Source organism: Parus major, chromosome 2 (assembly GCF_001522545.3).
Source record: "Parus major isolate Abel chromosome 2, Parus_major1.1, whole genome shotgun sequence".
Lineage (NCBI taxonomy): Eukaryota > Metazoa > Chordata > Aves > Passeriformes > Paridae > Parus > Parus major.
The window spans coordinates 133383411-133455499 of record NC_031769.1 but is presented as its reverse complement, the minus strand read 5'-3'; the positions used below and the strand labels follow the sequence as shown (position 1 = coordinate 133455499).

Here is a 72089-nt window from a genome sequence, read left to right as displayed (position 1 = left end):
GCTGGAAACTTCTTCCCACACAGCTCTCAAATCTCTGCTCCTGCCAAGAATTCCTGCAAGGGAGAATCTCTGGATCACTTCTGGAGCCAATAGAAAGACCCTGTGACACCTGCCTCTGTTTGTGCCAGGGATGGAAAGCCTTTTCAAATACCTTTTTGAGGGACTTGTGACCTCACAGGAATCAGCTCACCTCTCCTGAACAGGTTAGACAGAATCTGGTAGCTCCACAGTTTGGTGACTGTAGCCATGCTAAATGGGAAGCAGGCACAGAGGCAGCGTGGGACAGAACTGTTGTTCAACATCAAACTTGTATTAAACATGAAATGTAAAAAATTAAATTACTGAAAGGTTTATTCAAAGTTCTACTAATTCATTTGTCCATTAAAATCATGAGATGCCAAAAAAATTACTCAGGGCTATTAATTAAAACGGTGCTTTGCTACAGCCATAAGAGAAAAGGGAATTTTTGAAAGCTGGGTAATTTGGAAGGCTTTTACAGCACTTTTCAGTTTATTCAAACTCAGTATTTAATGTTCACATATAGATAGTGAGTACAGTCCAACCCAACCCTACAATAAAGGAAAATAATGTCAGCTGATGGCTTTAAAACCTATACTTTAGACAAAAATAAGTAAGTCAGCGTTACTGGCAGCAGATCAATTTGAAGGTATCTTTAATTAGTGTATTTTATTTTAAGGCTTATGGGTATTGTATTTATTCAATTAACTCAGCCTTTTTCCCTGACAGCAATTTTCTACAGAGAAAGTGCTATAAAATTCTTCTGAATTAATTTTTGTCTTCGGAGTAATAAGTAAATTTATGGTACAATTTACATGAGTGAGGCTAGTAATTTAATTCCTTTAAACTTAGAATTTCATTGTCCCCCTGAACTACATATTATTTTTAATCTTTGTTACATGACATAATCTTTATAAAGTGAGTGGAAGGGCCTTACTAATTTACTGGGAATTTCATCCATTTAGAAACCTGGAAGATGTATTACACTAGCACTGGATAAGCAGATTAAAGGAATATTAGGGCATTACATATTATTCTTGCTTTCTTAACTAAGAAAACACCTTTATATTCCTATCTATCTATCTATCTGTCTATCTATCTATCTATCTATCTATTTATCTATCTATCTAATCTTCATACTTAATATATATTCTCCTCTTGAACAAATAAACCAAAAACCATATTGCAATAAAACTCAACTGATTTGGTAGACCTCGAAATATCCTTTTATGCTTCAGCTCAGTTTTGGCTGCATATTATAGTTATATATATCTTTCTTCCCTGATATGGTTATTTGCTACAAAATCAATGTCTGAAACAAGGATTTGAGGATCCAGCTTGAAATATCAGTAAGACAAAAGTCTTACTCTGTGATGTTTTGTGTGGCCTCTTACTGCTTTTCTTTCTCTCACACCTATTTTCTGTTCCTTTCTAACTAATTCTGTGGACAATCCTAAAAAATAAGGAAAAAATCATAAAGTTTCAGATTGCTTTCTGTACCTGGCACCATAGCCATGTGTCTTCTACCAAGTATTTCCATGTTCTTCAACTCCCTTATCCTCTGCAAAAATTAATGGAATAAAATATTGTCCTGGAGAAATCCTGGCATATTTGGGAATTTTTCTGACATCTGGGGTCTCAAGAGAACCTCTTGCCATCTTGTCTTCTCCATGGTATTCCTTTCACTCCTCTGATGTGTGTGCCAATGGATATCTACAAAAAGTAAAAAACAGAAATGCAGAATGAACAGTAAATTCACGTGGAATCCCAGATATCTTCAAATTCTTGAGTTTTATTATTTTTTTCAGGTATTTTAGCTTTCTCAAGTAAAATTCTGTGTTCTGGGGAAACACATTTCTCCCAGCACCACAGCCCCTTTAAATGATTCTCGTAAACCCCAAATTGTCGCTCAACAGACAGTAATGTCAGATTTGGTAATGGTGCAGCTCCTTTGATGGGAAGATCAAGACATTAATTTACAAGAGACAGAAGCAAGTTAACCCTTTCTAACAAGACTGAGGAAAAAGCCCTTTTTTTTTCAACCTCTATTTAGAATTTCAAAAATTAAACTGTCTATTAACACTCACACAAAAGTAAATGCTGTTTTGCTGACACCAGCATATCTGGGAAAACTCAGCTGGTCAAAAATCCACAAAACCTTTTTGGATGGACCACTACCAAATTTGACATTACTGTCTGTTGAGTGACAATTTGGGGTTTAGGAGAATCATTTAAAGGGGCTGTGGTGCTGGGAGAAATGTGTCTCCCCAGAACACAGAATTTTACAAATAAGTTGCTTTCATGCTAGAAATCTGTCATTTAGAAGGTCTCAGTATAGGATTTGGTGATGTTTTATTTGTTATTTTATTTTGCATTATTTTATTAAGCATTATTAAAAGCAGAAGAGCTACTTTAAATTTTCAGAATATTTAAAGATATCATCATCAAGGTCACAGCATTTTCACTGGAACATCTTTTACTTGTTTCTTAAGCCAAAAGACCTTGTGTTTGATAATGAAACAGCTGGACACATGTATATTGCATTTGCATAATGCATATTATAATTACTATATGTGAATAAAGCAAAAGTAAAAATTTTAGAAAAATTAAAATGAATATAATCCAGTACGAGAAATATGTTCATAATTTAGATTAATACAATACCTTCAATATCCCTTTTATCACAATGAAATTTAAAGGAAGTATTTTGGCATAATCCAAAGCAACATTTTAATAAAAAAATATTTTTCTGAAAAATTTCTACTTGCTTGCATGGGCAGTACCATGAAATAAGCTTAGCTATTAGTCCCGAGTTAGGAGACAGAAACATCTACTTCTCCTTTATTATTTGTCTGAAAACATGAATTATTGTAGATTGACGTTATTCACTTTTACTTCCTGCAAAATTGTAAAAAATTATAAAATACATAAAAATAAAAAGTATTGTAGCATAAAACTGAAGGAGATATTTCAACTTCATACAACTTTTTCCTAAATGATAAAATCTAGAATTTCTGGGGCTTGTGAGAAATACGGAAACACAGACGATTTTTTTTTAAATATTTTTTTTCCTCGGGAAAATCTTTTAACCTGTTTAGAGTACAATGACAGCTCAAAATTCCATTCTGAGATTCCAAAATGCTGGAAAATTTTGCGCTGATGGAAAATTAAAGCTCTTTCATTTGATGAAAATTTGGATTCCACTCCAATGAGCTACAAAGACCTCAGTGCCTCTTACTCATCTCCATGTGTCATCTTACAGAGGTGTGATGAAACATTGATTGTTTTTTCTGAATTTTAGCTTAGTATACAAGTGTTCAGGTACTAGTCTGATCCTTTTTTCTTTTCCATAGCTGCAGAGAAACATTTTATCTTTTTAAGGAGTGATGCCTTAAATTTTAACTTTTATATTTTTCAGATTCTGTGCTGTCTAGGTGTGTTGTTTTGAGCTTCTCACAGAGTAGGTAGACAATTCTTTTTCTAGTTTGATACCAAGGACAATCATTACAAGTTTCAGTTCTAAAAGCATAAACAGCAGTGGACTGAAGAGAGAAAACAAGGATGGGACTTCATGGCCTGAACCTGAAATTGGGCAGTTAACCCTGATATGCAGATGGACCAAAACTTATAAAAATATGAGACCTCATGACAATTCTGTGGCCATTTTGGATCCATCTTGGGTGTAGCCCTGGCCTGGTTCTTGTACTGCCCAAGGTGTATCCTTTAAGGGTTTTAATAAATACCTACTTTATTCTTAACTCTGTCCAGCCTCTGTTCTAGGTCAGCCTTCTCAAGGCATCAGGAGTGGACTAAATGCTTCTCTCACCCTGCTTTTTGATCTGACCACTTGTGATTGCAATCTCTCGGTCTCACACTAAGCCTTCCAGCACAGCACATCCCAGGAGCCAGAACGTTCTCCTGGCTGCACTTGCAGCTGCAGGATGTGAAGCACTTCAAAAGCACTTGGTGTTGAGTCAATGCCACCTTGTGACACATCAGCAGTGAGAGGTATGAACTTCTCTGGAGTTACACTGTGGGCAATACTTGAAAGGACATCCAGAGCTCCTTTTTACAGGCATCTCTCACCATTTCAGTGAGTCCATGCTCCACACAAGCTCTGCTCAGGATTTTCCATGTAAAGTACCTTTTCCAAGCAAAATGCATTGTCACAGTCCTCCACCAACAAAATCAGAACAGCTGAATTGCTGTGGGTTTTACTCATACTTATCTCCTCTAGGGTAAATTCGTTCTTCCACACCCTTCTCATGATCCTGACAAGAGGACTGGGCTGCCCAGAAACAGCAGGAATTGTCTGGGCTGCACTCAGTCTCCAACTACAAAACTCCTTCGTGCACCTGGAGTTAAACTGGGAACAAAGCCACATCCAGGAATGTGTATATTTTCCCACCTGTTTTATCTCCAGTGCAGTTGTATCAATGAGCTTCTGTTTCCTATTTGAAATCAGTTTCCTGAACACACAGTTCCTGTCCTATACATCTCCTGGCATATGCATATGCTTAGGTTTCTCCTAAATTCAGTAAACTTTTGATAAATTCAAATTAAGCATGAGTCAGAAGTTCTTCATGCTCACCATAGAGCTGACTTCTACTCTGAATTTTCCCAGGTTGAAAACCCAACTGGTTTATTCTTGCAGACTTGCAGGACATCTCCGAGAACTGAGCATTTGCAGGGTGAGGAGACAGCAGTATCTCAGCTCACCTGTCAATAGCACCGTGGAAAGAGAGACAGGAAAATGGCTCCTGCTGGGAAAACAGAAATGCTGCAATCTCACTTCACCTGTTATGGAAACATGACCACTGTATTTTCCATCTTTGAAAAACAAAAAAAACAAATAAAAAATATTATTATTTGTTCTGACAATTACAGTGACCTTTAAACTTGAAATTTGGCCTCTTAATGATTTCTGGCCTCACAGTTTCCTTTAAAATTCCTATGGAAAAAAAAGCTTTCTGCATGTGCATTTGGAGCAACTGCAAGTATTCCACTGTGCAGCTACAGATAAACCAAATTTCCAACAAGCTGGTTCCAACATCTGCCTCCTGTCTCAACCTGGTTTGAGGCAGTCAGTCCATTGGCTGGTGGCCCCTGTGCAGATCACAGGTTTTGCTTGCTTTGACAGTTCATTGCATGCAATATCCAGATAAATTCCCTGGCAGGTTCAGAACCTTTGGAGAAGTCAGCCAGGAAAGTCGTCTTTGTGCCAGCAAGGCACTGCCTGCCCTGGGCTGCAGTTAATGGCCTTTTGTTAAATTCAGTAGCTGTCTCAAGAGTTCAGAAGAGAAATATGAGGCTGTGATTTAATGAAGTAATTTGATTACATAGAAATCAATCCTCTGCTAGGATTTGATAACTTCAACAAAAATGCCTTCCAAATTTGACACAACTTGTACTTAGATCCTTCTATAAGCTTTTGCTTAAGCACTTTGTTAAATGAAGACCTAAGGAGAGGAAGGCTTTGTGCTCTCATTGGGATAACACTCTGAAATGCTTTAAATTGGGTTTGCAGCCTATTACATATTTTCTACAGTTTCCTAAATCACAACAATAATCTGCAGAAAAAGAGAAACTGAAAATTTCTCAACCTGAAAAGTGTTTCAAAACTGGAATTTTCTTGAACATGATTTTAAAGTTGTATATTACAACTAAATTAGGTATTTTAGGCTGTAAGGAGTCAAACTTATCAGTGTGCTTAGCACACTCCTCCTGGAATGCTTGTAGTCTCCAAATTCTTTATTGCTGCTTAACCATATCTGGTGGGGAAACACACATCTGTGTGGGGAAAACACACTGATTTTAAGTTCTACCACTTCTTTAAGATGTCAAAGTTTTTGGTAGGGAAGAAGGTTATTTTAAGAATGGGAGATAATATAAAAGCACAATTTCCTTTCATCAGTCTTGTTTCTCTCTATCTCATGTTTCTAGCCCTGCATCTAAACCTCCACATCTTGGAATAAATTTTTACAAGACACAATACTTGGCTTTTTCTTGTGGATGTGGAGAGTCAGCCCAAGAGCTGGGATTTAATGATGCACACAGATTTAATGCAGAGATGGATACATTTCACCAGAAATAAAAGGCAGAAGCAAATCTGGTTATCTGTGTATTCCTTTGTACACCATTGGCTTGTCTCAGTTCAGTAGATGGGAACACCCATATTTACATTAACACCTATAGATAGCATTGGGTAAAAAACACTTGTAGAATATGTTGAGTGTGTAACATTCTCTAATTTTTTTTTTCATTCATGCTAAAAAAGCCCTCTTCTATAATGCACTGCTGGTGGAAAGGTGTGTTCTGGGTGAGACATGTTTCTGAGCAAGCTCCCATATTCCAACAGCATTTTTTTGGGGTCTAAGCACAAAAGATTAATTTCCTTGGAGAGTCACAGGTTGTTACATTTGGGCCCAGCCTCCTGAGGTGCAGTTCAGGTGCTCCCCCCAGTTTTGCCAGAAAGAAGGGTCTTTGCATGCAAAGACTGAGCACCATGGGATGCTGAGCACAGCAGCTCAAACTCAATGGAGTGCAGCTTGCAGCAGAGCTGCTGGAGAGCTGATCACACCTTCTTTTAAGCATGGTGCATAATAATGTTGTTTTCATGAAATGATGAACTATTAAATCTGTATGACATATAGATGAGAGAAGAAGTGTTCACAGGCCCACTGTAATTTATGAACATGTGGTGCACAGATGTTACATGAGATTTTCCTTCCCTTTACTTTAGAAAATTTGGGTTACATTTTCTCTCCTCTCTAGTGTTCAAACTCTGTGTTTGATACTTTATTAGATATCTCAGTAGGGAAAATAGATGATTAATAATTGCTGATGACAGATATTTGGTTTCTATAAGCTGTGGAGTGAAAGATAAATATGATGGGAATAGTTGTACCTATGTATGACAGCTAAGCCCCTTTAAGACTCTGTAAGTGTTACCTATGATTTATGGGGATGTCACCACTGACACTAGATAGAGAAAACCTCTTAAATTTCTCTTATTATAATCATCACTTTTTCTTCAGATATTGGGGGGGTGGGGGGCTGGGGGGATGGGAAACCTTAAAAAAAAAAAAAGACAAAGAAAGAAATAAAAACTTATTTTTTTCAGGGTTGGGAGTTATTTCAAAGAACACCCAGTTCCTGATAGTAGTACAATTAAAGCTTTCTTCAGAGCAATACATGTTCTGTGCTGCTATCTCTCAATTAAGCCTTGAGAACAAACCATCAAAACAAAACAAGACCATAATGTGTGTGTGCTGCCATACAGAGCTGCAATAAAGGCTCACCTCTGACTCTAGTCCCCACTTCACTGATAAGAAGAAAAATCAAAAAGACAGTTCTGAATCCCTCCTGAGCTGAGATGAACCATGGTGTCCTGATCTGGATCCTAGAGAGTCATATACAGAGGTAAGGTTTTGCTTCAAGACCATTTCTTTTGTAATGAGAAGCGTCTGGCCACAGCAACTTAAATTCAATTTCCAGTGTTTTAAATTCAAGGAAAAGATTGTAATGGATTAGGTAGGTGGATTGACAGGAATAACTCAAAGCAGTTGGCAAACTGAAAGCCTTACTTCGTTTCAATGTCTATCATATACAAAATCTTCATTTACAGAAATACATCACTTCTGTTTCTTTGGGTCATATTTGTTGGAGAAACAAATAACAACAACAACAAAGCCTTAACAATTTTATTAGGAGCTCTTTCTAATTTCTTTAGAAAAAAACCACATAAATAATGACAGTGCAATAATAATTTGTTTCTGATATAAACTCCCAATAATTGCAGAACTCGGAACAGAATTGGAAATTCTATAGGCAAAAGGCATCTATGTTCCAGACAGGAACACAGATGAAGGAGAAGAAACATTTGAAACACAACCAAGTGAAGGCAGCTTTTTCAGTTGAAAAAAGGAAATTTGCCTTACAAGTATATGCCTATAATAGGTATTTATGTATATATATATATAAAATATGTATACGTGTACTAAAAAATCTAACCTATTACTCATTATTATATAATAAAAGTAATTTTTGATATATAATCAACTACTTATGAAATTTTCCTCATTTAAAACTTTTACTCCACCACCCCCACCCTGGCCCCAAACCCAGCTTCCTGGAAATTTAATTCCTCCTGAAGTTAAATAGTTTAAAGACTGCTACAAATTTCTCTGACTCTTAGTGTTACTGCAGAATGATGGAAACTCTGCTTTTCTGCACCTTTCTTCTCAGCTCCATTAAGTTTTTGTAAGTTAAATTTGCATGTAGAAAGAGAATGTCTCCTTCCCACATCTGGTAATTAGTCTGGGAAATGTATTGCTATAAGACATAATCTGATTAAGGACCACAGTTGAACTCTATTCCTCCTAATTAATCATTATTCATGTTGATAAATGCTCCTCTGAATTTTGGCCTGATAAAGGGCTTTTTAAAAAGGTTAAAAAGTCTGCTTTCTGTTAGTGGAGAAAATAGCAATCATGTTAAGGTTTGGCCCCTCTGCTGTTGATTTGAGTCCCAAGCCCACCTAAACCTGGAAACCCACGGCAAGACTGCCAGGAAGCAAATTTTATTTGAAGGGACAGAGAGGGACTGTGTGCTGTGAGAGGCTCAAATACTCTGCACAGACATACTGGTCTTCTCCTTCACTAAGACTTCAGAAAAAATATCAGATTTATAGTCTCCTATCTGCCACTTTGATCTGAGATGCTGGCAAAGTACTCCTCCAGAACAATATAAATTAACTAAATCAATAGAAAACTATCCTTAATTGTAATTGGGTTTGGAGTAACTTATCTTAAACATTACTAAATTAGCTTTGATTTTGATCACCACTTAATTGTGGACAAAAGGAGTGGAAAACTTAGAAATAGGGAGTATGTGCCAAATGTTCCTCTGACCCACCAGGGCTGGTTTCATTACAAAACCCCACTCCATCACACTGAAGCAAACAGCTCTCAATTGCTGAAGCAAAGGAGCCTGATGTGCAGCTAAACTCACAAGGCAGCTTTGTGGCTGGCAGGAGGCACCGTGGGGACACCCAAAATTGCTGGATCTCAGTAGAAACTCTGAGAAAAACAACCAGAAAAATATTTTAGGCTAAAACTGGGATATAAAGCTCTTTTGACCAGTGCTCACTTGCTGCTGAGAACTGGGAGAAGCCCTAATGACCTGACAGAGTGTTGCCCTTCTGCTGCAGAGGTTGCCCAGAGGGTCCCTCCAATTGGCTGCAGGAGCTCCTCTGCAGCCTTTCTTGATGATGGCAAAGTCCTTCACATCAAGGATATGTGACAATCATTGTTATTATATCAGTTTTGAACCAGTCTCCAGAGCTGAGAACGTTCCTTGTTCCAGCTACGCAGACTCCGCTGCTAGCAGACTATTTCTTCTCTGCCCTCCACTTGGCACAAAGAAGGAGAGACACACAGAATTACCAGGGGGGGTAGAATAAGCTCCACTAGGAAAGAAAAAAGAAAAAATAATTATTTTGGACAGGTGGGAACAAGTATGTTTTAATTCAGAAGTGTTTCCCTCTGGAGCAAAACTGTCACTTGACAGCTTGAAGGAGGATGTACCTCTGCATGTTTTCAGGCCAAAGCAGAGGAGCGACCCAACCCTACAGTCCTCCATCTGTTTCCTAGCGCTGGATAATGCATGTCAGGTTCAACAGCAGGGACAAAGGGATGAGACCTTTTGAGTTTCTCCACCTTTGAAAAAATGCTCTAACTGGCATGTTCTCAAGCATACGGAATAATAACCTCCTACTGTCTGAGGTTACTGAGACATTAACTTATTTTAGGATCATCAGTAGTTTTCAAACCAGTGAAAAACTGGATAGATAGCTGCCCTTGTTATTTTGATGGTTCTTAAATTTTCATGCCATCCACAAGGCATTTATCTTAACTTCTATAAAGCCTTTGATACAGACCCCCTCGACATTCTTCTCTCTAAATTGGAGAGAGATGGATTTGATGAGTGAACTCTTAGATGAATAAGTTGTTGGACAGTCATATGAGGAGGGCAGAGGGCAATGTGTTGGAGTCCCAATGGACTCAATGACAAATGGTGTCCTTCAGGGTTCAGTATTAGAACTAGTGTTATTAAGTATCTTCATTAATGACATAAAGGATTGAGTGCACCCTCACCAAATTTGCAGAAGACACCAAGCTGAGTGGTGTAGGTGACACACTTGAAAGATGGGATCCATCCAGAGGGACCTGGATAAGTTCAAGAAGTGGCCCATGGGAATCTCATGAGGTTTAACAAGACCAGGTGCTGGTGCTTCACCTGGGTTGGGGCAACACCTGGTGTCAACCCAGGGTGAGGGATGAACAAACAGAGAGCAGCTCTGCTGAGAAGGACCTGGGGGTGCTGGTGGGTGAGAGGCTGGTCGTGACCCAGCCATATGCACTTGCAGCCCAAAAAGCCAAACACGGCCTCTGCTGTTGGACTGCATTAGAAGTAGAATGGCCAGCAGGGCAAGGGAGGATTCTGCTCCTCTACTCTGTCCTCCCACTTGGATAACCCACCTGTAGAACTGCAGTTCTGGTCCCTCAACATAAGAAAGACATGGACCAGTCAGAGCAAGTCCAGAAGAGCCCACCAAGTTGATTAGAGGGATGGAGCATCTCTCCTATGAGGAAAGGCTGAGAGCATTGGGCTTGTTCAGTCTGGAAAAGAGAAGACCTTGGGTGACCTACTTGCAGCCTTCCAGTACATGAAGGGAGCCTACAAGAAGGTTGGAGAGAGTTTTTATAAGAGCATGTAGTGACGGACAAGGGGAATGGCTTCAAATTGAGAGTATGTTTAGATTAGATATGAGGAAAAAAGTCTCCACTGTGATGATGAAGCACTGGAAGTTTGCGTAGAGCAGCTGTGAATGACCCATCCCTGGAATCATTCAAGACCAGGCTGGATGGAGCTCTGAGAAACCTGGTCTAGTGAGAGATGTCCATGCCCACACACAGGGGTGGAACTAGATGGTCTTTAAGATCCCTTCCATCCCAGGTGATTCCATGACTCTGTAAAGGCTGAGATGGACATTCAAATTAACTCTAAGACAGTGGTGTTGAAGTTAAAGTAGATTGGAGAGGTTTATAGTCTGACCAGGCATGGTGGCTCGTGTGGTAGTCTGGAAATCACTTACAACCTCTGAATTACATTATCTTACAGATTAGTCATAGGTGCTACTTCATAACCAGTAGTCCTATATTCTGTCTTTTAGACTAGATCTGCAGGACAAGGACAGCTGGAGAAATGTTCTGGAAGGAATTAATTTTATAATGGACGTCCAAGTCAGCTGTTCAATGTGCAAGACAGGTGTGCACAGAAATAGATTTCTGCCATTCCACACATTGCTGAAATCCCATATGCAAGAGCTGAATGACTCTGGAAATGTGCATTTTTACAACACACAGTAAGAATATGCCAATATTAAAAATATTGACAACTTGCCCCAAATCAAATCTAGTTTTCTTTTCCAGTTTTCTCTTTTCACTGCTCAGGCAGTGTAGTTCTTTCAAGAGGATCAAGACAATGGATAGTGCATTTTTTTTCCATAGAGGCTGACAGCTAGAAAGACAATGATTAGAATAAAGCTATAATAGACAAAAGAATTAAAAAATTCTTGCTTTGTCTGATACATTTCAAATGTAACACATATGCTCTGTGCTAATGAGATAAAAAAGAGGACCAATGTTCCCCTTTCCCTAGCTGATCTGATCTGGGTGTAAAAATTAATCTCAAAAAAAGTTCAACTAGTTCCAGCTGGATCCTACACAGCCTACAAAGGACTACTTCCTCTTAGGCAAATTAGTGTAAATTCTTCTTATGTCATGACAGTGGCAAGCTCTCAGAATCTCTACCACTAGGAAAAGTTGTGAAGGGCATTACAAGAGCACATAACAGAGAAAAGAGGATTTACAGACTTAGAAAAGACTGTAGTAACTAGATGTTCATAAGAGTAGACTTCATTGGGAAACCATAGAGGACCACATCCCATGGGTTATTAAAAAGTGGACAGAGCAAAGTAATGGAAAATACACTGTATTGGACAATTTTTCATTAGAAGCTGGAAGAACATGGTGAACTATTAAGTAATTTTTCTTATCATGCATGTCTTTTACTGCTTTTGAAAACAGCCTAGTTTGCCAGCTAGATCTTTGCTGTGGGACAGCAGCCTCACATTTGTAACAGTCTCACATTTTATAATAGTTCAGAAAATATAATTTTCTTTCAATAAAGAAACAGCACATGGGAGCCCTTTAAAAAATGAACCAGTGACAACAATTTGCAGGTTGAAAAGTGTTGCTTTTATTTTATCTTTCATAAGCCAATATGAATCCAACATGTAACTTTTAATGGCAGGCATGTTGTGCATAAGTGGAGCGGTTTTCTGTAAATATGTGAACATATTTAAACAAACAATCTAAGGCAGGCTTACCACAGTGAATGAAAAAAATGAAAATCAATAAAATCCTAAGTTACACTGGTGTGTGCTCATGCAATATACACCTACTGGGACTTAGTTTAAAAAAGTGTTTTGAAATATTTATTTCTCTGATATTTATTTTAATGGAAACTTTCCCAACTGATGATGGCAGATATCATATGCCTGTGGTGATAAGAAAAAAGGCAAATTTTCTGTTCCCGTGGAATGTCTTGTTTTGGCTGTATGCAAAGAAATACCATGTTGTAAAGCTGAAATAGAAGCCTGTCACTGAAATTAAAATATGGAAGAAATTTAATTTCTTTTAATTTCTTTTAATTTTAAAGAAATTTGAGTTAAACAAGTCTCCTCAGACATGTAGCCCCTGAAAACCTGACAAAGCTGCAGATGTTAAGAATTTAAACAGTTTGTGGTTCTCTTGATAGCAAATCTTATTAAATGTGAACTGATATGGTTTATGCAAACATATGAGATACAAAATAGTATGATCTTTTAATTTAACTCTGGTAGCAACTTCCAAATATAATCTTTAAATATTTAACCAGGGACAAAAGGTACTGTTTTTTTACAGCATTTCATTAAAAACAAACCAAATAACCTAGTGCACTCAATTATAGTATGGTGCTGGCAATGACTGCTGTTCCATCCAATATTTTTTCACAATGTCTGTTACTTTCTCCCATTTTTTGATTGCCCTGAATTTCTTCTCTTATATTATCAAAACCAGGCCTGGATCAGTTTAGTTTATTTCTTTCTTCAGACCAAAGAAGAAAAGGTAGTATAATTCCTACTGAATCTTGGAATACTTTCTTTTGTACTTGCACGTATTTTTTCTAAAAATACAGCATTTATCCTATGTTAAAGCTTGTTGTAAAATAGAAACTGAACTGGCAACGCTGACTAAAACCACATATCCAAACCAATTCCTTTGCATCTGCTTTTATTTTTTGGACTTCTTCAGCCTTCCTCAGATTTCAGCTCTATGTACCAAGTAAGCAAGAATTTTGCAAAGGATGAAGCTATCAACCTGCAGGAACAGGCAGAGCTCATCAGAAAAGTTCCTAGCACAGCACCAACATGAAGTCCCTGTGTACAGACAGCTGCAGCACACGAATCACAGTTTACCTCCACAGTTATTGTTTGACTGGTATTCCTAATGAATAGCCAGTCTATTTCTGATACTGTCACACGATCACAGTGAGGAGCAGCATGTTATGGACTTTGTGTCTGGATGAGCTTCTCTTATGCCTGAGTAAAGAGCCAGCTTTGGAAAGGAGGTAAAACTGAACCCAGTAAGCTGAAGCCACGAGAAGGAGGTGTACCAGCTCCAGAGCTAACCATGTCTGGCCCCTGTACATGCAGCCTGTTCAGCTGAACACGGGCAGCTGAATTACAGCTCTGGCACAAGCACGGCAGTCCCACAGCTCTGGAACATTCTTCCCAAGGGAAGATGGGTGATCACAGCAAGCACGTTGTGGAGACTGGTCCGTGAAGCAGAGAGAAGATTTAGATTTGAGACAGAATTCCTCCTTAAGTCAGCAGTGCATGTACTCATCACGCTCAACATACCAGGACATAAATCCTTTAGCCACCTCATAGAAAACTAGAAAAAGATCTTTCCAAGCAACTGCATTTCAGATATTAACTTTAGGCTCTTGCTTTTCTGCTTTGTTCTCCTCCAGTCAGTTAAACAAAGAGATGTAGAAAAACCAAGGAGAGAAATACGAGCAGCTGAAAAAGAAAAGTGCTGTCATGATTGTACAATAGGTTGCTGATATTTACAAAATTCTGTGTATTCAGATTCAATATTGTCCATATGAAGATCATCACTTAGTATTAATGCTGAAGCCATAAGGAGGATAGGGCCCCTCTTCCAATAAATAATTTGCAGATACAAGGAAAAGTACAATCCCTGCCCTGAGGACCTTGGAAATAATATCCTGCTTGTATAAGTCGAAATAGAAATGTGTTTATTTTTACTACAGTAAGTGCTTAACACACAATAACTAAACCAAAACTATTATTTCAAAAGGATTTAGAATAATATTTTAATTATCTCAATGTTTATAGAATTGAAAAAGCAGGAACTACTAATAATGACAGTTTCAGATACTTGTATTTTTTCTTTGGAAAATCCAGAGACTGGTATAATGATATGCATTTGTGAAAAAGAAAGCAGATGGACAAATGAGCTCTTCCATTACAGGATTTGGCCTAAAGGAGTGCAAACAAACCAGCATTCTCTTCAGGGCAATTTACACCTATTGGTCTCCAGAAATTTATATTGTTGAGGAAATTTGGGAGTTTTACTACACCAAGTCAGAAAACACTGCAAGTTATTTATGAGACCAACAAAGAAACAGTAACCACATAAAAGAGTTTATAATATTTTATTCAGGTTATGTAGAAATACAGAATATAAAAAGTAACACAGAAAAAGAGTAAGATCCAGAAAATAAGTATTGTGGGAACTCACATTCTCTTTTCAGATAACTTCTATCAATATGAATGCTAAGAAGCATCCATCCTTCATTGTCTGTCATGATAGACTACATATGGCTCTGGAGAAATGTTATCACATTGTCTGGTTCTCTTATTCACAGAGTATCTGTGACATTCACAGAATGAGGACCTACAGGTTCTTAAGTTACTACCTCCCCCTCCCTGCCATCCCCCCGTAACACAGACCAGCATGAACAAAGCACATGAAGGAAAAGATTCAAGACAAGTGCCCATATATTGAGGAAAAAAAGAAAAGGAAAAAAAGTGTTATTTCACAGAATAGTTTAGGCTGGAAAAGACCTTCAAGGCTGTATGTACAGAATGAGGAATGAGACAGAAAAGCAGTGCCATGGAAAGGGACAGGGGTTCTGGTTGATGGAAAGTTGAACACGAGCCAGCAGTGCCCTGGCAGCCAGGAGGGCCAAGCGTGTCCTGGGGGGCATCAGGCCCAGCATGGCGAGCTGGGCAAGGGAGGGGATTGTCCTGCTCTGCTCTGCTCTGCTCTGCTCTGCTCTGGGCAGCTTCACCTCGAGTGCTGGGGGAGCTTTGGGTGCCACAGGAAAAGCAGATAGAAAACTGTTAGAGAGTGTCCAAAGAAGGGCAAGAAAGATGGTGAAGGGCCTTGAGGGGAAGCTCTGTGAGGAGAGGCTGAAGTCACTTGGTCTGTTCAGCCTGGAGGTGATACCTCATTGCAGTTACAACTTCCTTGTGAGGAGAACAGGAGGGCAGACACTGATCTCTTCTTTGTGGTGATCCAAGACAGGACCCGAGGGAATGGCCTGAAGCTGTGTCAGGGCAGGTTTAGATTGGATATTAGAAAAAGGTTCTTCACCTAGAGGGTGGTTGGGCACTGGCACAACTCACCCCCTGGAAAGTGTTTACAGCACCAAGCCTGTCAAAGTTCAAGGAAAGTTTGGACAGTGCTCTTGGGCACATGGTGTGACTCTTGGAGATGGTGCTGTGCAGGAAATTGGACTTGATGATCCTTGTGGCTCCCTCCCAACTCAGCTTGTTCTGTGATTCTATGATTCCAATCTTTGACCAACCACTTTGTCAACTAGATCATAGCACTCAGTGCCATGACCAGTTGTTTCTTGAACACCTCCAGGGATGGTGACTCCATTACATGCTTGTGCAGCCCATTCCAATGCTTGACAGCCTTTTCTGTGAAAAAAATACTTCCTATGTCCAGTCTGAATCTTCCCTGGCCCTGCTTGAGGCTGTTTCCTGTTGTCTTGTAGCTAGTTGCCTGGGAGAAGAGAAAAATATTTGGAAAATGCTGCCATATGGACAGCACAAAATAGTCTGTGTGAGATGAGTATGAAGTGGAGGCAGGACCATCCCCATGAAGGGGATGAAGGGCCTCCCCACAAGTGGTCCTTGGGCTCCCTCTTTTCCTTGCTGTGCTCCACTACTGCTGCAAGCAGTATCAGTCTTGCATAAATGGGACTTGCTCCCATGCCTGTTTTCCAGGGCCTTTGTTGGATCACCCATCCCATGGAGGAACTCCAGCAAAGACACCATAAAAGAGCTAAAAGAAAAGAGGAAAAGATACAGAAAAGAAAGGAGTATAGAAAGGAGAGGAAATCACTGTTTTAATCTACACCACATGTACAACATGGCTGAGCTACAAGCTCTAGGGAGTCATAACTCTGAATGTCCTGACTTATGTGTGTTTAAAATCTGAACTGTTGCATTACAACATGGGGTGGGTTTTTACGCATTTAATTTAATTTTTTTCTTTGGGGAAAAAGAAAGTATGCTTTACTGTACAAAGAAACACCATGATAGACAGTCAAATAAATATCATCCTCATATTTATTTGCATGATTAAGCCATCAGACAGTCAAGTAAATGGACTTGAGTGCATTTATTTGAATAACCTCCAAGGTATTTTATATTATATTATTATATTATAAATATAATAGGGATGGCAAGTCACGGCCCTTAATTTTTACATTGTTAAAACAGTGCAACTCTAAAATAACTCCTCTGAAACAAAGGCAAAATAAATGCAAAAACAAACTAATATACATCTGAAAACTGCTCTGCTTTTCCCATCCTCCCCCTATACAAAGAGCTTACAATTAGAAGGACTTAATTAGTTATGAAGGGCAACATGCAACTATATGTCTAGACAAGGTTCAGTGCTGTAGTGGTTATACGGATACTAAACACAAGATAGTATAGTGCCCATAAATTCTTGTTCTGCAAGAATCAGAAAGCTCTTCTCATAACTCCAAGACACGACCTTCTTCAAAAGCATATAACATCTGTATTGTGTGCCATGATTTCCACCACATCCACAGAAGACTAAGAGAACAGCATTGGTAGAGCAGACCACTCTCTGTGGAATACTTGAAACCTACAGTACTCACATTTCAAGGATTTTTTTTCTTGCTTTTATCTTGGGGGTTGTTTTAGAGACTTCTAGACTAACTCTAAATCGGCCCCATAGACTAAATGCCTTATTGTGGTGGAGTCCATTAGATGAGCTCTGGGAGTCTATACTCCAATTTAGTTTCACCCAAAGGCATCAGGCACATATGTGCCAAAACCATCCCACAATGAGAAGCAAAGAACAGTCAGTAGGAACAATTGGGAGTGTTGTTTTCAAGTGCAATTCATATTTGCACTGAAATATCAACATTGGCACACACTGTGAAGGCGAGGAAAGATAACGAACTCATAAACTATGCCTTCTATATTCTTCTCAAAGAAGAAAGCCCTAGAAAAAGCAGCCAGTTTTCACTAGTCCCACGGTGAGAACATATTAATGCACCTACAGCTGAGAAAGCTTCAAGACAAAACTTTGGAAATGTTTCCAAGGTACTACATATGAATTCAGATGTTACTTATAGCCCTTTATGACTCAGACACTGGTATGATGCTTAGTCATGAGTCCTGTGCTTGGAGATGACTGAAAACATTTTACTATCCAGAAGCATCCAAATACCAAATGAAAGTCTATTTCTACCACCCAAAACAATAGTTTCATTCAACAATGATGAGAAACATGAACTGAATTTTGTTTTAAATCAATAGTGAAGGCAGGTCAGTACAATATTACAAACTGCAAAACTGGAAGTGTGAAATGACCCAAAGGGATGATTATAAAGCAAAGTAATATTTTTAAAAAGTTACATCAAGCTAAGGAAAATGTTCTTTAAGTTTCTTGTGCTGCCCTAAGTCTTATTTTCCTTGTGGTTAGGCTCATGATCAAGGGCATGAAAACAGCAAAGGTCATAATTTCCAGACCTGGTGAAACCTGGTGATTTACATTGGAAGCACTAGCAACTCCAGAAAACTGCTCTAGGAGCTGGGTATTCTGGTTTGTATCCTGCAATACCCTAGTATCACATCATATCTTTCAGCAGTTGAACTCCACCCCACCAGGACCTCAGTGGACACGTCCAAATTGTGCTTAGCTCCTTGACAACCTCCCAGGCAGAGGTTACCTGGCTACCTTACTCTACAGTTTTCCTTTGAAGGAAATGAGCTAGCTCAGTTCACATCAAAGCATGAGGGCAACTCTGTGGATAGCTCACTAGCAACTTTTCCCAAAAGATAATACAGACCAGCCTACACTCTCTGGGTCCTGCTCAGTGTGGCACTCCAAAACCATCGCAAATAAACCCACATTCCTTTCTGTCATACCCCACAGCCAGCAGCATATACGTTAAGAATCATATAATGAAATGTCCACTCTAGAAGATTGAAAGACAACCTATGTCTTACACTTTGATTGGAAAAACACATAAAAAATTTCAACTTGTAAGGCCACTCTGTGAAGCTCAGAAAACTCATACACTATGAATGTGACCAGTCTGTTTCAGAGGACAGTAAAACATGGATGTTACCATCCTGCACCAGATGGTAAGGGTAAGATGGTCAGTGGGCCAGGCATCACAGTCCTCGGTGGACACATTTAACAGCATGAATGTACTGGGTGAATTTCAGTTTCTTTACAGGAAACTCCTGGATACCTGAGAAGTTAACTGAGGAGAGCTTGATAGACTATGCTTTTCTTGGATCTGGGATGTCAGTGGAAAGAAATGAAAAGTGTTTGGTGGTTATATCACCAAGTGCACCAATGCAAAAAACAGACAGAGGAGTCACTTCCAGAAATGGTAGCACAGCTTCTCAGAGAAGCAAGAGAAATAATTGTCAATGGACTATTTCTGTAGCCCCTTGACCTGGAAGACTAAAAAGAGGAACTCCTATATAGGTCTCCAATGGAGAGGTGATGTGTCAAAGTCTAGCAAGTCAAGCAAGATAGCAGGACAGTGATTCTGGTGCCAGGTGGCTATAAATTTTCACTTGTGGTACCAGGGTACCAGCCTGGAAGCCTTTGAATACAGGGTGAGAAATATGCATGCCCATGGCACATAGGAGGCTTGCACCCATCATGTTCAACTGGTGAGATCTCTTAGATATTTCAGCTTTGACAGGCTACATGGTCTAGTAAAGAGATTAAATAAAATATTTATATCTGTATTCCCACTGAGGACTAATCTAGATTAAAACCATTATAATTAAGAATAAAATTTTAATCCTAAATGAGTGGAACTTCAGCCTGAGTAAGGATGTACTCCAAGCTACACTGCCATGCACTTTTATGGATTAAAAGTGGCAGATGCTGTGAAAATAAGAGGTTTTTCTTGCACGAAAAGAAATTAAACTATGCTGAAAATATCTAAAGCAATACATTTTATCATAGTAACAAACCTTAATTACTCTATCACATTACCAGAAGGGATTTCATTAATCTCTCTGAAACAAATCGTATCAGTCATCCAAAAAAAGTTTTAATGATCAATCTAAAATGGAAGTGAACCAAACCATAACATCTCAGGATTCCTCATAACGATTCACAGAATATGAGCTGATAGTAACACGTGAACTGTGAGCTTGATATACAAGCTGCTACTTTGAAAGCATCTGAAATTCAGTAGATATTGTTTCAAGTGCACTTTTAAAAAGCTGTTCACAGCTTCCTGCTGAAGAAGCAAAAATTCAGTTGCCAAGATGAAAAGTCAAGGCAGGGCCAAAAGCAAAAAGCACAAGAAAAACTTTTGTTATAAAATCTTTAAAACCCAATGCCGCTTTTCACTACAAAATTAAGGCTTGATGTAGCTAGTATATGTTCATTTGTTTAACTTTAGCAGAATGAACTTGCACTCAGTTAAGCAGATTCCTTGTGGCAAGGTGTGAGTGAGCTTTGCTCACTGGGGCACTGACTTGAGTCTCTCTCCTTTAGTATCAATTTTCATGAAGTGCATAAGACCTTAATAGTTTTGAGACCTCTAATCCTCAGTCAAATATGGTTAAAATTGGCTGCCAGTTCAGAAATTATTAGAGAACTGTTAGACAAGCATATGAATGGATAGAGGAACAAAAGATCAGTAGATTCAAATAATTTCTTTCCTTACAGAGTTTAAAATAAAAGGGGCACATTGACAGTAGGCTGTGAATCAAGGAAAAAGTGCATATTAATGTTCCTTTTTGATTATCAGGAGTCTTCCAAAGATGATGGTGGAAATGTCATCCTCTGAAACCTTTCAAACTTCATGTGTCAAAATTTTGGTGAATAAATAATAAATCACCCTGTAGTAAAAGCTTTTTTTACAGTGAATAATTAAGTGTTTTAAGTAAAATTGATAAATTATATAGAAAAATGGTTCTTTGTCATACCTCTCTTCAGGTGAGCAAATATATACCCATATGTAACATACAGAAATTTATAAAGGTATGAAGTTGATTTTAGATTTAAATCTTCTTCACTAAGTCTTCTTAAGATATGAAAAATTATCACTAAATCAGAAAGGAAATCCATAAGGCATTAAAAATGACACTATGTAAGGTAGTCCAAAAATCTGTCACAGCTGGGCTATATACTAAACCATCATTTCAGAGAACAATGAAAATAATTGGATTTACTTGGTATTTGTGTCTGAATGACTTATCTTCAAATTCAGCCTGGGTGTCTGGTTCTATGCCCTTTGTCATTAATCATTCTGAGGAAAAACAATCTTAACTATCTCCTCAAAGCACATGGATAGCTTTACTGAAAAAAAACGCACCCTGGCAGTTAGTAACAATCTCTTAACTTGTACAGCTATCATCCTGTGTTTGTTGTATGTACATTTACAAAATAAAGCTCAGGCAGTTTACTTAGTCTCTCTGTCAGTATTTAATAAACTATTTTCCTTATGAAAAACCCAGTTCAAATTAGTTTCTCCTTAGCATCCATAGTGTTAAAGATAATCTTTGTAGAAATACCTCACCTATGAATAGGATTTGTATTTTATTTCACAGACCTAACTACAGCAGTCTTCAACTGATCTGAGCCCCACAGCACTCACAGACATATGGTGATGAGATTTGGTAATGTAAATGCAACATTCATTACAGGGTCACTGGCTGGAAGGTGGTGTTAAGATTCTGGGATCAAAAAAGATAAAGTATGATCATGTAGTTTATTGCAAAATGACTCAGAAAAATGCACTGGTATGCACACCCACAGAGCCATACATACTGCTTACACTCAGCAAATATTACCTCTCTTTAAAAAGAAAGGCAAAAAAACATCTTGAAAGTCATACTCACACATCAGTTCCGATTTTCACCATTTTATTTTTATATTGAGTTTTTTATTAACAGCAAGATCAAAAAGAGAAAGAATTCAGCAAATTTAAGGAAATCCAATCAACTGCTCACCAGTAAGCGAGAACATTTGCACTTTCAGCAAATTGCTAGATTGCAGTGCAAGGATGTGGGATTCCTATGTGCTCAGTAGTATGTATATGTATATTATTATGTATCTTAGTAGTTGCTACAGGTAGGACAAGTACTACTGCTTTCCTTAAATCAATGGAGTAGCTAAAAGATCAAAATTAAAAGTCTAAAATTGCTCTTAAATTCTTATCAGAAGTTAGCAGATAAAAAATTTGTCTTTTGAAATGTGAACATCCTACTGAGGTCCTACAGAAAGTCAAGGGCACCACACATTTTCAGCATCCTTAAAAAGAACTGGAAATTTAATTATAAGCCAAGCACAGATCCACAAGGCAAAAATTTAATTCTGGTCAAGGCAGTTGTAACCTCCAGCCTTCAAACCTTCCCATTGATGGAAATATGGTGAAGGTTTCACCAGAAGTTTGAAAGAGGCTGCATGAGTTACTGGAACCATATCTTTCTGGATTGAGCAAGCTCTGAATTCCAAAAAGTTGGTTTGATTTTAAGGCTTGACAGAAAGCTGTGTGCAAACACAGAAACTGTCACTGAGAAGATGACAGAAAGGCTCCACCTGAGCCCTCTGTACAGGCACACTTCTCCCATGTCTGTCTGCATGGGCCAGGCACCAGGGCCAACGTGCTTTTGTACAGACAGCAAGTGATTTCCTTCTCTCCTGGCAGTCCCTCATAAAAGCTATCAACTGATCAATGGATGACAGAAGATATCCTGCTCATGAACTGTGCCAGACTTCTGACAACAATGTTTAACTACCCACTTAAAGAAAAGTTTAGGGAATATGGGGACTTAGTTACAGTACATTGTAATTAATCTTCCCATCCATACTGCCCACAGGACTAAAAAGATTTCTTTTTTCAGTGCAGATGATGACAATTCACCTAAGTTTGCAATTTTGCTATGCACATTTGGCAGACTGTATTATGGGACTTGCAGTCTAAGACCCCAGAGAACTCCTAGGTTTTGCTGCTCTTCCTTTAGGAACAGCTCCCAGCAGCATCACAGATTCTCCTCTTTCCAATTACAGTCCTGCATGGATGAACTGACATGAGGAACATTCAATAATAAAGATTTGCAGTATCAAGCCACAGGGGAGGCAATGATGATAGCAGAAAAACTGGAATGATTACTGATGCCTCCTTTTGAACAATACAATGTAACATCAAATCTAGATGAAAACAATGGAGAAAATGAGATTATTTTACTTGCAAACAGTATTATAAACTGACACTCCAGCCACATATTCCACATGTCTTTAGTAACCCTGTTATGATTAAAACAAATTTTACATTCATTCGCTGTACATCAGTGAATGAAAATTACTCAACCTGCTAATTATTTGGTTACCATTCTGTGACATGAATAATTCTGAAACTAAGCTGCTAAGAACTACTTTCTTCAGTTTAAAGGCAAAATTCTGATTGGCATGCCAGAAGATCTGACAGATTAGTCAATAAGGGCAGCTAATCAGTAACTTGGCTTTTTGTTCTCCTGAAAAAATTCCCAAAGTTACAGCTTTAACATTACTACATCTGCAGTGAAATTTTTCTCCTCCTTGCTCAATGGTATTATCAGAAAAGAAGTGTCTAAAAATCTCTTTCCTTTGAGAGAAGTTAGACTTATGGTGTCAAATTCAGAATCTGTGACACATTAAAGAGGGTTTCAGAGATGGCCACTACTTCCCAAGCTTATGTCCTGAGGTTTCATTGAAATTCAGTCATTAGGTGTTCATTTGTTGTTAAAACCCACCATGATGATCAGGCCAACAACCTTATTAATGGTCTAATTGATTAGAACACTTAAAATTTAGAAGGAATGGATGAAACCTGATCCAACTGCTCTTCCATATTTCCACAGCTAAGTCGTACCTACGCTGTACTTGAAGCACACAAGAGATATTTTGCAATTTTCCCTAAGTTCAAAGTCAAATCCCTACAATCACTGAGGAGAGGGAAGGTTTGAATTTGGCTTTGGAAAAGATTAGCCTATACCAGGATATATACTGGCCTGAAAAGAAGAAATATGCCACCTCTGAACATATGGGACAAGTAAAGAAAAAGGGCTTTTAAAGCTAGAGGAAAAATAAATCTAAAAGATGCTTCTTTCTACTATTATGCTTCAGGATGGTTCTATAAGATACTTGCTCTAAGCCTTGTGCTAAGGAGCTGGAATTCTCTGTAAGACAAGATTCTGATCTCCCTGATGCTTCTACAATCTAGATCTACTGAGCTCTGAAAGGTTTTCTGCAATACTGGCAAGTGCTTCTATGCACAATATTTCTGTTGTTCTACAAGGAGAACTGTGAATATTGAAATCAACACTTTGGATTGTTACAATCTATCTGTATTTGTCACACTGCATTTCTATTTAATATGTTTCCTTTCAGTGGTAAAATGAAATCTAAGGAACATTAAAGGAAAAGTTGATCAATCATTTAAATGATGAAAAAGGTATGGTCACAGGATTACACTTCTAGCATGATCAGTGCAAAAAGGTATTTCCAGTATTAATTTCCTTTTCCACTACCTTCTCTCAATTTGAGAGACAATTCCTTTTTCTACATGACTTGAAATACATCAAGATCATTTTAATCCTTAATTAACATATCCTGAAGTTAGCAATTCCTTGCTTTCAACAGAACTTTCCTTTGTATAATTTTGTCAATGAAAACTATTACACTTGAGCCCATGGATTTAAATGTGCATCAATCTGTCTTGTTCACACCAGTTCAGTGAGTAGCTCCATTACAATTAGTGAGGCAGATAATATCTTGATCAGATCCTACAGTTCTTTTAATTTCAGCATACCTAATGTAAATAGGATGATATATGTGCTACAAGCAGTGAAACCAAAATACAAATGAATTACATTCCAAGCTACTTTGTTGATTAAAACCTTGAAAAGTGAATTTTATTTTAGTGAACTGAGAAGACTTGTTTATAAGGCAACTTGTTGAATGATCCCTTATTTTCAAGCCTGCAGTTTTAGGAGCTGCCTGAACATTTCTGTTCATAAGCCCTAGAAGTAAACTGATTTATGGAGGGACAGAATAGCTAGTAACACACATGCAAACATGAAGACACCTTGTAAGACATCGTATCTCTTTTATAGTCTGCCAGCTAAGGTGTATTGTAAACTCTGGAACCCCACTATCTGCAAAATGTTCTGCTTTGGGCGGTTTCACGTGAGTTTCTGTTCTCAAGCAGGCAGACAGTCTACTGGCTTTTCTATGAAAATCAGATATTGCTTCCATTTATGTCAACATTTATGTCAATCTGCTTAAACATTTCATTAAGGGATATAATTAAATATTGTAATTACATAAACAGTCCAGCATTTTAAAATCTATGCCCTTTTATCCTTAGGCAGGACAAAGTAACACATAGATTAAAAGAAATTTTCATTTCCAGAACAGCAATAGCTAAAGCCAGACAAATTCTGTCCAAGCACAGAGTTTACAGCTATTGAGTGCATTTTCATTTTATTTGTACTAACAGCTGTGATTTCTACACATATTTTACCAGTTGGAGGACATTTTCCTCTGAGTAACTAATCATGCCTCCAAGGGCCTGCGTTAGCAACACAGACATCCTTTTAAGGGAATAGAAAACACCATCTTTGCTACAGCCTTGACCTAAACCCAAAAGAGCAAGGCCCTTGGGGTCATGATTTCAAGCAGCACTGCCCATACCTTTCCCCTCAGTCACGTATTAGATCATTACTTCACCACTATGGGAAAAGAAGTATGAACAAGTTCACTTCTACTTTCATATTTCTCATGAGTTCAGCAGTTCCTAAAGTCTGATACATAGAAAGGTCTTGTTGCAGACTGATTATAGGCTGGTTGCCAGAAAGATCAAGTAAGGTATTTTAAACTTCATCAACCATATGGATGTGCCTTGTCTCTTTAGAGGATATATTTTTCCCTGAGGATTTTCAACATTTTAAAGTTCTACTATTCATATTTTTTAATAATTTCAGATAAATTTAGGATAACTAAGACTCATCACAGAAGTCCACAAAATTGACAGCAATTTTCCAACAGTGCTGCGTTCCCAGATGTCAAATTTCTTTACCTTGTGTGGCTATATATTTATAGAATGGGTAAAGTTGGAAGGAAACCCAGTGGGTCATCTGGTACAACCTCCCTGCTCAAGTAGGGTCATCTAAGAGCACATGGCACAGGATTATGTCCAGATAGCTCTTGAGGGAGACTCCACAATGTCTTTTGGAGAGAGGGCAATCTGTTTCAGTATGTGGTCACCTGCACAGTAAAGTTCTTCCTCATGTTTAGGTGGAACTTCCTGCACATAGGAAATTTCTGCCCATAGCCTCTTGTCCTATTGCTTGGCTCCACTGAGAAGAGCCTGGATCTATCCTTGGACACCCTCCCTTCAGATACTTGTAGACATTTATAGGCCCCTGTATTTAACCCTTTCCTCACAAGAGCTCCAGATCTTAACCGCCTTTGAAGCCTCAGCTGGACCAGCTCCAGGACCTCCATGTCTCTCCTGTAATGAGGAGCCCAGAGCTGGACACAACACTCCAGATGCAGCCTCACTAGGGCTGAGTAGAGGGGCACATTGTCAACTGTAGATACATTAGATAGCAATTATTAATAAGTGTTTAAGGTTTGTTGCACTTGATTAGCTGCAATCAAGCATTTCTTGAAAAGGAAAAGATGATTTTGTCTTTGTGTCTCAAGGCTGAACATCAACATCTCCTCCTGCCCTTTAACACACACACATTTGTAATCATATCTGCAAGTCTTCCCTATCTACTTGTCTTTGTTTTCTGTTGGACAAGAGACTCTTGATTTTTGCCACTAGTTACATGCCTGATGTAAGTGTAGCTCTACTTGGCTGCCAGGAAATCCTGCTGAAAATCAAGACTCTCATTTTCTGCCAGATGAACAAATAAGTTCAGGGGTTGTCTTTAGTCCCTGCAATTACTGTAGAAGATTTTCCCTTCTGGTATCTCTACCCCACTTTTAAACTGATTTGAACTGCAGGTTACAAAGGGATGAACAGTGATTCCTGTGGCATGACAGCAGAAGCCTTGCTGCTTTAGTGAGCCAGTTAAAAACTGACTCACACATGATCTCAGAAATTGCTACGTATGATATAAAGGCTGCTGCATGCAAGAAAAGCTGTCCATCTGGGCATTTTCACTAAGGTTTTACCAGATCATGCTCACAGGAGGCAAAAGAGGTAGCTCTAAGATTTAACAATCCTATCTTAGTATCTTCCTATTCCCACTATTTTAAATTCCCTAAAACCAGTAAAGCCCACCTCAAAAGGTTCCACAATGGGCTGCCAGTTTAAAGCTCTAGTAATAAATAATCATCTTTCAAGCCTCTCCTATACATACCTGAAGGAAAAATGCAATGAATTAAACAAACAAGATGTTTATCCTTTGTACAGTGCAAATGATATTGGAAAACTGGGAATTTCTCCAAAAATAGAAAAGTTTCCTGAAAACATTCTAAATTTTATGTAGAAAAATGAAAGTTTAAAACACTAATTAGGCACACATCATAATTAAAAGCAGCCCTTAAAACAAAGCCCCAAATATTCTAGAGAAAAATATATATTAGGTGCATGATGACATTCACCAAATTTATTTCTCCAAAATGTTAGGAAAAACTGGAGTTTTTACTATTTCACAGCAACTTGAGAGCACACAAACAGCACAGGATCAGTGAGTGGCATAGTCTATATGCTCTTTGTCAATTACATTGTTAATAGTACCTTCAGAGGAGGTGCAGCGTATCCAAATCCATTTCAGTCCCTGAGAAGTCTCCCTATAAATTCCAAGAGAGCTGGGCACTGTTTCACATAAATTATATTTCCCTTATAGACTGATTTGCATTTTATTGCCCAAGTTAAATAATATCAAAACTTCTAAGAAGCACAAAATTTCCTAGAACCTATGTCCTGTCTTGCCTTCATTCCCCAAAAGCAATCCTGAGTAGAGGCATACAACTGTAATAAACTAGATTTTGGCAAGTTTTTCCCACCAATTAAATTTTATCTATTAAAGTAAAACACGTCTGTTTGATCAGAACTGAAGCTTGGAAACACTGCTGGGAACCTAGCTCCTAAAAAGTCTAGTACAGAAACACCAACACAGTTTTGTAATAACTGGTAATTTACTGCACCTCACAAGTTTTTCTTGGAGGAACACAGAGGACAAAAATTTTCAAGTCAGTTGTATTTTTACTCAAATATCAGCAAGCCTTAGGGATAAGCCTTCCCAATGAGCAGTACGCAATGCAACACATGTACTTCAGGAATGACCATCCATGTGCACAGTCTCTCCAATTCTACCTAATGCTGCATTTGGCATCAAGACAAAACAGGGTGTTGGCAAAGGTAGAAGTTCAACAGGAAATGACAGCCTCTCTAGAGAGCAGAACAAGCAGCCCCTAGAAACAAGACACTGGTCATCCACAGCAGCAAATATGATGGTATAGAGCACACCTGCATTCAGCGGATGCAAAACCTCTTCCCATGCAGGAACACAAAAACCCTCCAAATCCTTTCCCTACTGGTTCTGTTTTGTTCAGGAAGCTCATCCATCTCTTAGCAGACAAAACATAAACCTAGAGCTCTATTTACACACAATCACAAGTTTACCATTAGGACTAATACCTTAATGCATACCACCCCCCCACAGTGTAATTGCCAAAAGAAAACAGTGAACATAATTTGCTCTCCTATGTAACTACACATGCATAAAGCATATTCTCCTACATGAGGACTGCTAGGACAATTACACTTTACTGAAAGCATATGCTGTTGCTTTTAAATGGAGATGTGCTCATATCATGTGAAGGGTAATGTAAAAAAATATTATTGCTGTAGTTGTGCTTTGCTTCCTTACCAAATTTGCTTAAATTGTGATGCATCACTGACAAGATTTCCCTCCACTCCTCTAGGGATATATATTCAGTATCTTGGGAACACACTGCCATAAGCAATGGTTCTTCTCAATATTCATATACAAGAATACATCCCACACTTTTCACTATCTGGATTTGTTCCCAGAATAATTTCAAGAAATTTCTAGGCCTTTCTATACAAGTAAACTTTTCTAAAATACTCTGGGAATAAACTCTAGAAGCAGATGGGTCATGAACACTGGAACCCAGCAGGAAACAAATTATTAGCAAAGTCAGCATTTGCACACTTGTTCTTCCTTAGGACTTTTTGTTTAAAATTAATGACTTGTTGGTAAAATAATGACATCATCCATTTTGGCCTTCTGAGCAGTCTCATAGGCATATCGGTGGTACCCAACTATGTTTGCCCAACACCTTCATTCTTACCTTCCTGATGTTTCCAGAGTTTGTGCTACCGATACAATGCTCTGCCTTATTTGATTATATAGAGAATTAATTTCACATCACCTTCCTGTCCACGTGAGAACACCAAAATGACTCTTGAATAAAATTGTGTCACATCATTTTTTTCTGGAAAAAGAAAGTGCCCTCAGGGAAGCAGTGAGTGGGCTATTGGAGAAAATTAAGTGGCAAAACAGAGAAATCAGTGATCTATCAAAAGACTTATTAATTCCTGTTCCCATGGGAACTGTGGCGTGCTTTGCTTGACATTGCAAAAGATTGATAGGTGTGAATTATACTCTCCTGGAGGTGAATACCAAAGCATATTAAAAAGTAGTACCATTTCAATTGGATTTCCCATGTCCTACCCACTGAATCAAGTTTTCTTCCATTTCACGTATAACATTAATCAAAACTTTTTGACACTAAAAACAAGGATGAAAAATATTAACAGGAAACTGGAGTGGCCAATATTTGGAGAACTGATTCTTCATTCTTAAGTATTTCTAAAAGACTGTGACAATAAGTGACTTTTAAAAGTATTTCATACATTAAAATAGAATATTTATTTACCTCATTTGACTAAAACTTATTCTGTAACTACAGTAAATTTATATTTACATCTGATGTAACTATGGATCAAAATTTACATGGAAATATTTGCTTGAACATAATTGCACTTGCAAGCATTCTCTCCCACTAATAGCCAAACTTTAATCTCAATCTATCCTGACAAACCACTGATGTACTGCTAAACAACTTGGCAGGCAGGAAAAGCAATATTTCAACAATTCTTCAAGTTATTGTTGTCTCAGCACAAAAAAATCCATACTTACTTTATGAAAAATATTACCAATCTCTAGGGTGAATAAAACAAATTTGTTTTAATGCAGCAGTTTTGGCTCATATTAAAAGCATGTGGAGATTAATTTCTTTTTTTCTTTTTTGAAGGTAAAATGAGTTAACTCTGCCAACACTTACCGAAAAAGTTCTAATGCTCTTGAGCACTCCATAAAATCCCCCAGGCCACAAAGTTCTCTTTTAGTGACAATGTAGGTATCACATGAAACTATAAACATCTAATAATTAACATTTATGTACTAGATTCTTTTTTGCAAACTTTAAGGTATAATCAAGAAATTTAATTTCTACTTCCATTCTAAAAAGTCCTTTTCATAAACCGACACTATTTTTTGGATACAATCATCCAGTTTGATCTGATATTAGAAGCAAAGTGTCAATAAATACATGCATTTTTATACTGTTTTGTAAATGAATATTGAATAGAATACTGCCACCTTTTGGCTATGATCTGACCTTAAAAATGCAACTTCTTTGTAAAATTTCTAAAAACAGTAGACATAAAATAATTGTTCTGAAGAAATCAGTCTGTCAGCAGCTAATGTTATGCTTATCATTAACATACTGTTGATGTAAGAATAAAACTTTTCATACTGAACTGCATAGTATTATCCTATTATTTCAGGATAATGAGCAAGCACTTTCACAAGGGCTTTTGTCTTTGGCAGAAAAGACGCATCCATAGCTTTGACAGCAAGTTAATGGAATTACTTTATAATCACAGCAATTCTTCTAGTGCTTAGAGTTAAATAATAATACTTCAGTGCAATTAATACACTCAACTTCATAAATATTGAATCACAGACCGATTCTCAGAAAATTCTTGCTAATGAATTGAGTCTAATAATAACCTATAAGCATTTAAAAATGCTTATATGATGACAGGTTAAAGGCCTGTAAGTATTTCAGTAACCTCCAAAAAAAGGACTCTAAAGTATTCTACCATGAACAAGATGCTACTATAACACACAGTGAAGAAGAATTGGGATTTGGGGTTAATCCCTAGCAAATGTTTCAAGTCATTGCAGAGAGATTCTCCCAGCTGTGAGCTAATCAGGTTTCAATTTAATTCATTTATGCTGAATAAATTAAATAAGAGGATTTGAGCCATCTTTAGGGAAGAGTTTGCTGATTAAAATAATAAGGAAAATAATACTCCCTTTTTTTGTTTCAGTATGTTTTATCAGTTGGCGTGTCTGGTTACCAAGCTGCACAGCTATCACTTCTCTACAAGCTACTTTAAATCAGATCCTATAAACCTACAACACGTTTACAATGAATTCAGTTACTCTCCCGTTTTGCACTGTCAGAAAAAATAACTTGTAACTTGGTGAAAAATACAAAATCCCCACTAGATTGTTCTAATTAAAAGACGAACCATGCTCAACTCCCTGTAAAATGCCAATGTCATAGTTAAGTGGAAAAGAATTTTCATTTGTAAGCATTTTCATATCATTATGCTTTAAAGAACACATTAAACAGCAATAACCACTAATTATTTTGCTACTGTAAAGGTAGCGTTCTTGTATCCATTTTCCTACTATTGTAAATACTTTGTATGTCAGATCTTTGTTAAATCCTATCAGAGTTAAGTAGCAGAAATTCACTAGACTGGAAGCTTAATTTCCATCAAGAAGTATAAACACTTGAAACTATCCTGACAACATTTTGGATTTTCAATATATCATTCACATTAGAGAAGAACGAACAGCAAGATTCCTACACTTTTAGCTACTAATGCAGTAGTTTCCTATTTTAAACCAATCCTATGTTATATACGTGCATTTTTCCAAGTATTGGCTATTGGCATAGGAAACTTTTACACAGAGACCTAAACTGTGCAAGCTCAGTTGAAACTTTTTATACAGCAAATTTGTTCTTCAGAATTAAGTAAGTGTACAAACAATTCGCTTTAGACACTTTCTTCCCTATTTATCCTATTCCAAACTTTTTTTTACTGAGATAATCTGAAGAGGACAACTAGGAATATTTACAAAATGCCTGGTTTTTGGAAACAAAATTTAAAGCAGTATTTAACTTTGACAAATAGCCCTCACTAAACTTTAAAAATTTGCCTGTAGGGATAAAATGACAAATGACTCTCACAATGGGACTTATTAGACTTTTAGAATATTGCTCTAACAGGGCCCTTCAGGAAATACTGTTTCAGATTATATCAGCACTTCCATTTTTCAGGGCCTAATAACTCAGTTTGAAAAATATAACCAACCAAAAAAAGCGAAACAAAACCACACACAAACTACCCCTGGGGGATGAAACTTAACACATGACGTCATGAATGAACCTTGCCTCAAAATTTAAAACATATAAGTTTCACAATATCCTGTGCCTGTATGTAGCTCATGATGCTCATGATACTTCAGAAATAAGAATATTGCAAAAGATTAGCATAGAAGATGGAAATGTTTTCAGTACTTTGGGAGGGGAAGAAAAAATTTGACCTCTTTAAATGTCTTAAGGTGATTTAACATAGTGGTGAAAATGCTCTGCTGCTGCTGGCAGTATTAGCTGTTACACTTATGTTCTGGTCCAAACCTTGTATCTGTTTCAGATCCTTTAAAACCACTGAAGTCAACAGACAAATCCCACTGCCTTCAACAAGTTTGGATGCAACTCCTTATAAACTCCTATAACTTATATCATGCCACAGACATCCTGTCTATGGGATATACCAGACATTTAGAAATACCAGTCTTTTTAGGCAAGGAGGGAGTAATTATTATCTAAGACATCATAGTCTGTTGACTGAAAGCAGTAATACATATTGTAGAGATCAACATTTGTATTAGAAGTTCAACAGTGAGAAAGTCAGCTTCCCCTTCACCATCCTGGCTGAGGCTGCATTCAGAGCAGGGATTCTGAGCAAGTTCACAGAGGCAATCACAGCACTAGGGAGTTGCTATTGTCAGATGGAAGAGAAGCCCACAACCACAGGGTGAGCAGTTGACAGAAGTCCCTAAACAATTTCTCCTTCCACTGCATTTTCCTGAAGCAGCCATGTTTATCACATATCTGCTAAAAAACTTAAGTGGTGGACTTAGTAGATGGATGTTAATAAGTTAGTATCTTTATTTCAGATACTTCTTTAGTAGTAACAATTGCATCTTCCCTTTTTAATCTACTCTTTCATTATAAAAATTTTCAAGGTGTTCTTAAAACTATATTCACTGAGAGTTCAACTGTCAAGGTCATACAGTATCATTGAGAGTGAGAATAGAAAAGCTGGAAAATGTAAGAAAGCCTGTCTCTCAAACATCTTAACATGAAGCTGGCAACAAATTCACAAAGGGTGCCTCAAGAAAGAATTGAATAAACTAAGATAAAATCCAAACCAAACTTTGCCTGGTCTTTGCTTTCTGTATCTTACACCCTTCAGATAGGAATACCAATGTGTTCTGCTTCGAAAGCACTGAGTTCACCTCACATTTTGTAAGGCAGCAATATCTTTACTATGGCACCTTCTTGACCCTTTGAATATGTCCAGACTGGTCTACAAAGTTTGTGGTGATTCTTGGTCCCAACCTGCTAAATATCCAGACCCCATAAATAAACCTGGATTTCCTACCAAAAGAAAGAAGTACACTTACACATCCTTTTGATATGGAAAAAAGATGACAGGATGCATAGGCAGTACAGAGCTCTTCATGAGCACAGAGAATTTGTTTTCTTTTCTGCCCATGAGCTAATCACCTATCTTTAATACTTTAACTCATGTCTTGATATATGACTTGTTCCAGCAAATATTTTAGTTGCTGTTTCTCTTATTCATTTTTATCCCTATTTGGATCTGCTGTGCCATCTCCTACATTGTACCCCACTAAAATTGTCCTTAGCATATTTCTTTGAGTAGTCTTTGTGTAATTTATTATCTCCATATGATCGTCCAGTAATATTCTTACACAACTTTATCTCATGTATCAATCATCCATTCTATGTATTGTCCCACAATTATCACAATGAATGTAGGCTACTGCAGCTGTGGAAGAACAATGCCTTCAAAGACAGCTCTCAAACAAAAGGAGAGAAATGAACATCTTCACCACAACCCCCGCCCCCGTGAGAAATTGTGCTTTCCACTGTCTTAGACTCATTACTGACTGGAGGCCCCTACAACAATTAAGTACTCCAAGAGACCAGAGTGAGGTCAGATCTCTTCCTCTTTTCCTGGTCCTGCCACCAAGCTATTGTGCTAGCTCTCAGTAAGTCTTTATCATCTCCCTGCTTCAATTTTCCTCCTCAACAAATGCGCCTAAAATGTTATCCCTCCTGGAGAAGTTAATTTGAGATGAGTACAGGGAACACTGTAAGACTGGAATGTTTTTCTTGTGGTTAGCATGGTGACGCAGTCCACTTCCCATGGACAAAGCCCGAGAACAGGCAGGGCTTCTTTTTGTATTTTCAGGCATCTTTGATGCATTACTGTTGCAGTAAAAAAAATTAACCAATAGCAAGCAGGTGATAAATCTGTCTATACCTGTGTGAATATCTGAAACTGAATTTTATACATTCAGGAAGACTGCTAGTTTCCACTGGCAACTTGTAGTCTGGATATAAATTTTGATAACATTGTGACTGAATAGCAGCACATCCAAATTCCTCCAATTAATACAGAGACAGAACCCCCAATTAGGAGGCTGATCATGCATTGTGTTTCTACACAGACTACTTGAGAAAATGGGAGACTAGGGGCCTCAAATAAGGTTTTCCTGGAGGAAAAAAAAAAAAAAAAAAAAAAAACACAGCTTTGGAGGAAAAAAAAAAAGAGGCCTGGAAAGAAGGCAGTGAAAATCTCAGCTGAAGGAAAGATCTCAGGGGTCAGAGGGTATGTGTGGAAACAACTGCCAGGGGGTGCTCAGGGACTTTGGGCTGTAATGGTTGAGGCCAGTAGCCACCAGCAGTGGCACACAAAGATCCAACATGGCTTTGGCTTCAGCATTCCTGGGCCAGCCGTTACCTCCCTGCTGGGAAGGGAAGCCAAGACCTACTAAATATAATGCTGGGGTGAGCAAGTCCATGTGAGAAAATCTAATAGAGTGAAACCGCTAATCTTGCTGGTTCTTGAACGAACAAGATTAGTAAACAGATCCTCTATGGGCTGTTGGTTCCTTTGCCTTCTGCAGCCTGTAACAGAGTCCCATCCTTTCTGAACAAATGCTGTCTGACACTGATGCACACGGCTGTGGATGTATTAAACTACTGTGAATACAGCTCTTTTGTAGGATTTGCTATGGTGGCTGTGATCATTATCATGACCTCATGAAGACAGGTACAGTAAGGTACAACCGTTATCCATGTGTGAAATATACTGCCTATATTTATACAGCATGCTCATCTGACATCTCCAGATTGCCCTGTAAGCCATTTTATACAGCCTAGTGCTCCCACAGCAAAGGCACCTAGCACTACCTGCAAGTACTCACCACCACCCCTTCCCAAGCTACTCACTTCTGTGAAACTACTACAGGCAGGGAGGATGAGGCTTGGCAGCCCCCATCCTGCCCTACAGCAGATTTGGAGAATGGACATGGGGCTGCTATCTCTGACACCCCATCTTCCACGCTACCAGCCAGCCTAGACTCCAATTAATTGAGAAGGCTGACAGCAGACAATAATCCTGAGAAATTACAAAGTATTCCTTCAGTAAATGCAGGTAAATATGCAGCTGCCATGAAATAAAGATTGGCTCTGATTTTAATTGTAAGCTCTTCCTAAGTTACCTGAAATGAATGTCCACACCATGCTCACAGTACCACATCTGTCCTGTCCGCTTGCCTGGACAACAACCCTAAGTCTCTCTTCTCTCAAAATCCAGCTCTGCTGCATGAGAACTCTACTCCATGCAGATGAAATTACTTATTTGACAACCTCAGCTGAGATGTAGGGTGAGCTGTTTTTAAAAAAAATAAAAATTGTACCTAGAAAAGTAAAAAGTAGAAGAGATACAGCTCCCTTCCACCTTTTCCTGATTCTCAACTCTTTTCTGATGTGAATTTTTGGCCAGGTCCCCAACCTGATTGCAGAGCTAGGGATTTTGAACCTAAAAAAGACAGAGCATGTATGAAAGCATTATACATCTCTCCCTGTTCCTCCCACTAAGCTCCTTAGATGGCTTACTTGAGCATTAATTTACTGTGGGATTGATCTATCTATTTATGTTCCAGTTAGCGGGGCTTCTAAGAAAGTTGTGTCGTGCTTATATTAAGAGCTGTGGACATCTGGAGATGCTGACCAGATCCTAATGAGCAAGGATCTAGGATCCCTAGAGGGCAAGCAGGGGTTAAATTTGGGTATTACTTTTGCTCAGGTACTTTAGAATCTTGTACTTAGGAGCCAAATTTAGGGTTGCCAATGTTACACATTTGCAGCCCTTATTAGAGCAATATAGTATCCTTAAGTGTGATAATTACTGAAAGGAAGATGACCAATAACTCACAAATAAAATAAAAACTAATGCAGTAGTAAATAAAGCAGTAATAAAAAGTTTACAATTTAATAAAAGATGAAAACATAATGAAAATTAATTCCACAGAAACTGGTCCTGCAGGACCTACCTCACATACATGAATGTGACAAAAAATTACCCTCCCTTACTCAGAGAAAGCTCAGAGAATATCTTACATTTCATGAAATGTACCCACTTGATACATAAAGCTTAAAGTTTACAACCCTTTTACCAAAGTCCCTGTGGAAAAAAAAAAAATCAATCCTCTCAATTTTCTATGAATTAAAAAGTTTTTAAAAAGATTTTAAAACATGGAAACTTGGAGGTAAATGTTTTAAGCTAAGATAGTTTCAACCTCCATTTTCATTTAAACAATGAAAAGGGAAGCAAATACTTAAATCCAAAGAACTGTATCTGAAACAGAAGTCACGAAACTCAAACCTATAACCAGATTTATATCAACTTCAGATGGCTTTCAAATGATTGTTTCAAAAAGTCTACTGATGTACATATCATCTTCAACTCAGATTTTCATGTACAATCATTCCATGACTGCTTAATATTTCATGATTGAATCTAAACTGATCTAACAGTCAAGGATAGAAAAAGAATATACAGTAAGCACTGCTTACTGTTCATTAGCACGTACAGTCCTTTTCACATACAAAGTTATCAGGACCCAAGGGAATGGACTGAAGTTGTGTCAAGAAAGGTTTAGCCTGGATGTTAGAAGACGGTTCTTCATCCAGAGGGTGGTTGGGCACCACCAACCACACGTTCCCCAGGAAAGTGGTCACAGCACCAGCCTGCCAGAGTTCAAGCAGCATTTGGACAATACTCTCAGACACATGGTATGACTCTTGGGTATGCTCCTGTGCAGGGTCAGGAGTTGGACTTGATGATCCTTGACGGTCCCTTCCAACTCAGCTTATTCTGTGATTTTGTGAAAATATTCACTACAAGTTGTTGCACATTCATTATATTGAAGCTGTTTTGTAATAGCCTATTATTTTTCCCAAATGTCCTTGGGAATACAACATTTAAAGATATTTCCCACAGGGAAATTTCACATTTCCCCCTCCTTTTTATTTCCTTTTCCTTCTTTTTTTTTTTTTTTTTTTTTTTAATAAAATAAAAGAGGGAACAATTTCCAGGTACTTAATGCATAACTTATTGTACCTCTAATGTATAAAACTGTTTTGAAAAAACATTCGAACATGCTTATTTTAAAAAGCCTCATTTTTTGCTCTGATCTCCAGCTCAAGTATACTTGAACTCCAATGGTTTTTCTTCAAATCTCTCTCCTGTGAGCAACTTGGGATTGGAAAGCAAAGCTGGTTTCTTTCATGCTCATCCATCATCACCAATATTAGAGATCTGAGACTAAATTATGCCCTTCCTCATTGATTCCAATACTCTGGGCTAAAAAGCTTTACTTACAATTTCCTTTGCCTTGTTTTGTATATTTAAAGTACACTATGTCATACTTACAGAGCCAAATTCATTTATTCCTTAGCAATCCAGCTAAGCTCACTGAAGTATTCTGTAATTCCCAGGCATAGTTCTGCCTTAAAACATGCATTTAAAGTCTCTGTTGAAAGCACAGAATTGGACAAGCTGGTAACACTTGAGATGCATGTATTATTTTCAAATAAAATTATACTTCCTTCTATCTTTTCTTGTTACCACAATGAACATAATGAAAATTGTACCAAAGGGTGGAAAGGGACTATTCCTGTGTAAAAGGTTCCCCTCTCCATTCCTTCCATATTACAATAATCTCCAAAAAAATCAGGGTAATAGACCAAGAGCAAGCCCATATTATATGGTTTTCTTAACAATTATCATTTTAACCCTATCATATGTCAGTATATTAATGCCTGATGAAACCTTTAAGAAGATATTAGTCAGCAGAGACATCTGCATTTGTAGGAGATTCACCTCTTAAAACTTTTATTCCAACCGGTATCTTGGAAGTATAAGCCATGAAAAAGAGAATACTTTCCCTTACAAGTGTAGTATAAACATAAACCCCCTTCCCCTACAAAATAACTATCTTTTCACTTTGTCTTGTTCTTCCCAATCACCTTTGTGATGGGAAAGGGAAAGTATTTTATTTACCTGTTTTACAAAAACCTAAGTTTGATTGGAATATTGACAGAAAATATATTAGAACTGATTGACTGGATTCACTAGATTCAAATCATCGTTGAATCTTGTAACACACTATCTTCATAAATTGTTTGGAGTATTTTATAAGAGACATAGTTTAAAAATTATAGAAAACATAGCATTGGAAGTTGAGGATAGAGCCTAACATAGTCTAGAGCCCACTGGTAAAGTACCATCTGGTAAGCATTTCTGCCCTTGGCTTTTTAATATGTTCACAGTTTCAGGTGAGGAAAACCTGCTTATCCTAGTTCCAGTAGGAAAATGCAGAGTAACTCCACTAATTTAATTATAATTACATTAGACAAGTTCTTCAATCTTAAGCCAGAAAAAAATGTATCTAATAATTACAAAGTTATAATTTTGTACAGAATCACAGAATGAACCAGCTTTGAAAAGACCTCCAAGATCATTGAGTCCAACCTATGACTAAACACCACGATGCCAACTAGACCATGGCACTGAGTGCTACATCCAGTCTTTTCATAATCACCTCCAGGGACAGTGATCACCATCTCCCTGGGCAGCCCATTCCAGTGACTAACCACCCCTTCTGTGAGGAAATTCTTTCTAATGTTCAACCTAAACCTCCCCAGGCACAGCTTAAGACTGTGTCTCTTGTCCTGTCCCTCGTGGCTACACCCTCCTTTCAGGGAGTTGTAGAGAATAAGGTCCTGCCAGCTCTCTCAGCCTCTCCTCATAGCACTTGTATTTCAGACCCTTCCCCATCTCCACTGCCCTTCTCTGCACCCACTCCAGCACCTCAATGTCCTTCCTGAACTGAGGGGCCCAGAGCTGGACACAGCAGCAAGGTGTGGCCTCAGTGCTGAGTACCTGGGGACAATCCCTGCCTGCTCCTGCTGGCCACACTGCTGCTGATACAGGCCAGGTGTCACTGGGGCTCTTGGCCACCTGGGCACACACTGGCTCATGTTCAGCCACTGTCAGTCAGCATCCCCGGGTCCTTTTCCACTGGACCACATTTCACTACTTGCATTTTGGATTCTTATGTTTCATAATTTTCTTTTTTTTGCAAATAGCTTAAATAGCACATCAACATAATCATAGTTTTTATGATGATTCAACTGAATTATGAGATACCCTCTTTGAGAATTTGAATTCTGTCCAGAAAGAGTTGACAGCACTGAATTCCTCTAGATGATACATTCTTGATTTTAGAAATATTTCTGTTTTAAGCAGTGTAAATATTTATGGAATGCAGGATTTAAAAATTGTTTTCAGATACAAAGTAAAAAGAAAAAAGATAGAAATATAATTTCTGAATTATAAATGCCAAAAAAAAAAAAAAGAAAAAGAAAAAAAGAAAAAGAAAATAAAAAGAAAAAGCTCCAAACAAGTTACATAAGGTTTGAATCATATCAAAGGATGTGGAAGAAGTTAATAGATTCAATTTCCCTTTGATAATGTGAGACAGAAAAATACTTTACTATGATTTCCTAGTGATTATTTACTTCTAGCAATTCAAAGAATGTTGGATTTCACTGTCATGTTAACAATAAGAAAAACAACAACCAATTATGTAAACAGAATCCTTCAGATAAAATTTCCTCACTATTTAGGAATTATGAAATCAAGACTTAGCCCAAGCAAGATACATTCCTGTTGATTTATTTAGGATAATCTCCTAGATAATTCTAGCCAAAGGGCTTTTATTTCATTAACCAAACTAGCAATCTTAAGTACAATGGTGTTAAGAATCTTAAGTACAGTGGACTGAACTTCCAGAAGGGAAGTACTTCACTAGCTTAGAGGATTTCAGCCTCAAGCCTGTTCTATGTCAAAAATGAAATTTGGCCTAGAGGTACTACACTTTGTGCAATTTCTCAGTCAGGTGTCTGTGCAAGAGCTCAAAATAAACTCACATTTCCTGTAATTCAGTAAAGACTGGCTAATACTGTTTTGCCATGAAAACTTACATGTATTTTAGAAAAAATTTCACCAAGAGGCTGAATATATATCTCACTACATGATACAGCTAAAGCAGTTACACACCCTCTTCTGAAAACAGTAATCCTTTACACACAGGTGTGTGTAGCAAACATAGCACAGTATGTTTCACTTAGGGAATTTAACAGTTTTCCTGATACTTTGCCTTGGCACAGTATTGTTTCAATGATCTTTCTCTGAAAGTCTCTCCCCAGCTAGTTCTTTACACCTTTTCACTCATTACTGTACCTATTTTTTGCAGTCATTCATCAGCTAAAACCAAGCACTGCACGGGGCCTTGGATTCTTTAGCATTTTGTAGTGCTGAGGGTCTTCCACTGGCAACTCCACAGCCTGGCTTCCACTGGCAGCTGTGTCATCTGACTGTCATGAGGAGAAACCAGTGCCAAGTTTGAACAGACCTTGGTGAAACCCACATTGTTATTATGGAAAAAATACTACAGGAGGATAGTTTTCACCATTAGAGATTATGTATGTCATCAGTGATATGTAGGTATCAAGGTAAACAGTATCTACAACTGCTATGAAAAATACAAGGTTGTCTTGCAGATAAAAAGGGATTTCCCAGATGATGTTCTGAAAAGAGTGTTACTAATACAAAATTACACATACCAGAGACTTATAGGAAAGTGTTAACAATTCAGTGTCACATGAAGAATTACTTAATTCATGCTGCATACTTTTTTTCCTTTACAGGGCATCATTAAGATGCAGTGAAGTTTTACCTCTAAAAACCTGTCACATCCTTAATTCTGTAGCCTTTATATCTTTCTTTTAAGGTAGGGAGAACATCACTAGCTGCCTGAATAATTAGTAAATGCTATGACCTTCTTATTCCTCACCTTCAATTTACACTTAAAACAAACCACCCAAGTCTAAAATTAACCTGTACTACAACTGTATTAACTTGTTATTCCACATGGACAGCAACTGTAGCTATCATAGACCTAGTCTGTAGTTATGTGAGTCACTAAACAAACTATTATGCCTCTGTTCATGAAAGGAAAAGTTTAGTCATGACAAAGGTTTTAGTTATGCTTTATGAGAAGAGATGAGGCTTGACTTCCTGGCTCAATTATGTGTCCTGACAAAAATCACTAGAAAACTTACCAATTGTAACAGGAAAAGAAACCTTTTATCTTTCTGGTGAGTTAACATGGTGAATCACAGATTCATTTATGTTGGAAAAGACCTCCAAGATCTAATCACCATTAAACCATGTCCCTAAGTGCCACATCCACACACTTTCTAAGTACCTCCAGAGATGGGGACTCAAACCCTTCCCAGGACAGCCAGTACCAATGCTTCCTTACAATGGCTACAAGAAATATGCAAGTTGTCATCAATATTACTGATTCTTCCATTTCTGTTGATAACTCAGCAATCCAATTCTGCACTTGCTTGGATTTCCCTGTGTAAGCCACTGTCCAACAGCTCCCCAGCCTTTTTCCATCTCATCTGGCACGGCCTCGCCAAGGAGAGTTTGGAAACATGGCCAGCTCGGACCAATCTTAACAAGCTTTTCACTTGGTGCCAAGGACAACTTAGTCTCCTTTTCAGATTCTCATTACCAGAATAGATCTAGATCAAGTCAAGCTCACACACGACGCACAGAGTGTGGTGGCTGGACTCACAGCTGCTTTCAGGAGAAATCCCACTCTATTAAGCTGGAATGCCCAAACCATCGCCCAGCATTTGCTCACGCGCTCCAGCGGCGCTTTCACCCCAGGCAAGGCGCGAGCAGGGCCTGGCCCCAGACCCACACCGCGCACTCGGACGGGCCCTACAGCGGGCCCTACAGCCGGCCTTACAGTCAGCCCTACAGCCGGCCGGGGCAGTGTGGGCAGGGGAGCGCTCGGCCATCGCCCCCGTACTCGGCTCCCCTTCCTCGGCTCCCAGCCCCGCTGACACCCCCCCCACCCGGCCACAGTGCGCAGGCGCCGGCTCCCCGCCGCCGGGGGCGGCACCGCGCAGGCGCAGCGCACACAAGAACCGCGTCGCGCCGCTGCCTTTCCTCTCTCCCGGCGCCAAGATGGCGGAGTACGACCTGACCACCCGGATCGCGCACTTCTTGGACCGGCACTTGGTATTCCCGCTGCTGGAATTCCTCTCCGTCAAGGAGGTGCGTGTCTCTCCTAAGGGTGGGAAAGCTGGCTGCGGGAGCGGGAGAGTGGCAGGCCCTGCTGCTGGCGCTTGCCGAGGGCCTGGGTGCGCCGCGGCCGGAGCTTCCTCCCGTGGGCCTGGGCGCTGCGCGGGCCGGGCGCGGCCCGTGGGGGATTCGGAGTCTCCGTAGGGCGGAGCTCGAGGCTCCTGTGCCGCGTGAGTCGAGGGGCGAAGCGTGTGGGGCTGCCCAGGGAGGGACGGGAGCAGAACCCAGAGGGGGCCTGAGGGAGCCACTCCTTGATCACGCCGCGCAGCTCCTCGGCCGCTGGCTTGCGAGGTAGCACAGAATTCCGGCACTTTCTCTGTCCTCGGACTTGGTGTAGTGTCTTTCCCTCAGGTATATTCGCAGAAAGGAGAAGCCAAAACTCTCCTTGCAGCCGCAGTTCGCAGCTGTGGGACACCCTCCATAGCACCGCGGCTCTCGGTGCTCGGGCCCTCCCGCAGCCGGAGCTCAGGGCGGTCTGTGAGGTTACGCCAATGATACCAATGATTAATTTTAATTTGAAACCCACGTCATCACGAATTTGTGTTGGAAAGAGAAAAAAGTCTCTTCTGGAGTTACCCCTTGTTGGTCTTACGTACATTTTTATGTCGTATTGCTACAAAGAACCTAGTAATGCTGGAAGTACCACAGGCGAGTGCTTCAGATACTTTAAGCTCTCATCAGTCTAAACTGTTTTAAAATGAAAGAAAAATGTGTAAAGTTAAAGAAGTTTTGCGTTTAAAGTAGGTCTTATTTTAGCTTTCAGAAAGGAACTGATGAACCTTTCGTTCTTTGAGACAACTTGACCTAACCAGCTGTCAGATCTAGCATGTGGGGTTTGCTTAATGCCTGTCATCTTGGGGGCATGTTTTACATTAGTATTTTTATGTCAGCTGAAGTTAATTAAACATTTAATTTTGTGGTGTTAGTTTTGAGCAACACAGTGTTGAGAGCTGAATTGAACTTACACAGATTCTGTATCTGAGATATCTGCAGTTGTTATGTGGTGAGGTGTAAAATGGCTCCTGTGCAAATATGTTTTTGAGGAATATACTGGATTTAGCCCCTGCCTACATCTTCAACACCTAACAGCAGTTTGCAACTCATTGCTAAATTATGGAGTATAAATTCTAAGAAACAATTTGAAAAGTTTAAACGTACACCATTCAATTACATAGATGTTATAAATTTGTCCTTATGCTATAAACTTAGCAACATAATTTAGATTAATCTGCACAACAATTAAATTGTAAGTTTAATCTTGTGCATTTCTTTTGAAATCCACTTAAAATAATTAACTGATTTTCACTGTTCACTATTTTTTTGTTGAAAGTGTACAGTACTTTGGAAGAGAAGTATGATTAAGGTTTTGTTTTATTTTAAAATATGTATGTAATTTTGCAATACATATTACTATTCCTGTTAAGAGCCTAGTAATGTTACTTCTAATTAGCTTTCATAGACAGCAAGAAATATTTGGTGTTTTGTCAAGACTGAAAATGCAGAGAGGCTTTATAGTAAGTTATCTTAATGATTGAGCTGTGAGATTTGATATTTAAAACAATTCAATTGTACAGAAGGCCGTAAACTGTACCTTAGAAGTAATACATAATATGAATTGAAACTCTTCAACACTATTCAAATGAATGTGTTAATAATTCCTGTTTCAGATATACAATGAAAAAGAACTGCTCCAAGGAAAACTGGATCTCCTTAGTGATACCAACATGGTGGATTTTGCTATGGATGTGTACAAAAATCTTTATTCTGATGAAATTCCTCATGGTAAGCTGCTCATTTAGATGTAAACCTTGTTTTGAAACCTTTGTCTAAAATAATAAATAACTAGTAGTAATTCCTTGTTGCATCCAAAAACTAGAGTACTGTTTAACTAAATCATTGCCAAAAAGATATACAATACTGAGACAAATAGAATGCCCTAATCCTGGGAAGTTGGGGTTTGTTGTTCTGTCAGGAACTCAACCTTTGAGTTACCTCTTAAGTATTTCAGTGCTGATTTGGTAATTTCAAGCACTTTAAAGGTGTAGCCTAATGGAGTTGCAGTAGCTTTTCATCTGTCAAATTAAACACGTTCATAAAGATTTGGTGTTACTTCGTGACTTTTTGTTTAAAGCAGCCCATATGTTAAGATTAGAGTTGCATTGTAAATAATTCCATTGATCTGTCTGTCTATTGCTGATATTTAGGCTTTGGAGAGATTTTTTTTTGAAAAATGTGTTTTCCTCAGAGTTTTTAGTATAAAAATCACTGTATCTCTAGAAGAAAATAAATTTAAGGTTATAATGAATGTGATCTCTTGCCATCTTATCTATGATTTTGATAACTTCTCTGTTCACTACTTAAATTTCTATCATCTTGAGGAGCACTTGGGAATGGAGAGAAAATTAGATTACCTAGCTTTGTCTAGCTTCTATCCTTCATTGGCATTTTGATTTTAAGGGTTTTTTCACAGTTCTTTTTTTTATGGGTTGGGTGTTTCATTTTGTTTTTTTCTTCCTGACCTAGTTTTTCAATATCCACTGTCTTCCTATCTCCATCTTTTTTTTGTGCTGGGCAATTCCTCACCTTTTTCTTAGCTATTGGGACAACAGTCTATTTTGCCTGCATCTTAGGAGAAGGAGACTTGGGTGCTGTTGCATTCTTCCTCTGTGTCTTGCTCTTTTCAGGCTCTTGAAGCTGCAGAGATTGCCATTTGGAAGAAGATAATCTATAAGCTTATGGACATTGGAGTCAGTATTTTGACCAAGTCTCTGCTAGCATTAGGTGTTATGGTCATGTCTACTGTGACACGTGGGTCTTGTATCATGTAATGATAGCCAGAGGGTTTCACTTCTGTAATCTAAGAAACAGTTGTGGTAATAGCTTCACCTTTAGGTTACTTAACAGTTCTACTGATTAAAAAAGTCAGGCTGTATCAAAGCTATAAAAAAAAGAATTCAAAGCTGAATGGGTATTACTCTTTCCCTCCTTCAGGCTTTTAAAGGTGTTGAATTTTACTGTTACCAGCAGTAATTAAGGAGTAAAATACTAAAGGAGTAAACAACACAAGCAATAGCAATTCTTGTAGACTTCCACGAAGTAACTATTCAAAATGTCTCCAGAATTCTGATGATTATAGCCAGTTACCTAATCAGATTGCCTTAGATTATAACTTCATAAGGTCACAGCTGCAAGAAAGTTGAATGAATTTGCTCCCTTGGAGAGCTCTGTGTTCATTAAAGACCAGCAATTTCCACAGTTTGAAAAGAGTATAAGAAAAACACTACATCTCTTAATATTTTACATCATCAGTTTGGCAGGGTTGTGGTTGTTTGGGTTTTCTTGTTGTTTTGGGTTTTTTTTTTTGTATAATGACTTACTGCTGTTTGATATGTGGCTTTTATTCAATTAACATCAGCAAAGCTAGTTCTTTCACACAGAGTCCATTTATCAGGGTGCTTTCTCACACAGCTTCCTATGCAAAGGCCTTAACTTTTGACATCTTTCTAATATGTGTCATCTTCTTGTGCCAGTGCTTATCAGAATATGTGTATGGACAGGTGGTTCTTACTTGTGGAATCACTGCTTTCATTAGAAGTTTACACTATCCTTTTTTAAGACTTCACTGTTTAAAGTACTCAAAACTTATGTTCACTTACACAGTTATAATTAGAAATGTCCCTGCACAATTTATAGTTGCTTTTGTCTTGTCTTCCATGAGATCAACTTACAGTTACACACCCAGGAGATGTCGCAGGAAAACATTTTCGTATTCTTAGTAAGTCAACTGAATGTTTTGTCTTTCATCTGTTTCCTCTTCCTCTTTTATAATCTCAAGAGTCAACTGAAGGTGGAGATAGTTTCTCCTTATTGGAGCACTTCCTGTCAGGCAAGTTGTTCTTATATTTAGGTTGAGTCACCATTATGGTGTTAGCCACCTTGGATGTCTTGTTCAAGCATCTGTGTAGTCAAATCCGTTTTGATTTGATCACTGTTCACCGTGGCATTGACTGTTCTGGTGTGTGGCTCACTTTCACAGTTTCCTGCATTTATCTCCTGGGATTTATTTAGTCTTGGCTTCTCTTCTCCCATATGTTTCTTGGGTCACATAGCCAATGTCAGCGTGATTTTTCCTTGCCTTTTTTTAAACATACACACTTTTCTGAATTTTGTTTAAGTCTTTATTTTATTGCATTGCACTTGGTGAGAAATTTGGAGATCTGTGTAAAATAATCACCCTAAAACTCTTAGTTGAATTTCCTAACAATTTTTCATAAAGGACTTAGTGTTTCCATTAAGCACAGAGTGTTCAAAATATTAATTTTGCGGGTTGAGCTGCTTGAATTTTTTCCTGTCAATTTTTAATTAAGTGTGCTCTAAGTGTTCTTTCAGAGCCTGATCATCAGTCAGAAGAAAATCTATCTCATGGTATCATTGGATTGGTTACTTTTTTGCAAGTTTATTTGGAATAAGTGAACTTAGTTAAAGGTTGTTTCTCCCTTAGTGGAAACCTGAAGATACATTGTCTAATGCAGACTCTGCTCCAGCTGTACCTGCTCTCTGGTGGCCTCCACGCAGGAGGAAAAGAACCATATGTTAGAAGTTTTTATTAAGTTACAGAATTGTTATATACAGCTAGGTTTGATACTTGACTGAGAGGACAAGTGAGGCAGGAATTGGGAAGATGTGTTCAAGTGTCAGCACCATGTAATTACAGGTTGGTTCATGTAAAAACTTAAAGCATTATATTAAAGTCTTTTTGTTTGTGTTCAGCTTTGCGTGAGAAAAGAACAACTGTTGTTGCGCAGCTGAAGCAGCTTCAAGCTGAAACAGAACCTATTGTCAAGATGTTTGAGGATCCAGAGACTACGAGGCAAATGCAGTCCACTAGGTAATTTCTAACGTAATTTGTAGGGATGGCTTGTTGGTACTTCTCAAGTGTTGCTGCTAGGAGTGCTTTCTGTGTAGTAACTGCAAGAAAGACATTTTTATTTTCATGCAGTATTTAAGTAGTGCTTGTGCTCAGGTAACTGAAATTGCTGGATACAGTTTGCTCTTCTCAGTGCTTTTACCTGTTGTGCAAAAGACACCTGTTGTTTTTAATGTTTGTGAATCAACTTGGTAGAAGTGACAGTCATCATCCAGTCAGTGCAGTCCAATCACTGGCACTTTTTTGTTTGGCTTTCATTGGGTTTAGGTTTTTTTTGGAGAAAATACAGGCTGAAACAGTTCATATTTTCTTTTCTACCTTCTAGAAAAGATTATGGAATGCCATATTATTCTGGGAGGCCTGGTGGATGAGCATCCTCATAGCATGTATTTCTTTAGGGTGTTCTGTCCTTTTCCTGCTTACTCACTCCACCCCCAAACTGTTCCAACCTGGTTGTGTAAGGTAGTGCTCATAATAGTCTTTCTGAGATGCATCCAATTTCTTTTAAATTTTCTTACGGGTGTAATTAAAATAGGAAGGGTTTGTCTGTGCATTGCCTCTAAGGTCAGAGTTTCACCATGGTTAAGCTTGAATTGGGCTCTGTAGGAAAGAGTTCAGCTGTACTCACTGAGGAGTAACTGCACCTTCAGCAGAGAGGTAGGCAGGTATTTGTTTCACGTTAATTACTCCTTGTTTTCTTTACATAGGAATCATTGTTACTGCTGTTGTAAATGTATGACAAATTGAAGTATTGATTGGATCCCTTCTTCAGCCTTACCTGCCCTAAAATTTTAAATAGACTATATGGTATCAGAGAACCTATGGCTTCACTTGAATTTGAAGGTGAAGCCTGTACTTGGGTTTATTGTTGGCAAGTTTTATGCATCCACCAATACAGAAGGCTTAACATTACTTCTTGAATTTCTTAGGAAAGTATTTAATGTACAAACTCTTCTTTCTAGGCTGCAGATACCTTTGTTTGCGAACAAAACCCCTGAGGAATATGGGTCCCTCAAGGGGCAGGAGCTTGATTAGAATTTACTCTGTTTCAAATACATTATAATACTTTTTCTTGCCTCTGTTCTTTTTTCCACTCTTCTCATTGTTTTCAGAATTTGTTATAGATCAGTTTAGATTTCGGTCAGTGCAGAAATGGTGAGGTGCAGTGTATTATGTCTCAATGCACACACAAAACAAGGTATCAGTAGGAATCATGAAATCTGTTAGCTTTGCACCCTATCAGAAGTTTATTTTCTCTGCTGGTACCACCACAACATACTTAAGCTGCTTCTGTAAAAACATTGTTAACTAAGTAAGCTGCCTTTGTATCTGATGTCAAAATGGATGTTCATGTCAGCTAATTACATGAAGAAAAGAAATTGCATTTGTTAATGACATGTGATTGTGCAAAGCCAGGACTCACTTGCTTTTGGAGGTATACCTTTGAAAGTGAAAGTCCCAGTTAGGCAATTGAGCGTCTTGAAGAAGTCTTCCTCCACAACTATTCAACTGTAATTGAACATATAGAGGTCTTGTCCCATTCTTGCTTTGCCTTAAGGCAGTTTTTTTAATAATAATTGGCATAGAAAAATGTTACTGAAATACTAGCATTTCATGGGAAATGTGTTCTGTTACTTGACTTTTGATTCACAGAAGTTGATCAATAGAATGTACTTCATATTGGAAATGCCTTGTTTGTGAGTAAGAGTCATGCATGGCATATAACTTGCCTAAAGCTATAGAGTATTATCTCTACTACTTAACTGCAGCAAGTTTTGTTTTAGAACTGGTATGTGATTTGTGTTTGTAAAATATCTGTAAACTTCACAGCTCAGAAGTTCCAGTTTTGGTTATTGGCTCAGCTGTAGTTCTAATCCAGATTTGGGTTAGATAGTAATGGGTAGAACTGGGCTGAAATAAGTCCTGTCTTTCTAGACCTGAGTAGTGTACTGTAGATAGTAGAAAGAAGTTTTGATTCTTTTGGGAATTTCTGCTTGTGATTTTGAATCTGTATTGAATTCAGATAGCTGCATATTACTGGGAATTCTGATCATGACTTTTGATCCATGATGGGAATATCCGTGTTGGGAATATCCAACTCTGAGAAATAATGTGTAAAGGAGATTTTGCAAGTAGAAGTCCTTTCAAGAATAAGCCAAAACGTTTCACTTCTGAGTAACTGTTGGAGGACATTGACTTTAAAATTACAGAGTAATAGTCAGTTCCTTATCCTTAAAGTATGTTTTACCGGAACAAATCCTTGAGATTATTCAGTTGCTTTCAGAGGCAAGACTAAGGATTGTCATTCTTGGCTCACTTGGCAATTTGCCATTTCCCCTGTAGAATCTTATCATAAGTTCTAATTAAACAGATTAACATCTTTACAGTCAGTTGATTTCAGAGTAAATGGGAAAATACTCCTTACGTACAGTTTTTACAGTGTCTTTGGCCCAGGGAATTTAAGGCTTGCCTCCTGGATGCTTAAACTTCTGTTTGATCTAGGTAATATGGCTTGTTCTTTTAGTATTAGTGTTAAATAAAAATCAGTCTTCAGAGATGTGATCAAATGATCATAGATGTTTAGAACTTACTCGTATGATTCTTTTTTATGGTTCTGTGTTCTGCGCATATTTGCTGTGGTAGAGATTATTGTGACCCACAATGTCTGAGTTCTAACAGTATAAGTTTCCTTACTACTTCTATTTACTTTAATCTTTGTCATTTTTTTCCCCATCTTCTGTTAAAAAGGTTGCCTAGAGTAAGTGCTGTGATATTGGAACGTGAGTGGGAAGAGCTCTAATTCAGGATTTAATTTTCCTACTGACAGCTAAGAATGCTGTCAAATTTCAAACAGCCTTCCGCTTCTTCTTAACTGTAGTTGTTGTTGCAGGTGGCAATCATTACTTAAAATAAGAATAATTTTAAGATTTTGAAACTATATGACACAGTAATAGATGACTCAGCAGCTGCTCTTGAACAAGTGGAGGAATGTTACTTTAAATTCATGCTCAGTTTTTTGTGTTTTACCTTGAAAATTGTGTTGCATTGTGTAGTGTTGCATGGTGGCTATCAATTTATTTTGTAAAAGCAGTGCTTTCTATCCTTTTATTATAGAGATGGTCGGATGCTGTTTGACTATTTAGCTGAGAAGCATGGGGTAAGTGTTGTAGCTGCTGGAATTCAGTTCTAAGTATGTCCACCCAACCTCCTTCACAGCTGACAGTGTTTTGACCAAGTATGGCCCAGCATTTTTGTTCTGTCCCCTGTCAGTGTAGCTAACAGGTAGAATTCCTAATACTAACATATTTAAGCCCTTGAACTTCTAATTTTATACAAACAAACAAAAAACTGAAACTTAATGCTGGCTGCACCTGTGTAACGTAAGTGTGCTTTACTTTATAATGCAATATTTCACCTTTTTCCAGTATTGGTATAAACTTTGATTCCATGGCATGGATTGAGAGTATAATAGTTTTCTGTTTTGGCTTTTTTTTTTCCCATGTACAATGTCTTTTGAAAACCTACAGATTTCAAATCTTACTCTACTATTAAAATTAGCTTGTGACAGTGTGGTTGTTTTTTTTTTCCTAATGAATAAAAGCTTTTATTGTATTTCTTTTCAGTTTAGGCAGGAGTATCTAGATACACTGTACAGGTATGCAAAATTCCAGTATGAGTGTGGTAACTACTCAGGAGCTGCAGAATATCTCTACTTCTTTAGGGTTCTGGTAAGTTTTGATCAGTTGTTGGTTTGGGGTTTATTTTTTTTGTTTATTTGGTATTATTTTCAATTACTTAAACCAGTAAATTGTCAATATTCATTCTTATCATTTAATACTTTATAGCTTTTGGAGGCAATTACTGTATGCTAAAGTTTACAGTAATGCTTAATAATCATCACTATCCAGCAATTCCATTCTTTTCAAGTAGAACTCAGAATTTTTCTTTAAATTTGTATGTCTTGTAACATTTTATTATAGGATACAATGAAATGAATACTTATTTTTAAGAATACTTTGTTTTGTGCACAGATGTAGTCAACAGCAGTGAAAAACTTTTAGGTGGACTGGATGTAGTTTGTGGTAGTGGTGAAGTGCCAGCTTCTTATCTGAGCTCTCATCTGTCCTCTCTTGAATTCTGTGATGGATTTAAGAGTATAAGTCATCTCCCTATGAAATGCAGACAGCTCAGATGATAAATGTAGAACCATACCCATCGTCTCTGAAGCAACTCTGTTCATCTTGTTGTAATTCATATCATCTGTTACTGTTAGGAGTTGATTTTGAGAATAAAGATTTGATGTCTTGAAAGAATCTCAGCACAGTAAATTTATTGTTGGTGGTCAGTGAATGTGCTGCTTTACTAACAAATGGAGATTTAAGGTAACTGCTTGAAAATCCACATAGTCAAGCACATAACTGCTTGAAAATCCACATAACTGGAACAGCTGCAGTATCTAAAAGCAGTTATTGTTAATAGCTACGTCTAATTAAGTGGTTTGGAGCCAGAGTATGTTAGTTAGCCTTCTCAAGTCAGTATCTATTAAACTGGCTCCTGGGTTTCCTGGAAAATACACAGCTTGTAAGTCAGTATCTCATAGATGTGTGCAGTGATTACTGAAAACATGCAGTGGTTCTTACCTTGATGCTTTTTCCATGCTAGTTTCTATTCCCATCTAAAAGTAATCTTAACTCTCTGAAATACTGCTAGAGTAAACCACAAAAATTTCTATAATTGACTGTTATTAAAGAAACAAAATTGGAAAATGTATCTTTAATCAGAAGAATAGGGCTTAAAGTAGGAATGAGTTGAATTATTAGTCTAAATTTTGATGCTAAAGCTGAGTTTCAGTGTTATAGGTTCCTTTTATGTGGCAGGAGGGGAAATGAAAATTATGTATGTAGGGTTTGTGGGCAACTGTCCTTAATTCTTCATGCCTTTTTTCTAGGCATGGCATTATGTTCTTGTATGTCAAGTAACCTCAAAAAATGAAGTACTGATTTTGTATTGATAATAGCTTAGTATAAGACTTCTATTATTAATTCTGATAAGAGAAGATTTGTTTAAAAGCCTAGTGTGATGAAACATAGTCTGTGAAAGAACTATTGTAACCAGTCTGAGAAGAGAATTTGACATTGTGAATGACATAGTGCAACTCATTCTTGTGTAAAACTAACACAGCTTGACCTTAGGGCTACCGTTCCATGAAGTTCTACTGCTGCAAAGTTGTAGTTCCACTTTTCTATAACAAGTACACTTCTGGGCAAGGCATTAGCAGGAAGAGTTTGGAATGCTAGCTTTTTGAAGGTGGTTACCTACTATTACGAGTTCTTTGGGAACCTGCCTTGTAATTACCTTGTTTTACTAGTTTAGAAGCATTTTTGTGTGGTTGAACAAAAAAAGAAAATCCAAAATAAGTTTGAAACAATGTGTCATCTGGTGCTCCGACTTTTTTTTTTTATTTAAACTGCAGCAGCATGGATCTTTTTCTTTGACATGATTTCCTAGTTTTTACTTAAGAAGTTTTACTACTGTTTTTTTTTTCCATGCCTAAACTGTTTATCTGAAAAAAAAACAACCCACTTAATTTGGAGAGTTAGGACTGTGCAAAACTGATAAATGAAAAGTACTGCCATAAAATGCTCTTTGTAGTTTTAAAAGTAAGCACTAATTTTTAACAAAATACTAAGCATGTGACTTTGTTGCTATTGTTTACCATAGGTTCCAGCAACAGACAGAAATGCTTTGAGCTCTCTCTGGGGAAAACTGGCATCTGAAATTCTGATGCAGAATTGGGATGCAGCTATGGAAGATCTTACAAGACTAAAGGAGACAATAGATAATAATGTAAGTAAAATCTTGGGCATCTTAGTGAGGTGAGAGGTTAGAGATGCTAGTACTCAAGTTTTACTATAAATCACTTGCAGTCTTGTGTTATCAAGAAAAGGTTATCACCTTTTCACTTGATACTTTCTTATTGGCAGTGGGAGAGTCAAAGGATGCTTGTGAGGAAATAATGAACATTCTTTTCCAAATTGCTTGCCTCTTAACACCTTAGGTTCTCATCTATACTTTCAAATATATTTCCAGTAAACAAAAAAATCTTAAGGATATGTTTGAGGGCAAGGTATTTTGTGAAATTGCTGCTTAAATTTCAGATACTTGTACTATTCATTTTCTGGAAAGGATAAAATGCTTGTAAATAAACCATGTTATATCATGAAGATAGCACTTTTGACAGAAAATGCAAGACAGTTTGTATTTGGGAAGTTTCCAGCTAATTCAGCTTTCTTGACAAAACTCTCCTGAGTTCAGATGAGTACCAAGAACTTAAGAAGAAGGGTGGTGCTGCAGTACTGATTCAAAGCAATTTATGAGAGATGGGACCTCTTGGTCTTCCCCTTTGCTTGTGGAACTTCACTAGTATGAAGTGAAGTATGGCCGTATCAGAGATGTGAAAATTTTACTCTCCTGGAATCTTGAAAAAACAGATTTTTTTCTGTGCCCCCAGTCATTTCTTGCCTATGTGACATATAATTAATGTTAACAAATTTTCTTCTGTGATTTTGTTGTCTTTGTGATTCTTGATAGTTATAATAGACCATTTTACTTGTTCATTAAGCTCCCAAGATTTTTTTTGGATAGAATCATAGCAGTGTGTCATCATGTTCTTCGGAGTGAGGATTACTTGCCATGTCAGTTCATCCTCAGTGGGTTGTTTTGCAGTCTGTTCGAAGTGCTTTTGAAATTTGGAGCTAATACAGGTACTTGGAGCCGAATCCTTGTTTGTCCATTATCAGCAGGTTTAAATAAAGATAATTACATTTCTTTTATTTTTTTGGCTGAAAGTGATTATAGAGCTTCATCATTGTCTGAAAGTCTATGGCAAAAAAAAATAAATCTTAGGATTTAAAAAGGAAGTAAAACAGAAAAGGTGAAAAAGCCAAATAGTTACTCAGATCACATCTGAAGAGTGAATACAAGGAGAAATATTCAGAATTAAGAGAAGTAGCTTGGGTTAGTATGGTGTCTCAGAAAGCTAAAAGAGCTCTGCTCTTGCCATAAAAAAGCAAATTTCAGGAAACAGTTTGGAATATGGTATTGGAAAATTTATCTTGCTTATAACTTTCAGTAGATTTATCATTGAGATGACAAAAAAGCTGGAGGTCAAGCTCAGCCTGAGAATGATGACAGTTACAAAGAGCTGATGTAAAATAACAATTTTGAGCAATTACAACTCCATGGATTAGTATTCAAGCAAATTTTGTGTTGTGCTTGACTTGCACCGATGTTATGTTCTCTCTTAGTCTGTCAGCTCTCCACTGCAGTCTCTTCAGCAAAGAACATGGCTCATCCACTGGTCTTTGTTCGTGTTTTTTAATCATCCTAAAGGGAGAGACAACATCATTGACCTTTTTCTCTATCAGCCACAGTAAGTTGTGTTGTACTATATGGGGGTCTATAAATCAAATTGAAGGCAAATGATGAATATGCAAGCTTGCTGAGCTTAGGGCTTCAGGCTGAAGGTGTTGTTCTGTTCTGATTTTGTGAAAAGCTATTTTTACAAGAATTAAATTTATAATGATAATCTTTTTATTTTATAATAATTAGAAATATTTTTATAATAATTAAATATTTTTAAATATTTTTGAGGGAAATCCAGACTAAGAATGAGAATTGAAATACTGTATCTGTTTGTAAGGGGGTTGACTTACATGTAGATCTAGCAGTTTTTGTTGCCCTCCTTTGGATGCTCTCTTATAGCTTGGTACCTTTCTTATGTTGTGGCACCCAAAACTGCACCCAATACCAAAGTGAGGCTGCTCCAGAGCAGGACAGTCCCCTCCCTTGCCCAGCTGGTGATTCTGTCTGATGGCCACCAAAACAAAATTGGCTCTTTTACCTGCCAGGATGCACTGACTCATATTCAACTTGTTGATGAGGACCCCCAGATCCCTTTCTGCCCTCCAGCCTCTCATTCCTCAGTCTGTAGATAGATCCAGTGTTGCTCTGTTCCAGATGTAGAATCTGACACTTGCCCTTGTTACACTTAATACAGCTGGTGATCATCGAGCCCTCTGATTTCTTTGTCAGGATCTCTCTGCATGGCTTCTCTCTGCCTTTGAGGAGTTAACAGCTCCTCCCATTTTAGTGTCGTCAGCAAACTTCAGTATACCTTTGAGTTCTGAATCTTATCTGTGTTTTTTCTTTCTAGGTATCTCAATGCAATTCAGACAATGTGCCCACATATCCTCAGATATTTGACTACTGCAGTCATAACAAATAAGGATGTTCGTAAGCGTAGACAAGTGCTGAAAGATCTAGTCAAGGTTATTCAGCAGGTAAGGACTGCAGTGTCTGATATTTTTTCCCCTTTTTTAAAGAGACTTCATGATAACTTTCTTCTGGTGGTATACTTGTGTTAGGATTCGAGGTATTTTGATGCTTGTTTTTTGTGAGTTTTTACTGAAGTAAAATGCATATCAGTCAGTGGGAGGATGGAATCATTTTTTTCTCCTTTCATATACATGAGCAGTTTATGTACACATACCTGCAGTAGAGTATGTATGCAGTTTTTACTTACTGTATTATTAAATGCTGAAAATTCAGTGAGATGTGAAATGGCTTTGGATGTGATTTTTTCAACTATGTGCAATAAGTTGTATGAATAAGGGTTCTTTCTTATATTGCAAAAGCACTGAATTGTGCATGTTGATTTGAGTTCATGTACATTCTCTTGAAAATGGTTCTGTTGTCACAATCATGTGAGGACGGAGATACAGAGAAGAGCAATAAAATAGTCACTTGGTAGCAACCAATGGGGTTATGGCCCAGATTTTATCTGAAAACAGCAATTCACTTGTGTACAAATCAATACACTTCAAACACTTGATAATGTTGTGTGTAGTAAACATTGCATCTGTGTGTGTATATAGATAAATGTGACAGTACAGTTATTACAGGCTAGAAATCGCTAGCAAACCACTGCAGGCATTTGGGAAACTACCTGTGCAAAGCACAGGCAATGCAAAGATCAAATTTTAGTCAACTTAATCTGTTTTTAAGCATTAGTGTTCACAAAAACTATCATAAGAAGCAATAAATCAGTGGTGTTATGACTTATCTTTTATGTTTATCTAGAATCTGTTTGTAACATTGAGCTTCTAATAAATATGACTGTCTAATACTTAAAATAAGTAACATTTTACGGTTTCTTGTTTTTGCTTGCACAAATACTCTTTTCAAAAATACCAGTTTGGGCTTTGGTTTTGAAATCACATATCAGTATTCTTCTACTCTGTATGATTCATAATGCTAAATGATGTTGTGGTAGCGTTTTTACAGATTTGAAATTTATGTGGTACTGCTCTAGTAGCAGTAAAAGATTTGTTTATACTTGCAACATCTTTGCAATTACTCATTTACTGATAGGTAATTTACTGATAGGTAAGTAGTTTGTTGTTTATTGAAATTAAGAGACGCTCTTGTTAAGACCATTTTGCAAATAATTGTTAACAAGTGTAAATCTGATGTGAAAAATACATCTAAAACTGAATTTTTAAACCTAAATAATACAACTGTAAATACAGTTCTTTGGGGAAGGAAAAAATAACTTTGATCCATAAAGAAAAATATCTCTCTTAGGAATTCCCTTTGTTACCTTATTGTATGCTAAAGCAGATATTGTTACATATTGATTTAAGCGGTCATAAAATATGCATTAGAAACACACTTAAGGGGATATTTTTTACATCTGAATTTACACAGTTGTATGTAGATGTAGCATTGTCTGCCTGGTACCTGAGAAAGTTGAGTAACTTTTGTAATGCCAAATATAAGTTGAAATAACTTATGTATAGAAAATAGCATTTTTGCTAGCTATGTTATCCATGAAAATAATCATTCAGTTTAAAGTATGAAAGATTTGGTTGTTGGAGTCATCTTTGAAATCAGGATTTAGGAAGCCTATGCTATTCTATTTTATGAAATTTGGAGGTTTGATACAGAGATAGCTCTAGTCTCCTGATATTTTCCTAACCCAAAGATTGCAGCATTAAATGCTGAAGGTGAAACTACACCTCTGGTTGTTTCACCAGACTGTAGGGAAAAAGCATATTTCTATAGCTTTTATAAGAGGAATTGGGAAATGTAGCTTTTTTTTTAAGGTGATATATTGGCTTCCAAATAATATGTCCAGTATTATTTTTTTTAAGATTATAAGGAGTACTTGAGCAATCACAAGGCCATTGGAAATGGCCTTGATTTCTAATATTGTTCCTAATTGTTTTTTTTTTTGACAGGAATCCTACACGTACAGGGACCCTATCACAGAATTTGTGGAATGCTTGTACGTTAACTTTGATTTTGATGGAGCGCAGAAGAAGCTGAGAGAGTGTGAAACAGTAAGACTTCAAATATTTATAAGACTCCTTTTCCTTTAAGTAAAGACCTCTAAAATTCACAGTGGACTGCTGAAGTGTTTGAAGTGGTGTTTGATTCCATTACCAGTGCTTTCTGATAAACTTTAGTTCATGATTGGGTGGTGCTGGGCTTTTTGACAACTTATTTTGTAACACTTAAGTGTGACTTACTGTTGAGGATCTAGCTTTAATATTATAATAATGTTTAAGAAGTTCTGGAAGAAGAAGCAAATAGGTAATCATGCATTTGGCTGAGCTTCAGGTTTTCCATTAAAGTTTGAGAAATGCTTGAAGAAAAGCTCAGATTTGTCTTCTGTTATGAAAGATGAGTGGGGAGTCAAATTTTGTACTGAAAGGATCTTCAGTAGTTAGTACAGCAGTAGAGTTTGATCTTCAATCAAGTTAGGTCCTTACTCTCTTCTTCAGTCAGACCTCAGTGATCATGGCTGTATGCAGTTGAAATTTAGTAAGGTACTGAACAATGAAACAATGCAAAATATTGCTAATCTATAGCTTTTTTGCCACATCTCTGAAGATAGCAATAATATTTTTAGGTATACTGTGGACTGCTCTTAGTTATTGGCAGTGTCTTCCAGTAAATTTCTACTGACGTTTGCTCTCATGTTCCCTTTCTGCTTACACTTACAGGTGCTTGTGAATGATTTCTTCTTAGTGGCGTGCCTTGAGGACTTCATTGAGAATGCCCGTCTCTTTATATTTGAGACTTTCTGTCGCATCCATCAGTGCATCAGCATTGGGTAAGAGCATGTCTTCATTCCTCAGTTCAGAAAATCAATCATGGAGGGCAGTTTTACAAACAGTGCAAACTTCAGGAAGTATTCAGTTGTCAGGTAAAATCCTAACTGAAATTTCATTTGGATAGTGTTCTTTCTGGTTTTATAACTCTGATGTGGTGTACTTGAATTACGGTTATATTTCAGAGTTTAATTATTGTGTTTAACTTCCAAACAACCTCTCTTCCACCCATAGTGCCCCCAGACAAGCAGTACTTTCAGGCTAAAACTGCTATGGTTTTAAGTGGGATCTCTACTGGATTTAATGGGAACTTTCATACCAATGTCAACAAAGTCCTAGTGACTTCATTTGGACCTCAATTTTAGACATTGAAGTAGAGTGTAAATACAAGCTGCAAATACAGTAATTGCTTAAATTTTTATTTGGTAGGTACAGATACCCATGTCTGTCTTATAGGTGTGTTCTTTGAAATTTATTAAATCACATTGCTTTTTTTCATTAATTAAATAGAAAACAATGGAGTTTATTCTCTGTGGCACAAAGTGATTCAGCTGTAGGTACTGCTGTTAGCAAATATGTCTGTTGTTTATTCAGATTCGTTTTATAAATGCAGACTTTTCAAATGGATCAGCTCTGATGCCTCTTGTGTGTGTATTATAAAAACTAAATGGGAATATACTCGGTATGCTTGACATCTCTTTCCACTTGGCCTTACCCACGTTTCCTGTATATCCACATCCTTAAATTGAAAATGAAAAAGTGAAGTGAAAAATTCTGCTGTAAAAATCTCACTGATAGACAGCAGTGCAGAGATCTTGAGACAGCACAAATGAAGGCTGTTGAATTGATCAAGTTGAGTGAAGTCTTGTTACTAGCTTATGTCCAGAGCAAATGTGTGCATCTAGTCCCTTGAGGTAAGGATTTAACACTGCCTGATTTCAAAGGAAAGGATTTGAGAGAAAATTGTCTAAATATTGCAAACTTATTGGAAGGATTGCTTTTTTATGGATAAGTATAGTTGGAAAAAGGACTGATTCTTACTACTTTTAATCTTTAGGCACTGGGTGACATATTTGTCTTCACTGTCTTTGGAAAATATTTTTTTGTCCTTTGTATCAGCTTAAAATAGTCAATGGCTTTGATGTAAAAGGGAAACAGTGAATTTGAGCATTTTAGTCAGCTGTGGTGTATTGGGTTTAAGGATATAGTCCTAATAGTACATGGAACTTCATGCTGTGAGCAGAGCTTTTCCATACTTAGTGTTCATTTTTATAAGAGGGCTAATGCTTCAGCTAAAGTCACTTTAAGCAGAGTACTGCGTACTTAGGCATAAAGGGGGTTTGAACCAGTATTTGGAAAAAAAACAAACCCGTAACGTAGAGTGCTCTTAAGGATGAGTATAAAGCCCAATAGTGTCTTACTCTTTCTTACAAATTCTGTTTAGTGGTGTGAACACTGCACACACTGAAGTACAAGTTTTCAATGAAACTAGATGCTTAAGCTTTTTTAACTAGAAACTAGATGTCTTTCGAAGAAGTCGTCTCTTACGTGACTCAAGTCAATGAGCAAAGACTCTGCAGTGTGTATGTTAAGAATTTTTCAATCTTTTTTTTAAATCAAATTTTTGTATCAAAAGATACTGGTAAACTGTGGGCAACATACCAGTGATCTATTATGGCAAAAATAGCAAGCTTTATCAAACTTTGTGGTAGGTGATTGCCATTTATTTAGGGCTTATTACTTATAGTAATAGTTCATATTTTTTGTGCTGTTTAATATTTCAACTTTAGGTGTAATAAAAAATGTAGTTGGCTGTCCTTATTATGTGTGAGTGATTCTTGAATATAAGTAACAGTGTCCTTCCTTTTTAAGTATTATAGCATGTTATGAGGCAAATGATAGATTTGGGGTTGAGACATTTATCTCAGAATGACATGGATATTTCTACCGCATACCCCCTAAGTTAGTTGCACGTGGAGTCAACCGTCAGTAATGAGGTGGTTCTCAGTAGGTCATTGTGTTTTTAATGATGGATATCAGCCTTAAATTTCTTTGCAAGCTGTAACAATCAGGATATTTTGGCTGATTAAATTAGGTACGTAATTATTTCTTAGTGTATTTCAGATTTGCTTTTGAAGAAATTAGCCAGTTGAAATGAGTGCTTGGTTGGAATGAATATTTGGCTGAGATGTAGTTCTTGCATTTCTTGGTTTGCAAGTGATTTCCACTGCTAATCCTGGAGCAAAAAACTAGATGGTTGTAACACAGTGCTTGATGAGTACTACTTAGCTATTTAGAATGAATTTAAAAACAGTGGGAAACTTGCTGTTCCTTATATTAAATAAAAATAAATGCCTGTTTAATTTTTTTACTACTTAGATCTGCTAGTTAGCAGACATTTTTCTAAAGGACATAGTTGTTTTATCACTTGTAACTTAGTTTACACATCCCAAATCACCCTGTGATTGATTTGCTGTTTGAAATACCATGTTTAATAGGGAGTAATAAATTAAGCTAAATCTGTTTTAGTTTGATATGCCCATATTTAATTGGAGACCTGAATATGCTTCATTCTTCTTTTGTACTGCACACACAAGAAAACTATGTAAGATATGCTTGTTCCTACATGAATATGTTGAGAATTCAGTAAGCTTCTCTTTTAAGTAAATGAAGACTTAAATACCAGTAGCCCTAGCATGACCCAAGTAAGTGAATTTCCTTATAGAAGTGGGGGATAGAAATTATTTAGAAAATTATTTCTGTGACTGTTTTTCGCAAAACTGCCATTTGAAATTAATGTTAACTTGAAATGGTAGACCTTTCTTTACATTTTAATAGTATTTCATTATAATTGACTTAATTTCTATTGAATTATAGAGGAATCTTTATAAACAGTGGTAATCTATAGTACAACTTCTGTGGCATCATTCCCTTAATATTAGTGGTGTTAATATGTATTTGTAAATCTGAATGTGTCACCATTACTTCAGCTATCAAACCTGTATGAGGCTAAGCTGTATTTTGTATCTTGAGAGTTTTAAATGTTCTAGCTGGGATAGGAGAATAGTTGTTCATTACAGGATTGTAATTAGGATAGGTCTTGTGTGCATTTGCTCTGGAAGGATGGAGTATACTTTTTTGGCCATGTATGTTACTTTACCAGGAAAATACCTCTATGTTACATATCCACGCACATTGAGTGGTCCTGGCTGCTTCAGTATAGGATGCAAGGAGACTTAGTTGCCACAAATGCTGGAGTAATGTCATCTCTTGTGTCAAAGATATGATAAAATTCTAGGTTTTTTAAAGATTTATTCTTTATTAATGAAAAAATAGTTGCTTTCTGATAACATCAGTTGTTTCATACTAAAATTTAAAGTATGTGTAAGTCTCAAAGTTGAGATAAAACAGATTTTTACATACTTTCTACTCTTGTCACTTTCATTCTATGATTTTTAAGTTTTCCAGATACATGTGCAGGAAAATAATACTTGTGTGGTGTTACTTCTGTTATGTTGCTAAATATATACTGTATGTTTGTTCAAAAAACACTTTAATTTTAAAAAAAGCCACTTCAAAAGCAGCTGAGCTAGTAGTAAAATGTAAATATAATACGAAAAGGTAAAATGCTTTGCTAGTAACAAATGGAAAATATCCATAGTTTCTGGCTTGAAATGATTATCTAGAAATCTGTGCCCTCTTCCCCTCCAATTACATGAGGAATTTAAGGAAAGAGGAAAGTGTAGGTGCTGTAGATTGGAAGTCATCTGGTTTAATGCTGTGAACCCAGCTCCAGCTCAGAGCAGGTCGCACAGCAGTATTCCATTATGCTGCTTAGCCAAGAATCCACAAGTAAAGGCCCTATATCCATGAATATAGGTTCCACACTGTAATCCCCAGTGTAATGGCAGTAGCCTTTCTTGTGGTCATCTGGAAGGGAATTTACTTTATCTAAATCCATTACTAAGGTTTCTAAAAGAGAAATGTGACAATTACACCCACTGCCATGTACTTTCAGTTTAAAATTTCTCTAGTTTCAAGTCAAATACTTAACATCACTGATTAGGGGTAATAAAGTCATTGTGCTTTTCTTAAATTAAAATATTCCATGTTCTGTCCAGGGGACTGATAATTCCACAAAAATTTCCATCCCTGATGTCTGCTGCTCTCTTCTGCCTTTATAGTTGCTAATTCAAGCTCAGATTAAAAGGTCTATTGGAATGGTAGCAGCTGGGGTTGGATTTTACTTCCCCTTACTTTGCCAAGTTCAAAGACTTGTTACCCATTTCTTGCCTTATTTTGCTTAAGTGAGTTAGGTGTAAATCCAGTTTAAGTTAATTTGGGGTTTTTCTATTCATTTCACGTTTGTCTATGGAAAAAAACCCAGAATTTGCTTTTTTAGTTGGAAGAATAGGAGAGACAACTGTATGAAGAAGTGCATGTAGAAGTCCAGCCAGGTATATGAGCTTAATAATTGATAGTTTATAAAGTATTTACTTGATGCAAATCATCGTCAAAAAGGAAATCACTTTTTCAGGTAGAAAAAAAGATGTTTAGGCAAGATTTTGTAAAATGGTGAGAAATTGACCTCTTGTGCAACTCAGTGTAGCCAGCTGGCTTTTTAGTCATGCTCATAGCCCTTACCTCATGTTTGTTACTTTAGTCTGAAAGCTGATGGAAGAATGAGCGTTACAAACGCCCTGTATGAGCCAACTGCCAGCAGGAAGCTAAAGGAGTTAGCTGGAAAACCACAGGAAATGCTATTAGGAGGAATTATTCCTGGACAGGAGTGCTTGTTTGATTAAGAATTTTCCTTTCTCTGTTCTCCCCCACCTTCCTTCCTTGAAATTGCAAGAAGTTTTAGCAAAGTGTATCTGTCATATCTTCTATACCAAGCTCTGTTTCATGGGTCTTGTTCCTGAACTTTGGAGTGAAGTTTTCTTGCTAAATATTTTTTTTGACTAGTTAATGTATACTTTCTTGACTGCTGATTGCATTTAAGTAAGAATAAAAGCAATTCAGTTTTTTTGTTTTTTCTTTTATAATAGTGGTGGTGGTTTTCTGTTAACTGTGAAATTACATAAATAACAATTTTTCCAAGAATGTAAGTGTAGACAAGGGTTAATAAGAATATAGGAAAATTGTGCAGGTCAAGATTTAAAAGCAGTATGGTGTAGTTCAGAATGAGTAGGTATATGCTTAAGGATATGAATTCCATATTTGCAGTGGGGGTGGGAGATATGCAGGAGGCCATGTATGTCATTTTTAAAGTCATTTCAGTCAAATGAAAGTAAGCTTCCCAGCTGTGCAGTACTTACTGAATCTTGGACTGTGCTATATTTTGTGTTGGTTTGACTTGTAATCCACAGTTCCATATTATGTCTACCAACATCAGAGAGATTCTGTTTTGCTGTTTAATAAGTTGGTTATTTTTTAGTATGTTGGCAGATAAACTGAATATGACTCCTGAAGAAGCAGAAAGATGGATTGTCAATCTAATTCGAAATGCACGATTAGATGCCAAATTGGATTCAAAGCTGGTAAGACTGTACATAGAATCATGGAATGGTTTTTGTTGAAAGACCTTAAAGACCATCTAGTTACAACCCTCCTGCAAGGGACACCTCCCACTATACCAAATTGCTCAGAGCCTCATCCAGCCTGGCCTTGAGCACTTCCAGGGATGCAGCACCCACAGTTTTTCTGGGCAATCTGTTCCAGCCTCACAGTAATCAAATCTAAATCTGTTCTCTTTCAGTTTAAAGCCAGTGAATTTATTGAGTTTTTTTATTTAATTTCTTTTACTTCGTGGGAAAAGAAAAACAATAGAAATCAAAACTTTGTTCCTGGATAAACTGTAACAGATTTCATTTCTTGCGTTTTTCTCTTGTCTGTAAGATGAGCTGTAAAAGTTCTGAAAGCAGTGTATTACATGAAAGGTCCTTGCATGCTGAGCAATTGTTAAATTTGTTCTGTCTTTGCTGGGTTTTAGGGCCATGTAGTCATGGGCAACAATGCAGTCTCACCTTATCAACAAGTGATTGAAAAGACCAAAAGCCTGTCTTTTCGTAGTCAAATGTTGGCTATGAACATTGAGAAGAAACTGAATCAGAGTGGTAGATCTGAGGTCTGTATAAGTTACCTTTTTTGGAATTCTTGCTGTCTTTCTCTGTGAGAGATAAATTTAAGTAGAATTCTTAACTTGTGCCTTAATTCACCAGATGTACCTACTCCTAGTTGTAATAGTAGGAATTACATAGGAAAATACTTCGTCATGGTGAGAATTAGTGGTTCTTGCTTTCTTTTAGCCTTTCTCTTCATCATTAGATTTTATTCTGTTGCATAACTGTTTGTCATTTGCTGCTCTGCTTCCTTTAAATAGTCTCCTTCAACACCAGGAAAGGGCATATTATGAAGTGTGACACTTATGAAAGTAGTTATAATACTTTTTCCAAGTGAGTTGTACTCAGAAGTATTGTAGGTGCATATGTTGTATTGAAAGGAGAATGAATGGTGCTTAAGACTGGAACATGGAGAAAGAATTGTGCAAAACCCTAATGTGTTAAACCCGTTTAGTGAAATTCTAAAAAATGTAATAAAGTCATTGAAAAGTTTAAGTAGGACCAGTGAAAATGAGAAAGTTGGCAAGATCATCTGGGTTTGCTTCCCTCCACATAGCAATATGGGAACCTCTGTGAGGGAGAACAGCCCTGTAACAGGAATGGCTCTGAGGCCCAGCCATACATCTTTAAAACAAAAAAACCCCAACAAACCATCAGAACAAGCCACACAGTAAAAGAGTTTAAGCATTAGCAGTTTTATTGCACTTCCTCATTGCTTGGCTGAAATACTGGTGGAAGTTGGACAAGCAGCAGTGCACTAGTTTCTGTTAATGGGAAGTTGAGTGAAACTTGTGCCATTACTTTCTTTTAAAAATATAGCTGAAAAATGATTTAGATTTATATCAGGATCTTCTAGAACTTTTCCTTTTTGAAACTACTAGCTTGGAGGACTCTAGCTGTACAACTCAATTACAGTATATGTGTCTGGTATTTCAACACTTGCTTTAATACTTGCTGTAATCTTAGAGGGTATATCCTTCATTATCAACAACATTCCCACTTCATATCTGTATATAGTATTAGAACTGTTTAATGTGTTAACAAATTTCAGTGAGTACTAGGTAATACAGTAATTTCTAATATTTTTTTCCTTTTTTTAGGCACCTAACTGGGCTACTCAAGACTCTGGATTCTATTGAAACACTTCTGCAGTGGGTACAAATGTTTATTTGACTATAAAGCACATAAACATGTAACCGTTTTGAGAAAAGTAATTATGTGTTAGAGCTAATGTTATTTGAATAAAATTGGCTACTTTTATCAGTCTGTGTGTGTTTGATTTAAACAGAATTTTATGTTATATAAGCACTTTTTAACATCATAGTATTCTACAGCATTTTTGATCACACTTTGCAAAATTTAGGATGTCAGTTTTGTTGTGTTATGTTTGTAGCAAAGGATGCTTTTGCTCTCAGGGCTGTCTGAGTTTGGAAGCAGGGATTTGAAGATTTTTATTGCCTATTGCAAACATTGCATTTTTTAAAAAAATGAGAAGTGTGTGATACAAACAGACCATGTTTGAACATATGGTCAAGCCAGAATCTTTTCCTGCACTTCCATGTTTTTGTTTGGTACAGGGGACTCTTGGAAGACTGAAGGCATGTGTAGCCAGTATCTTTTACAAAAACTAACATAGCCTACATGAATGATTTGAGTAAACCTCTTGTGTTCATGCTTCAGAATTTTTCATGTTTGAAATCATGTTTTTAATCTTGCTCTATGCTGTAAACTTTCTGGAGTATTTTTGGTTGGGAGGGAGGAGGCCTGACAAGTGAGATGCATATGGTTTAAAACTCTCATTCTGAAATTTGAAGTTCTTAACATTAATGACGCAAACATAAGGGAACAAAAGTCTAGTTCAACTGCTGGAATTTGGAGGGGGTTTGTAAGTTTCTGGGGTTTTCAATTGCTGTTTCACAATTACCTGGATATCCTTAGCACTTCTGCACTGAAGCATATGCTTTAGTATCTCGTAGAGAAAATCACAGATCCTTTTTATGAGTTCTGTTAAGTATAGTATAGTGACTGATCACTGAGGTGAGTGTGGATGTTGGAAAGGAAGAGGCACTATCACCGGATACAGTTTCATGTTTAAGATTGAGGGAAACACCAATGACTCACCTTCAGCTTGTTCCAACTGTGTGCCTGTTTCCCTCTTAACTGAGTTCTGGGATTCATCTATGTGTGTGAAGTTGTTTTAGCTTGCCAACACTCCTGCTTACTGTCTGGAATTACGTGCTGCCTGGGTAAGGAGAAACAGTTAGTGATGTTCAGCCTTAAGGCTAAGACCAGTTTTTACTGTTGGCTTCAGTCCCTTCAGTGGGAAGATTCACAAGACAAGTCTTCAAGTGGTGTGGAGACAGGATCAGTGGCAATGGACACAAATTAAAACATGGGGAAAATCCAGTTACTCTAAGTGGGAATAACTATTTTTAGTTTTATTACCTAGAGGATGCATGTTGTAAGAAAGCTGGACTACATCACAAGGTTTCACTTTTTGTATAGGATTGGTTCCTAGGATGGGGGTGAAGAGTGAAACATAGCTGAAGTTAACAAGTTGCATTTGGAGAACAGTTTCCTAAGGCTGAGCATGCTCTATGCCAAGTTCCTTATTCCCCAAGTTTTCTGTCAAGGGATTGACTAAATTGCAATCTTTAGATTCACTCTATATTGTCACAGTCCCAAAACAGTCACTTTAGAACAGTCTAGATTGTGTAATAGCAGTGTTCCCTGTTAACACAATCATGGAAGTGCAGTTGTGTAATAATTGAAGAATTTTCAAATGAGATAGAATAGGAATGTTTCTTTGTAAACAGCAGGGAAAGGGCCCACATGCAGCTTTTTCTTGGACTGGAAGAATTTACTTAACAGTACAGATTTAAAATAATTTCATCCCAGGAGTAAGATACTATGTTATCATTGCTTCCTCTTCTCTGTGGTTTGGACCTTTCATGTACCAGCTGTGTAGGCACAGAAGAGGTATGTGCAGATTGTAGCGCTACTGAAATGCTTTGTGTCATGTCAGTTCCATGAAGTTTTTAGACTTGAGAATGTTGTATAAATGTGAAAGCCTTAAAGCAAAAAAATAACAGTACCTTCTTTAAAAGTATTGATCAACAAAATCTCTTTCTCATCTCCACACTTTAATTCTTGTTCCACCAAGATGCTGTGTGTGTTAAAGGGTCTCACATTAAAGATTTCAGTCCAGCTCTCAAACCCCAACAATTCTATGACCTTCAAATTCAATAAAGAAACAATCATTACTCTTTTATTTGCTCCTTCTTAGGAAGCTCAAAGGGTGAAGTTTATTCAACTTGTGGATGTAAAACCATTGCTTTGTGGGTTGATTCTGATTTTTTAAGGAGGGTGGCAGGCTAGGAGTTCCTTGGTTTTGCACTGTCTTAAATCCTGGTGCTGTTATTACTGATAATTTAATACACAGGTGGGTTTCAGGACAGGATTTCAAAATAATTCATACTGATTTCCAGAAAAGACATCTGCTAGTCAGTTTACTAAAATAGAAATCATGTAATGGATGTAAGATTCAGAGCAAACTATATTCACTGATAACATCTCAGCTAAATGCAGTTGTATGTATGATACTTCCCATTTTCTGAAATTGCAATTTTAGATGAAAGGAGTTTGAAGCAAATGATTCATTTTTGTACTTCTGTCAGGTACCCCTCATCTCTGCTTAGGAGAAATTTAGAAAATGTTATTGTCACTCTTTAAAACAAAAGATAAAATAGAAGGGTGGTTTTATAGTTGGAGAGTGGTGCATGTGTTTTGAAGCCCACCTGCTGTTACACAATTGGGGTAATGTTTCTAAAAATCATTCTTGTAAGTTGATAGATCTCACCTGAGGCTTCAGTGGCTGAAAGGGAAATGCCTCATTCAAAGTGTTGCTACGAGGGACTTTAGTTCCAGGTACCTCCTGGTGAAGTAAACCTGTGCTTTCAGCAGCCCAGTAAGAATTCAGTCTGCTCAGTTTTTTCCTGTACGTGCTAACACTGCTATTCAGAGAGGAAAGCTTGGCTGAACCTAAATCTCCAAGAACAAGCCCTGTCCTGGGCTCTTCTGATGGTGCTGCAACAGCCCTCGGCTCTGACAGCGGTCACATGAGGGCTTTTCAGAGTGGCTGAACGTGTGCCTGGCTGGGACTGTCACCGTGCTGCCTCTCCTGCCTGGGGAATCCAGGACACCTTCACAAGTAACAGTTTTGATTGGATTGCACAGGCAGGGGAGAGCAGAAGGGGGAAGGCAAAGTTTCTTCTCAAGCAAAGGGTGAAGGCCAGAGTGTGAGTTGGCAGTAGATGAAACTTTTTTCAAGTATGACAATTGCAAATTCTGTCATTACTTTCTATTGACTAAGCTTTAGCAATCTCATTAGTAGCAATATTTTATAAACATTCCAGGAATAGTTGTTATCCAGATTAGATGAAGATAAGGTCTACTTCATGCCTCTTGTTTTGGCTTTGCTTTTACAAAAGATATTTGTAGTAACTGCTAAAAGAAGACTTGGAAAGGGGAGAGGAAGACTGTTTTAAGACTTCGCTCTCTAGTTTATTGGAAGGGAGGAGGGATGAAGGGTGAAAGATGGGGAAATCTTGTATTTCTGCTCCAAGGATCTTTTAAAATTACATTTGTTTATTTTTTCAGTAAATTCATTCACCAGATACAATATTATCAAGTTTTTCTTTTTTTTAGAAAATAAAGATTGTTGTTTTCTCTTAAAGCAACTGTAACATGTTGATTGTCTAGGGGTTAAAATATTTCATCTGTCCTATTTTAGAGATGTTTTGCCATGTTTGTAATTATTTTAATAAAATTTTAATAGTTTCATAAATGTCTTCTCGCTTCTCATTGTAGGAATGCCATCAGAAATTAAGCTTGCAAAAGCCATTTGAGGATCTTTAATTAGGAAGGTTGTGGTGAGGCAACAGTGCTGCGTCTAAAAGGCTCCTTTTAAAGTGTGTGAGTGTAAGAACTGCATGATCTTCCCTGCAGTTGTTTATGTAACCTGTAATATCCAGGAGGAAAGCAAAATCATGTGACTTAAACTGTGCATTAAAATAAAAGCTTAAATCCCACCTGCAGCTTGGAAAGGCAGACATATTTTGTACTCCAAGTTGTCACTAGGTTTTATAGCCTAAGACTCTGTTGTGCCAACAAAGAGCACTGACTGCTGGAATTGTTCTGAGTCAGAATGAGGAATAAGCAAACGTAGGAGATCAACAGAAAACACTGAGAGCACAGAGGGGCTGAAAAGTGGACTTGGCTTTCCTTGATAATTTTGTAACTCAGCAGAGGATTTGGTGTACGAACTATCTCTGTAAATAAACAAGGTGACAACAAGTATAGATGTCTTCTGTAGAACCAGACTTCCCAGGCCTGTGGATAACAGCATGGTAAGGTGATTAGTTCCAAGAGTAGGCTACCCAGGAACTATGGGAGGTGCAGCTGGCTTCATGAACAGCAGTGTCCTTAGAAAGGATGGTAACTAGTAATAGAAGCCAAATTGTGAAATAAGCTCATTGACATGTATGAGTAGCCAGCTGACCAACTGTAAAATAACTTCCTTCTTGTATCATGCAACCCTGATTAAGTGTAATTTAGAGATGTGAAAATGCAGAACTACAAGCCTCCTAATGAGTACTTTCATTTTGTGTGAGAATGAGCAATGCTTTGCCAAGAGCAAAACCACCACTGATACACAGCTCACCAAAAATTTTTCATTAATTGTTTATACAGAGGATGGCTATGGTTTCTTAGCAACTTTGCAAAGGAATAGGCCACATAACCACATCTTTTACTTCACATCACACACATCTTCAGAAGTAGTCTATTTGTTTCTTGTTCAGTGCATCCTCAGTGGTAGGAGGATATTTTGAATTAAGGGTATGAATAATCCATATCTCCCCCTGTAAAAATACAGCGTGCATGGTAGCAGACTAGACCAGGCATGGCAGGCCTCAACCATCTGCTCTGTGCTAATGGAAAAGTCTAAAATTCTCCATCCACTGTGTCCCAAAATACCTTCTGTGTGAGGGTCTGTGTTCATATGTGCCCTATGGCCACTGGACAAAGCTGAATTTTAGCAACAGGTGAAATCATTATGCAGTATATATATTCCACAGCTTAAGGCATTTAAAGGGCATATGAATTAGATTATTGTCATGTTGGATCTCATCTTCCTGGGGCTAACCAACGCTGAATATGCTAGGTTGGCCATGACAAATTTTAATGCAAAGAACATAAAGGTTTAAACTTGTTTCAGTAGGTTGAACTTCTTTTTGTAGTGAATCTACTGTAAATGTAAGAATTTGCCTTAAAAAGTGAGATGCTTGTGAGACCTCGCACACAATGCAGTAGCAGTTTGGAAAGGTGCTGGCCATGCTGCTCAGCTCCAGCTGCCTTAGCTGAAGTGGCCACAGGCTGGAAACTGCTCTGTGTGAGTTTGTAAGAGTTGGGAACATGCAGACGATATTCTTCTAGTAATGAGCCTGGGCAGGGCATATGGAAGCAATGGTTTCAGACAATTATCTGTTTTATACCCATGTTGAGAAGACTGAATTGTGTTCCTACAGAAATCAGAAGTGATGGTATCTAAGGAAATATTGTGCTAAAGAGCCATTCACTGAATGTGTAGAATTACTCATCTTGTGACTGAACAGTGAGGATGCCTGTAGAAGGATCAAGATTCTACATATGGCTTGGACAGAGAATTCTTGTTTAATCTCATGGCAAAGAAATGCATGCTTTATGTCCCCTCTTAGGAATTAGAAGTCATAATACCTCTGGGGTTTTGGGGTGTTAATTATTTCTGTATGTTTTCCTATTTTACAGTAGGGCCCACAGAAATGCAGTGTTATTTGATAATAATTGTTCACACAATGCATAATTTAGGAGGGTTTTTTCCCCTATTTCTACTGCTTTAAGATCCATTTTTCCTCCCATGATGCTGGATTGATGTATTTTTGAAGATACAAAAGGTGATGATATTTTGATAGTAATTGTTTAACCCACATCAAGCTGCAGTTACACAAACCTTGTGTTGTATGATTTCCTCGATGTAAAAAACCTTTTCCTAATGAATTTAAACAAAGAAAATTTGTTTGCAATACAGGAAATGTTAAAGTTTGATCAGTGTACAGAACAGAGAACAACATGTTTGTT

At 37.5% G+C, this 72089-nt stretch overlaps 1 protein-coding gene across 3 annotated transcripts; it reads left to right on the top strand.

The window, feature by feature from the left end:
• Positions 1-42521: 42521 nt before the first annotated feature.
• Positions 42522-66176, top strand: EIF3E (eukaryotic translation initiation factor 3 subunit E). 3 transcript variants are annotated; one of them, XM_015618643.2, is made up of 13 exons: positions 42522-42660; positions 44355-44469; positions 47458-47575; positions 50729-50771; positions 51238-51342; positions 53336-53461; positions 54922-55046; positions 55830-55956; positions 57916-58017; positions 58684-58793; positions 64229-64331; positions 64784-64918; positions 66014-66176. In XM_015618643.2, the coding sequence occupies exons 1-13, from the start codon at positions 42571-42573 to the stop codon at positions 66050-66052; spliced, it is 1338 nt and encodes a 445-aa protein (XP_015474129.1). In that variant the 5' UTR covers positions 42522-42570; the 3' UTR covers positions 66053-66176. The 3 variants fall into 3 exon arrangements, with proteins under 3 accessions (XP_015474129.1, XP_033368310.1, XP_033368311.1); XM_033512419.1 differs by lacking the exon at positions 64784-64918; XM_033512420.1 differs by lacking the exons at positions 64229-64331; positions 64784-64918.
• Positions 66177-72089: the final 5913 nt, after the last annotated feature.

Excerpts from the sequence above, each read along its gene's own strand:
- EIF3E (XM_015618643.2), top strand. The coding sequence starts at position 42,571 with ATGGCGGAGTACGACCTGACCACCCGGATCGCGCACTTCTTGGACCGG. Across the intron at positions 44,470-47,457 it reads TTCTGATGAAATTCCTCATG|CTTTGCGTGAGAAAAGAACA; the intron begins GTAAGCTGCTCA and ends GTTTGTGTTCAG. Across the intron at positions 58,018-58,683 it reads AGCTGAGAGAGTGTGAAACA|GTGCTTGTGAATGATTTCTT; the intron begins GTAAGACTTCAA and ends TTACACTTACAG.